At 28.5% G+C, this 69295-nt stretch overlaps 7 protein-coding genes across 9 annotated transcripts; 3 read left to right on the forward strand and 4 right to left on the reverse strand.

The window, feature by feature from the left end:
- Nucleotides 1–1086: 1086 nt before the first annotated feature.
- Nucleotides 1087–4731, reverse strand: LOC114166262 (denosine deaminases acting on tRNA). The gene is made up of 10 exons (XM_028050980.2): nt 4561–4731; nt 4308–4428; nt 3661–3848; nt 3468–3548; nt 3065–3178; nt 2274–2443; nt 2114–2190; nt 1908–2027; nt 1636–1723; nt 1087–1513 (listed from the first exon to the last, which is right to left on the reverse strand). Exons 1-10 carry the CDS (start codon nt 4715–4717, stop codon nt 1403–1405), a joined length of 1227 nt encoding a protein of 408 aa, XP_027906781.2. The 5' UTR covers nt 4718–4731; the 3' UTR covers nt 1087–1402.
- Nucleotides 4732–12166: 7435 nt separating this feature from the next.
- On the forward strand, nt 12167–16214 carry LOC114166864 (remorin-like). The gene is made up of 5 exons (XM_028051737.2): nt 12167–12516; nt 13902–13955; nt 14311–14398; nt 14623–14704; nt 15834–16214. The coding sequence occupies exons 1-5, from the start codon at nt 12321–12323 to the stop codon at nt 16026–16028; spliced, it is 615 nt and encodes a 204-aa protein (XP_027907538.1). The 5' UTR covers nt 12167–12320; the 3' UTR covers nt 16029–16214.
- Nucleotides 16215–16299: 85 nt separating this feature from the next.
- Nucleotides 16300–18837, reverse strand: LOC114166862 (transcription factor MYB17-like). 2 transcript variants are annotated; one of them, XM_028051736.2, is made up of 4 exons: nt 18579–18835; nt 18326–18462; nt 17415–17544; nt 16300–17077 (listed from the first exon to the last, which is right to left on the reverse strand). In XM_028051736.2, exons 2-4 carry the CDS (start codon nt 18459–18461, stop codon nt 16507–16509), a joined length of 837 nt encoding a protein of 278 aa, XP_027907537.1. In that variant the 5' UTR covers nt 18462; nt 18579–18835; the 3' UTR covers nt 16300–16506. The 2 variants fall into 2 exon arrangements, with proteins under 2 accessions (XP_027907537.1, XP_027907536.1); XM_028051735.2 differs by having other exon boundaries at nt 18326–18837.
- A 6309-nt stretch (nt 18838–25146) lies between these two features.
- LOC114166998 (DEAD-box ATP-dependent RNA helicase 8-like) lies at nt 25147–31160 on the reverse strand. The gene is made up of 10 exons (XM_028051886.2): nt 30580–31160; nt 29177–29237; nt 28324–28558; nt 27594–27832; nt 26968–27219; nt 26708–26888; nt 26289–26377; nt 26123–26196; nt 25922–26049; nt 25147–25521 (listed from the first exon to the last, which is right to left on the reverse strand). Exons 1-9 carry the CDS (start codon nt 30858–30860, stop codon nt 25971–25973), a joined length of 1491 nt encoding a protein of 496 aa, XP_027907687.1. The 5' UTR covers nt 30861–31160; the 3' UTR covers nt 25147–25521; nt 25922–25970.
- A 13486-nt stretch (nt 31161–44646) lies between these two features.
- Nucleotides 44647–46247, reverse strand: LOC114166331 (37S ribosomal protein S27). Its single transcript, XM_028051043.2, has 2 exons — nt 45987–46247; nt 44647–44965 (listed from the first exon to the last, which is right to left on the reverse strand). Exons 1-2 carry the CDS (start codon nt 46193–46195, stop codon nt 44875–44877), a joined length of 300 nt encoding a protein of 99 aa, XP_027906844.1. The 5' UTR covers nt 46196–46247; the 3' UTR covers nt 44647–44874.
- A 2134-nt stretch (nt 46248–48381) lies between these two features.
- On the forward strand, nt 48382–51828 carry LOC114165571 (uncharacterized). Its single transcript, XM_028050159.2, has 6 exons — nt 48382–48926; nt 49850–50382; nt 50474–50666; nt 50764–50828; nt 50915–51125; nt 51322–51828. Exons 1-6 carry the CDS (start codon nt 48849–48851, stop codon nt 51664–51666), a joined length of 1425 nt encoding a protein of 474 aa, XP_027905960.2. The 5' UTR covers nt 48382–48848; the 3' UTR covers nt 51667–51828.
- Nucleotides 51829–58017: 6189 nt separating this feature from the next.
- LOC114166418 (uncharacterized) lies at nt 58018–64233 on the forward strand. 2 transcript variants are annotated; one of them, XM_085667901.1, is made up of 6 exons: nt 58018–58215; nt 61334–61875; nt 62439–62631; nt 62724–62788; nt 62880–63090; nt 63660–64232. In XM_085667901.1, the coding sequence occupies exons 1-6, from the start codon at nt 58093–58095 to the stop codon at nt 64005–64007; spliced, it is 1482 nt and encodes a 493-aa protein (XP_085524027.1). In that variant the 5' UTR covers nt 58018–58092; the 3' UTR covers nt 64008–64232. The 2 variants fall into 2 exon arrangements, with proteins under 2 accessions (XP_085524027.1, XP_085524028.1); XM_085667902.1 differs by lacking the exon at nt 58018–58215 and adding an exon at nt 61003–61148 and having other exon boundaries at nt 63660–64233.
- The last annotated feature ends 5062 nt before the right edge of the window (nt 64234–69295 follow it).

Consider the following 69295-nt stretch of genomic DNA (forward strand, 5'->3'; position numbering starts at 1 on the left):
AATATTTTTTAGAATCATCAAAAAAAGAAAAACATAATAATATTCAACATCAAAAACATCCGTAAATGCTAAACATATTACATAAATATCAAGTAATAATTGGATAAACGTCAAGTATAAAAAAGAACAAAAGTAATCAAAGATATATCTTAGAAATAAATTATAGAAGTAAGAATCAAAATTAAAAATTAATCTAATTATTTTAGATAAATTAATAAATTAAAAATATTTTAGTAAATTTAAAATAAGGAGATATGAAAACAATAATGGGTATAGAGCCGATAACAAATATTCCTCATCAAATCGAAACAGATTTAAATAATACCTAAAAAACGGTTCACTTGTTATTCTTACCAAAATACACATCTAGATTTTCATATTACATAATCTAAAATACATTTTCAGATCACACAATCCAAAAGTATATTTCATATCGTACAATTTAAAATGCATTTTCAGTTTCACAATCCAAAACCATTTCAAATTATATAATCCAAAATACATTTTCAAATTCAAAAATATATTCTGAATTATTCAATCTATAACATACTTATGCAATCTAGAACACATTTATAAGTATAGAATGACACGATTCAAAATAAATTTAAGCATTAAAAAATGTTTACAGTCCATGTATAATTTAAACTTTTTTTCTACACCTACGAGGAGAAGATATGATATGGAAATGCCGTAAAAGAAAGGTTTAAATATATTTTTAATTCCTTAACTTTCAGTAAATCTTTAAATTAGTCAATTTCAAAACTTTAAACCAATTTCATCTTTCATCTTTCGAAATACGTGAATTTAATCCTTTTAATCAAATTTTGTTAAGTTTATTTAATGTTTCGTACAAATTTCATGATTATATGTGAGTTGTTCATTATGTTTGATACAATTTTACTTTAATGTTAAGTCAAATAATATTATGAAACACACTTGAAATGTCAAATAAACTTAACAAAATTTGAATAAAAATGACTAAATCTACGTATTTCGAAAGATGAAGAACTAAATTGGTCTAAAGTTTTAAAATGGACTAATTCCAAAATTCATTGAAAGTTAAGGGACCAAAAACATATTTAACCCTAAAAGAAATACCCCCAAGAGTTTCCAATAGTGGTAATTCGGATTCATTTGACAATCATGAAAGAAATAGATAATCAAGTCCTTGTTGGCCCAAAAATACAGACTTCATAACCATCTGTCTCCTACACTGGACAATGATTTCCTAAACATCCCCCTCCACTTTTCATCTTACCACCCCCTTTTTTGATTCATGAAACTTCTATTCTACCCCTCTGTCTCTTAGGATGTGCAACCATGTCCAATTGAGCAACATTCTCATATTACAGAAGTTGGATGACATAACCAAAGATGGAGTTTAGACAGATAAGTAAATGTATTATTCTGAAATGGGGAATGCCTCACAATCTAAGGGTTTCAAGAACCACCTGTTAAAAGGTGGCTTCCCTTTGAAAATTTTGGAAGTCAAATTATATTCTTCAGCTCCATCCTGATGATTAATCATGCAAAACAAGACACAATTATTAGGAGTGGACAAAATGAACTGCACTGAACAGAACTGTTAAAAACTGTGGTGAACCCAAAAGAGAATGTGAAGAACATCAAGAATACCTTAAGTTCTCGGTAGGTAATCCCATTGGCCAGAGAACTGCTCAATTTTTCCCTTCTCAGTGGCAAGAAAACCTCCAGCAACCTCTGTCTGGAAAGACAATAAATTTATTACCACCTCTGATCTTTTATTAATTATAATTAAGTAACTTAACTATCTTTATTGGTCTTGAGAAATTAGTTACTTGTTTATATAGGTTTTGGAGGTAGCAGTAACTGTAATGTTATTAGTGATTCACAAAGATTTCTACCACATACATGTCAGTGGCACTCACTTGCATAAAGATGACTGTGTAGAAGGGTAGAGTGCCCCTTTTGCAGAGGTGCCTTGCTTTCTTCCAGTGGTTCCCAGGATGACTTCATGCAACCCACATTCATTCCAGCATATAGAATATCTGCAAAGTTAATCATTCAACTAAATGCAACATCCATCCATAAAGCTGCATTAATTTCACAATTCTCCAACATTTGGCGTATGTACCCGCATGTTAAGGTGTTGGCAGCACTCTCAGATTGCTGAAAGTCCTTTGGTGGTACTGGTGCGGCGTGAAGTGTCGGCTGTGAAATGAAAAAAAGACATACAAGTCAGCATCCTACAATGCGCTTTTCTTTCTCAATAAGATACCAAATATTCCTCAGACCTGGTTCACCAGAAATGGAGATGTCAGTTCACTTGATAAGGGTAGGATACGTTCATACAAAGCTCTTTTCAAGTTATCCTCAAAATGAAAATTCCCGGGACTGTTAATGGGAAGACCAACAGTGATTGAAGAAAGATATACAGGTTGAAGAAAGTAGGAAAGCAATGCTCCTGCACTAAGAGTAACAATGTCACAACACTTAACTAACTTGACGGAAATACAATCACTATTTGAATTTGTTGGGTTTTTTTGATGGGAGACACCAGATAGATTTGAGACGTATAAGTCATGAGTAAACTCAGACACCACCTTCAACCAAAAACCTAAAGTAACAAGATTGTAAGTCTTTTCACCTTATATGTTGTTTATCTTGCATATTATTACCCAATGTGAGGCTCCAACTCAAACTTGACTCCAATTATATCCACATATCTAACACTATCACACAAATTAGAAACTCTAACTTTTATGTTTGAAAAATTGACAAAATTGATATTCATGAAACCTCAATATTGTGTTTACAACCAAATTAGACGTCTACGCTTTAGTAATACAAGTAAAAGATTTATGGAAAATAAACAAGTAAACATAAAAGAGTCAAAATCATACAGCCAAGTATAGTTGATGCAGAATATTTACAAGTATACAAACAATAAAAATGTCAATCTCCATGATGATTCGTTTGCTGTATTAAATTGTTGTAGAACAGGAGTATGTAAATATCACATCACAACTAATTTTCAAGCAAGAACTACCAACATGTAAACATCCATGGTTTAAACATATCTAACCTTGAACACCAACAACATTCCAACGAGCTATCTTGTCAGAGCAACTAACTGACAACGTCGTATCACCACGACCCGGCTTCCTCTGGACCATCCCCTGTTGGTTTAAAGCGTTGTCTGGAATTGATGAGAAAAGTATTTCTCTTCAGACAGTCAGACCAAAATAAACAGCAGCAATATTTCAATTATCAATGAAATATAAAAAACCACCATACATCAAAACTTGATAAAAATCATCATAATCCAATAATTGAAGTATAGAAGGAAACAGAGTTCAGAAAATATATTCTCTATTAAAAAGCTCAGTCTCATCTGTCTTTAAGGCCCCTCTGACCTCAGACACTTCATAATTTTCACATAAAATGTTAAATGTTGTAAAACTTAACCATGGAATCGAATAGCATACCCAAAGGTGAAGTTGAATCTCTTTCTCCTAAAGGAACAGTTTCCAAAGGCGAGACAACCGAACTCAGTGTAGCATCTCCACCTACAAAATGGAACACAAATGGAAATCACCCTTGAACCTAACCAACATAGGGTCACAGATAAAGGAGGAAAATTTGATCAGATAGAGTGAAAGGGACAGAAAGATAAATTACATGGTAACTGTGATATGTACATATGTAATTTCCAATCCTTCCTCAAAGTATATTTCGCTTTATTAAGACACCCTGTATCTAACTCAAATGGCAAGTTACCATCATCAAATTTAAACCGTTTGCCTCCATTGGTAGATCCGTGGTTACCATTAGTTTCAGTAAGATGTTGAATCTGTGTATAGAAGAACCTGGTGTGAATAGAAACAAATGAAATAACATCTCCTTACATAGCAAGACATTATATTAAGGACAAATTATATACATTTTCATTGGTATTGTTTGCATACTCTCCAATAACAATTGGATTTTCATCACAATAATCCACATAATTCTGCAAACCTTTATTACGAAAATATTCAACATAAAATTTCAATTCTAATTAGAGAACATTACAAACAACCTAAGGATCGTATAGAAGTTTTGACCATATAATTCATCGCAAACAGTAGTAGTACCCTGCATTACAATTATACAAAACTTAAGTAAATTGTACTGCAAACATGACACAAGCAAACCTTCACTATCGGTATTCAAAACTGAAAAATCAATGGATATAAAGTGCTGCATAGTTATGATACAAAAGAAAGGGAAAAAAAAAAGGCTCTTAAAAAAAAGACAAAGAAGTTTCAAAAGGATAGCAATGAAACCTCATCAAAGCTCTTCGAGCAATGACTTCAGCATGCGAATCATGAACAACATCACCACAAGTTCGCAAGAGAGAGCGCCCAATGCACTTTGTTCCCGTTCCAATTGCAACAACCTTCAAGTCTTGGGAGAAAAAATAATGAACTAGTGAACTCCTTAACCAGAAAGAAGGCTTTTTTTTTAGAGAAATAAGAAAAAAAAAAGTGAAATTTGGTTAGTGGGTGATCGTTATGGTGGAAAGAGGAAGAAGAGAACCATTGGAAGGAGAAGAGAGAAGGAAAGCAGCCAAAACAGTGACTTCACGGCCTTGAGGTTTGCCCTTTTTGGGAAGAGAAGCGTAGAAAGAAAGAACCTTTTCCGATACCCTTTGGCCCCAATTACTTTCCTCAGAAGATGAAACTGAAACCGCCATAGAAATGGTTGAGGTTCACCAAACCAATGCAGTAACTCTGAACTATGTGTAGTGAAAAATCAGAGAAGAAAACCCCAACAGCATTGGCTTAAACCTCTACTTTTTTTTATTAATTATTAAATGAAATGTTAATGTTAATTAATTAGTATCCTTTTTAAAGAAAATATCTACAAAACTTATTTGTTGGACATTTTTATCAAATATTATTAGTATAATTTTTAAAATAACTAGTGTAAAAATAACAATTGAACTCTAAAATGTAACCTCTTGTAAATGAATTATTTATTTTAATCCTCTTTTTAAATAACTCTTTTTGCATGGAAAATGTTTAAGACTATTTTTTTTTTAAGTTTAATTAACTATTGTGTTATGTACAGAGTTTTGGGCTTCTACTCAATGACCCAATTTGAAATTCTGCCCAAAAAGATGGCTTACTGTAAGTTTTGTCATTATTTCTAAAACTTTTGCTTAGATTTTTAAGTGTATTTGATTTAAACCTACAAAATATTTGACTTTAAAAATCAACTTATTGATTGTCATTAACCGGATAATTATAATTAGTTTTTTTAATCTCATCATAAGTTAATGGAGGGACAATTTAGTCAAAATCTTCTGTTGCTTCTTTAGTAGAAACAAGATAGCCATTTTTTTTTCTTCAAACCCAACAAAAACATCCTCTTTTCCCTCTCCGGGCTGAATGCATAAGTATCCCAAAGCTATTGTTTCCTACACTTCCATTACTAATTGCACCCCCACCAATTCGTAAATCTCGAATTATTCAACTCAATTAGGTTACGGTTTTTACTTTCTGCATCCCCACAATGTTTTGGTGCACCTCCCAAATTTTGGAGATTATCTTTTTATCTTTGGGAAGTAATTATTCTTGAACCAAATTACCAAAATCACATATCATAATTATTACAAAGCTTGGTGCGCTTTGAAAAATAAGCAAAACTTGAAACTTATTTTCGATAGGAAACAAAAATATACTTTGATAACTAATATAAAATTTTAAAATTATATAAAATATATTCTAAAAGCCAAAAAAAAATTAAACTACTGAGAAATAGTCTCTCACTCTCTTCTTTTGTTTTCTTCATTGTTTGTCACTCTCCATAGAACTTATGAGGTGCTTCTTCAACTTGTTCCATGGAGTTCCTGTAATATTGCTTTGTTTACTTTTTTTTTTTTCTTGAAACGAAAGAGAAAAGGTTGAAACGAAAACTAAGATTTGATGATGATGCAGGGCACGTAGGGAAAGTTGTGTCCACAGTTGTTAACAACAAACGGCGAAACAAGTGGGAACTCAAACAAAACACTCTTCGAATCTAATAATTCCACATTTTTCCAACGCGATTTTTCTGTCTCCAACCACATTACTGCAACTTTTTTTTTTCTTTTGGGGTGGTCAACTTCAATTATTAATAAGTGTTTGCACGTAATATATGAGAAAGAAAGCACCTAGCAGGGGAATAATGGCAGAAAAGAACAAGAAAATGGCAGTAATATTACAGCTTAATAACATGGTTTTTGTAGCTAAAAGGGAAGAAGTCGTAGGAATCAAACATAACATAGCTGTCTAACTTCACTAAACTAGTTGGCACAACTAATTCTTGACTTTGTAATTAAAGTAACTCTTTAACAATTGATTCTCTTGTAAAATGATTTTATTAATGTCATTCCAATCTGTATTATTTGCTATCAAATTTAATATGTTAGTCGCACTTTTATTTTTATAAGACAGTTTAGTAGCTAAGAGAGTAATTTTTATAGACAAATTTGGTTTTGGATAAACCATCACTTTAGTACAATAGATGTGAAAATATCTAGTTTTTATTATAACATAAGAAAAAAATATTATAATATAAATATAAAAATTTGTATTGATTGAATTTAATAATTAAAATAATTGAATATGGGTTTCATATTCACTAATTATCACGTGTTTATTAAAAAAATTAACAAATATATAATACATATGACAATTTTCAAAAACTAAATATGTGTTTAATTACTTTAATCGTCAAAATAAATTTAATCAAAATTAATGAAATTAATTTCTTTTACTATAATTATATATTTTTATTATAATTGTACTAAATTATTTATTTATTTATTTAATAATCATTTATCTTTACTTTTAAATATATAATATTCTTTGGTATTATTAAAATTACATTGAAAGATTAAGATTGAAAAAATTACCTGTATTTATATTTTACTTACAAATGTGAAAATATTTTTAAATCAATTATGTTAAATCACATATTTAAAGCCATGACTATATTTGAAGTATGATTCTTTCAGAGTTTAAGTTTTCGTCAAAGTTTTATTTTTAAAACGCGTGTAAAAAAATTGTGAGAAAAAAAATTATTTACGATTATCCATCCTAACAATCATATATTTTAACAAAGTTGAATTTAAATAATTTTTTTAATGTTCATTTGTTAAGTGATTTATTTTAATATTTCCAAAACAATTGACCCAATTTAAGAATTAACATTATAAATAGTGTATAAGCATTTTTTTTTTCTTTTTTAACTCGTGAAAACTTCAATGTCGGGATAAATTGTAATGAAATTATTGAATATGAAGTAAACAATATCTATAAACTTGAACACAATAGAGTTTATTTTGCTTAAATTTAAAAGTAATATCGTAATTATAAAGTATTTGCTAAAATTCATATTCCAAATATTCATTGGAGTAAAACATTTTCCATAACTTTAAGGAGATTAATTATGTGATTGTACCAATAACACTGTATAAAAGATCCCAAAGATAAAAGGTTGAGACAAATTAGCTAAAGTGTTTGTTTGTGTTTTGTAATTAATTAGAGTAAATAAGTAATGATTTTGTTGCCATTTGAAAGGCAAATAACACTGTTTGGACCTAAAATAAACTCAATTTGAGTCCTGAAGCATCTCTAATAAGCTTCTTAAGTAAGATTTAGATTTTTATTAAATCTAGTTGGTATCATATAATAAAAATCTTAAATTTGAAACTTATATCCCATCTAAAACTTTGGATTTTAAAATTAGAAAATATTTAATTATATAATTAAAATTTGATAAGATCTAAAAGATGACGTGAAAAAGACACGTGTGACGCAACCCATCAAAATCTTACGCTGTTGTGTAAATACCGACACAACACTGGTAAACCACACGGAAAACCCACCGTTTTATGATTACTTTCTTATTTTTCTTGTAGGGTTTCATAAATTATTAGAAGTTACTGTAGAAGATAGATCTAAATAGTTTGATATTGTTTTAATATATATATATATATATATATATATATATATATTAGGAGTTAATATTAATAATATTTTTGTTCGAATTTTATAAGACATTTTCTAAACATATTTAGGTATAAATATAATATTAAATTATAGTATAAATAAGGACATACTAACCTTATTGTATAAAATTGAAATTTAACTTTATATCAAGTTTTTAATAAAAAAAGCTTTTATAAGTTATTTATTCAAAATAATAATTAGGGTTATTTATGAACATTATATAAATAAAGAAAATATTTTGAAAGTGATTAATCTCTTGAATAAATTATGATTTTGTACTTCGATCAAGAAATAGTGCAAAAAATTTATATATATTCGAGAGAGACAATAATTATTAATTGATATTTAGTTAAATTTGTAATTAAACTTATATGCACACTCTTATATTTCGCAACACTATAATTCATTTCCTCTGAAAAAACTTATTGTTACTTTCATTACATATTTTTACTCATGAAGTTGGATCCTAAAACATTCTCGAAATTTCCAATTATATTTCATATTTAATATATTGGTTGCACATTTATAATTTGATCATGTAGTTTGTCAAATCTTATCTGCTAAACATTTTTTAATTAATAATTATAATTATTTATTTGAGTCCTTAAAAATAACTTTTACCTTTAAAAGAATGAATTAAATAATCCATTATATATTGTTGCCATTGTACCTAAAAGAGAGTGGCAACATTTTTCTTTTGTGTCACTTTTTCTCAATGAATTAAAAGGTGTTGGCAACGTTAAATTTTTGAAAGGGTGAGATGAATCATTGTCATTTGTCATTATCAAGTGCTAAGAACAGTGATTAATTATTAATAATTAAAGACAAGTTCTCAAGAATAATCCACTTTACGTCTTTATCATCATATAATTGCCGAGTAAAATATATTCCTCTTCTTCATAATAAATTATTTTAGCATTTTAAGTTAATAAATATTATTCATGTTACATAGTTAATTTAACCCATCCTCACAAATATTTGTTGACTTCAATTTCGTTACATTTAATTAATATAATAATCACTTTTCATTCACATCGATAAAAAAAAAACACGTATGCTTATTTCTTTCTTACTATGCGTACTTTGTGTTTAAATTAATTCATGTAATTTATTTTTTTGAAAATCACGTCCTTTTTTAACTTTCTGTGTAGTTCATAAAAAAAGTTAGTGCAAAGTGGATCAACGACCTTTTCTATAAAAATTAAAATGTTTTTTTTTTTTTTTGAAAAATAAAGTATTTATTAATATGCATTTTTTTTCTTAATATTATATTTTTGTAACGTTATTTTATATATTTTTTTTATTTTTTGTTTAAATATGTATTTGTTTCCTATTTTCGTTATTTTTATTAAATTTGGTCCTATTTTTGTTTTATGTTCAATTAGGTTCTCGTTTTTGTCAAATTTCGGTCAAATTAGTCATTTTTACTAACGGTGTTTAATCGATTGGATTTTGAATGTTTAAACACCGTTAGTAAAAAGGATCAAATTGACTAAATTTTGACGACAATGAGGACCTAATTGAACGTAAAACAAAAATGATGACCAAATTGAACAAACACAACGAAAATAGGGACCAAATGTGTATTGAAGCCTATATTTTTATTAATGTTGATTTGATTAATAAACCTAAAATGGGTGTGGTCCAATTTTCAGAAAGAAATCATATTTGTCATTCAATCTAATATAACAACATTAAAGTGTCAATTAATGTGATTTTTTGTAAGACATTAAAAAAGTTGAGCCCATGTTAAGTTAAAAATCTATTGTTCAAGGAGATTAATTACGAGAAGAATGACCTCTGTCTAGTCTTGTCATATAATAAGATCCAATTTGTTTGGACTCGTTAAGTTTAGCCCATTACCTTAAGTGAGACCGAACGTGTACACCTTTTGTTATGAAGATGTGAGGTTATCCTTTGATGGGTCTTGCTCTTAACCCAATCCTCTTCTCTTAGGATAGCATGTCCATAAACCTTAAATCACTAGAACTTTCCCTTTTCGGTGGACAACATTAGGCTGACTAAGCCCACTATTCTTCCCCCTAAAGATTTACAATTTTGATGAAGATTACTTTAAAAACAAGTAAAACTATGATATTTTTTTATTCAAAATTATTATTCTTAAAAAAATAAGTAAAGGAAAAAAAAATCGAGTGAAGTCGAGACTATGTTGATTCAGACTCATATCAGGTTAAGTTGGTTGATTCCACGTCGGACCAAGTCATAATAAATAAAGTTTGACCTAGATTAAACTAAGTTGAATCTAGTCAACAACATACTTAGTTAATCAAAATTTCAAATCACATTGAGTCAAAAGCATAAGTCAAGTTGGATCAAATTTGTTGAAAGTCTCACGTCAACTAAAGATAAGGTTAATTTATAATATATATATATATATATATATATATATATATATATATATATATATAAGTGAATGCAGACATCACCTTATAAGTCAATTTTGTAAGGTAAGTTAGACTTAGATTTTACTTATTAACATGGTCACAAAGTCAAGTTAGAGTATATCCAAACAAAATTATTTTTTGTTGGGTCTATTATTTCACCTACCATTAATGTATAGTCTCATGCTTGATATGTATATACCTTAGTGTTAGAGGGTGTGTCGAAAGTTTCACATTAATTAGAGATAAAATCAATTTACAATATATAAGTGGGTTAAAATCTTACTTTACAAGTCAATTTTGTAATATTGAATTGAGCTTAAAGCTCATGCTAAGCATAAGTTAGGATAAGTCAACCCAAATCCTTGTTATTTTAAGTTGGGTTAGCCTATAGTAGGTAAAGAGTTACACCTAAGTAAGGCCAAGTTGGATAAGACTAACTCAAACTAAATCAGATTGGGTCTAGGTCGAGTTAAGACCAAGTAAAGGAAGGTCAAGTAGGGCTGGAACCAAGTCATCCAATGTTAAGTCAAGTTGAGTTGAATTCAAGTCAAGATATATTAAGTTAAACCCACACAATTTAGGTTGGATTGGAGTCTAAATTAAGCTTGACCTGAGTCAGGTTGAGCCTAAATTAATATTGTGGGTTAAACTTGGTTGAGTGAAGCCAAACTCAAATTAAATTAGATTATTTTTAGATAAATTAAATCTGACTAGATGAAAGTTGTAATAAGCGATTGAGTTTATCGATATTGAATTCTTATTAAAATGAATGGTCATGTCAAGCCAATTTCAAATTATATTTAAATATAATTAAAAAATAATATAAATTTAATCTAGGCCAAATTTAATTTAAATTTAAACTAATTTAAATTAAATTCAATTAATTTAAACTAATTTTAATTCAATAAGATGGATTTAAATTTTATAGATTATGAAACATTCAATTTATGATACCACTACTAGAAAAAATCATTTTACTGAATTGTTTTAACATATTTAGAGTTCATTTAGGTCTACAATAATTTTGTATAAACAGAATGTGCTGATATCACTTACCACTTATCTACCAAATCTCTTTTGAAAGATGGTTCCACGTCGATGAAAATCCAAGGTGGGACCCACCACCCGAAGAGAATACGATGCTCAATAATACATACACATAACACATAACACATGCCCCCATCCCATTCATTAAATGCATAAACAAACCGATAAACTCCATTCATTTTCATCCATGCATACGTGGCCACTTTTTACCTGTATTACCTGTCGGCACTCACATCCACCGCACGATCAAACCACGCCGGCGATCAACGGTCCAAACTCTCCTACATCCTCGCCCACTGCCTCACGCGGATTCCACGCTTTCCCGTTCAAGCTGGAGTAACGGCAAAATTAGTCAACGTTGAATGAAAAAAACATGTAAATCAATATTTTTGAATTTATTGAATTATTTAAATTGATTTAACTTAGGACAACACAAATTTGTTAAATTTCAAGTAATGAATATGTGACTAAATTTTTGTAAAAGAACTTAAATACAGTTATATTTCATAAAATATAGTTGTATATATATATATATATATAAAGAAAAAGAAACTAGCTTAACAATAAAAACTATTGTCAAAGATATTTAATTAGGTAATATCATAAGCTAATATACAGTCTAAGTTTCACTTAGTAATTTAATTGTGTACTATCATAAACTAATTTGATCGATGATGTTACATGAATCTTGTGTTGCTTTAAATTGAAAGGTACTTGGAGTTGAAGAGGCACACCTGGTTTATCGGAACGTTGCTACATACAAACGTTGTTGTTGTTTCCAGATAAACACACGTGACTATCTACCGTTCCATCTCTCAGAACTTCGACAGAACCAAACTCCCAACCTATGGCAGAACTCCAAACCAAGGCTGAACCAGCTTCGGTCCCGGCTCCGGCTGCGGTGGAACCTCAGCCTCCGCCGGCTGAGACGCCGTCACTTGACGCTGCTGACAAGAAAGCGGTGGTGGCAGCGGCGCCTGCTCCGGCAGCGGAAACCAAAGCTCTTGCTGTTGTGGAGAAGGAGAAGGAGAAGGAGAGTGAGAGTGAGTTTTTGTTTTTTCGTTGATCAAAGTTTCATACTTTTGCTTGCTCTGAATCATGGGTTGTAGTCAAAATCCAACTTTTACAACTACACGATGAGAAAGAGATGGAAAGTTGAAGGAACGTGAATAGTTTTTTTAATCGTATGACATGATCTGTTACATGGTTTAATCAGTGTTGTTGCTTGAGTTTCTCTTTTTGGTTATATGCATATAGTTTTTCTTTTTCATCAATAAGTTTTTGGAATTGATTTGCACTGTTGGCTCAGTTTCTATTCATTCATGCTCAAGTTTCTCTGCCCTACTGCTTTGTACTTCGTTTTGGTGCTGATCTTCCATGGGAATGATTGTCGGTTGTCATGAAATCTGAAGCTTTTTGTGACTGACTTTGTCTGGTTTTGGTCAGTACTACTACTACTGTACAGTTGAATGTGGTGTTTGTGATTGTTCTTGATTTTTTCTTGGTTTATGAGAAAACGTTGGTAAATGGGAAATGAAAGGAAATAGAATTAAAGAGATATGGCTCTTGGTTTGTACCAATTCTTATCTGTGTTATGTTTTTGTGATGTTGTGATCTTGTTTTCTCTTTAATTAAGGATTTATTGTATGGGATTACTTTGGTTTTCAACTTTCATTGTTTCCTTTGAGAGAATTTAAGTGTGTGGATAGGAAAAATTCAGGGAAAAGTTTTCATTTTGTATGTAAATTATAAGAATAATTTTCCTCCCTTATTTGATTACTCTGTTCATGGCTCTCCCTAGCAGTTATCTTCTAGGGTTGCCTTTCAATGATTATATGATATGAGTATGCTTCTTCTTTTTTTCATGTGTCTTCTTTTTCGGGTAACCTCACTTTCCTTTTTGCTTTCAAAGTTGGCTCCACCCATTTTTTATGCTTAGTTTAGAAGCATAATTGTTTATCTACTTAGCTGTTCTAGTTTCTGCATCAAGCTAACTGAACTGTTTTTATAGCATATTCTCTTCTCTTCTAATAATTTATACATTCCTAACAAGGATCCATTGTTATACTAAAGCAATTCTCTTTAAACAAAAAGAATGTTAATAATTTCTTGTTCTATACCTTAATGCTCAATATTTCCCCTTCCCCAGTAAATAGTTTCTCCTAGTTATCATAAAACATTGTCTCCAATGTTGTGAGGAGAAAGGTCTTTTTCCACTTTGGCTAATGATGCTTTTGATTAACAGGAAAAGTTATTCCAAATTTGTTTCTTTTTTCCAGCTGGCTTTCTTTAATTTAAAGGACATAATGAGAAAATGTTCATCTTAATTAGAATCTGATAATAAAGTCCAACCTGCAATCTTTAACATTGATGCAATTTTACCTTTGATATCATTGCCTTTTTTTACCATTTTTCTTTTGATCCACAGAGACCCCACCAGAACCTGTAAAAAAGAAGGCTTCAGGTGGATCCCTTGATAGAGGTTAGTGTTAAACTTGTCTCATACTTCAGTTTACATTCTCTTGTTTATTTTATTTTTTTTTCTTGATTATATAGTAATTTATAATATATGGTGCTTTTTGTTTTATAACTGCTTGAATTAGTCAATTTGAGATGAACCATCTAGTTTCTACACTCATTGCAAATTGACATGAATTGATGTCTAGATGAAACTTCGCTATTTATTTATGTAAGATGAGTGTGTGCTGATACCAACTTATGTTAAGAAATCTCTTTCCAAATATGCTTCCTAGAGATGATTGTTGACTGATTAATTTTTATGGATAGCATGATGAATCTTCATTAACAAATGACTGATGCAATTCTACGATGAACAGATATTGCTCTTGCAGAAATAGAGAAAGAAAAAAGGTTGTCTAATGTGAAGGCATGGGAAGAAAGTGAAAAATCCAAAGCAGAGAATAAGTGAGCCTTTATTTTAATTTCATTTTTGCACTTTACCATTACAAGCATAAAAGTAAAACCAAGTAACATTGCAAAAAGAAAAGAAAAATTGAGAACCTATCAATATGTCATAGGAGGAATATTTCTACAAATTTAAAGTGTTCATTTGAGGATCTTTTTTATGGCTTGTGTTCTTATGTTTAGTTTTTTCTGAACTAATAGAAGTTTTTGTGATATGTTAACAGAGCCCAAAAGCAGCTCTCTGCTGTTGCTGCTTGGGAAAACAGCAAGAAAGCAGCTCTTGAAGCTCAGCTGAGAAAAATTGAGGTAATACTTGTTCAGCTATTGGTTAAAACAATGACTTTGATTTTTCTACCATTCATGATCATAATACATTGTTTTTTGTTGAGTAAAACCATATACGAGATTATGACACTACTTTTAACCTTTTTAACCTAGAACTTTAAGTATTAATTCTTTGGTCTTTTTTCTTATATATTGTTTAGTTTTCTCATTTTTACTTTATTTAATGTAAGACTCGGACTTATTCAGACTGTAACTGTTGACAAAAGAACCATATCTAAGATTTTTATCCAACAAATTCTCTTTTGTTCACCCTTGTCACATTCTAACTAGACATGTGGAACCTTTATCCAGTTGTACTCTTGCTTTTGTAAAAATGGTATCAAATACCTATGGCGTCCCTGATTGAATCCTTCTACATAAAGAATCATGCTTTTCTTAATGAAATGAGCTACTACAGTCTGGAATGTACAAAAGTTAATACTTTTTTTATAGATAGAATTTGGCCATATCCATGTCATAGGTGTCTCTTTCAATCATAAGAATACAAAGTGTCTCAAAAACCTCCAAATTTGACAGCACAAGTTAAACATGGCTTCTCCTCGGAGGGACCCCCATGTTTCCTTCCATTCAAATGATCAAACTGAAAAGGAGTAACATTTTTCAACACAATTTTTTTACGAGTTTAATTTTGAGACAAGTTAATTAATTAAAATTTACTCGAAAATCATTCCAAAAGTCAATAATTTAACTATATCTGATAAATTCTGATGGGGTAGCCTAAAATTTTTTATGGTGATAAATTCTAAGAATTATAATTCTTATAATTGACTAAAATTGGTTTGATTGGTCAAAAATATTTCAGAGAACTTTCTAAGAATAAGAATAAGATAATATTTCTTTTTACAAAGTAAAAATTTTATTTTAATCTAAGAAATGCAGATTCTCATTTTTATGCATAAAAGTGATATTGTAAGAAACATGGCTAATAACCAAACTATTAGGAAAAATAAAAACATTATTTTCCGAAAGTTTTTTTTTTCTTTTTAAATCTTAATCGAACATGGTAAATGAAGCAGGTTGACATAAACATAGAAACACTTAAGAGTATTACCACATTAAACTTTCTAACACTCTTATTATGTCTACGCAGGAACAATTAGAGAAAAAGAAAGCAGAATATGCTGAAAAAATGAAAAACAAGATAGCCTTAGTTCACAAGCAAGCAGAGGAAAAGAGAGCAATGGTTGAAGCCAAACGTGGGGAAGAAATTCTGAATGCTGAGGAAACAGCTGCAAAATACCGTGCAACTGGAACCACTCCAAAGAAGGCCTTTGGATGCTTTTAATTTTAATTTTTTTTTTTTGTGTTTTTTTGGGTCAAATCATGTCCTAGCAATTATTAAATTTTGTCTATAATTTTTCTTGTTTGCTTTCATATGTCGTTTGTGTGTGTAAGAAATTGAAAAGGGTAACAATATCAAAGTTTGTGCAACAGATCCTTTTAAAATGAAGTGTTACATGCTCTTTATTCATTTGTTCCATTAAATCTTTGAATACTATAAACTTTACACCATCAAGTTGTAAACCACCAACGAATCAACAATGTAATCAACAATGTTAACAAAAACAAAGTATTTGAGAAATTTATAGAAACCATGTTGAGCACAGAACTAGCTTACACAGCATATCCATTAAACTCTAATCACATGTCTGCAATGTGACTAACTACTAGTTCATCTTCTGATATACCAAGTCTACAAAATAGCGAATAAAGAACTACATGTCAGAATATTAACATGAAACATGCACTTAAGGGTTGGTGTCTCATTCTAAGAAGCTCATGTCATTGTTTATAGGGAAGTCTAACAAGAGCTGCAATGAAGTGTCACACGAGTCTTCTTCTAGTTCACTGGAGCTTGATGAATCAGAGGCAATTTTCTTGCTACCACCCCACACCAAATCCTCTTTCACAATGCTTCTAGGGTTGGAAGCCAAATCTGTGGTGGTGGTAGCAGACAAGGACCCTAGAGAAATGGGACTGTGGCAGCTACCTTTGTTGTCTGATTTGTGCACACCACGAAAAGATTGTCCAACTTCAGAGTTCCACATTCTGAGGAAGTAATCAGAGTCAGTTTTGTTGGAGGTGGTGAACAAATAGGGCTCCCTTGAGAGCCTGGCCTCTGCTTCAAGCCTTGCACTCTCCCACTGGGCCATGTGGCGGGTTGAGGTGGAGGGTGCATGGGCCTTGCCATCAGGGTTGCATGAAGAGGATAGTGGCTGGTGGGTTTGAGGGTCAAGGCCCATGCAAATGAGACGTTTTTTCAAATGGGTGTTCCATAAGTTCTTGATCTCATTGTCTGTTCTTCCTGGTAGCTGAGAGGCTATAGCAGCCCACCTGTGAATTGGTTCATTTGTTGAAAATTGTACCATAAATGGTTTGCAACAGTTATGATATGATCAATATCTATAATAATTTCTAAAAAAGAATGCATAACTATAGATAGTAACATCAGTTTATCATCTAAACCTTGTGTGTTTCATTCCTCATTTCACAGTGCAAAGAGAGCAACATAGCATTTTAAACACAACATGTCAAAACTTTCAATTCCAAAAATCTGTCATTAATTGAGATTTGGTCTGAATATACACTTCTTTAAGAAAGTCAGTTTAACCGGAAAGCAGACAAAGTTAAGAGTGTAATTTTTGTGTCTGATTTAGTGAGCATTAAGTACCTATTTCCAAGGATACCATGAAGCTGTATGATGAGTTTTTCTTCCTCAAGAGTAAAGGAACCACGTTTAATATCTGGTCTGAGGTAGTTGGTCCATCTTAGCCTACAACTCTTGCCACAACGAAGAAGACCTGAAAAAAGGAGAGTCAGAATGTGCCCAATTATTCATTTTTGACAATATTCTAAACAAATTCAAAACAAATTTGCATGTCAAGAAAAGCCTCCAAATGCATGAGTGAATTGGGACTTGCCTACATAAGTGTAACAAACCTTGTGAAAATGAAGACCAAGTTTTCGGTTAAGAACACAAAAGGAAGAAGAGAAAATCAACAGAAAAGTATTAGGAAACAAAATGGTCATTAATATGCATTCTACAACTAGTTAAACTTGACTTGAAGACATGCATACTTCAGTCATATTCAATGCTTAAGCATTTCTATTAAAGAGGAAAGTAAAAAAAAAAAATTAAGCACTGTAAACAATATGACATGATAAAAGGGAAAAAACAAAGAAAATCAATATATATTAATAAGACATCTGAAGTTATGCAATGCTCACAAACTACAACACTAAAACTTATAACAAAGGGAAAACTTTCCCCTTCCCTTCAACAAACAGTTCAAAAAACAAGTTAGAGGGTAAATAAAAACCATTAGATACACCCAAAAGCACCTATTACAGCAGATTTCAAAGAAAAACAACTATAACTAAAGCTGCAGATTTTTTTAAAAAGAAGCTAAATTAATGTAAGAAACATATGCTTCATATAACAGAAAAGTAGCATTTTTCTCAGTGCAACAACAAAATGAGGGGAACTTCTGATTCAAAGAAAAAAAAAGTGAATGTTGAAGTAGAGTTTCAAAACAACAGCAGCAAAAACCAGTTAAGGAGAAAGAAAAAGGGTATGAAAACCTGCTAACTTGGGAAGAGAACGCCAACTTCCATGGCCACCATTCTTGTTGATATAATTGACAAGAATCTCATCCTCTTCAGCAGTCCAAGGACCCTTCTTCAAACCCATCTTGTCACAACAGGGTTTTCTTCCCATCCTTACCACAACACACCAACAAAGTGAAAATCAAACCAACATTCATAATAAACCAGACAAAAACAACAGCATATGTATTCTTTCTAATTTCTCACACACACACAAACAAACAAACACCTTCAAGTGAGTGAGTGAGATCCCTGTACTACATACACAGTTTAAGCCTGGAAGTGGCTATGACATAAATTTGGAAGGATTTAAAGTATAAAGAAAATGTGTATGATCATTATGGCTATTTGAGGAGACAGTATTTATTGTTTGGGCTTGCAAGGACTATAGGCGACTTTCAAGCTGGCTTTATGCAATAAATGTGCTCAGTAATTCAGAACTTGAATCATAGTCTGCTCATATTCATATATATATATTTATTGCACACACATTGTGCTTATTTATTATTTTTTTTCTTGCATTTTTTCAAATGTTTTGTTTTGATCAAAAGAAGAATATTTTTTTGTGAATGATCAATCAGATGAATGAATCAACAACATGTTCAATCAACAGAATGTTTCTTTGTTTTCTTATATTATTGCATAACCGATAAAGTTGCAAGAGCATCTTTATCTCTCTTGCTACAAAGGCACATAAATAGTTTTTAAGTCGGTTTGAATTTTGGTTAATTAATTAAGTTTAACTTGTATAATATATATAATTAAGTGGTTCCTAAGTAAGAGGATTCACCCAAAGAACCTGCAATGGTTTAATACAATTTTTTTTTATAAATAGGTCGAATTAAATTAGAATTAAAGTATAATTCTTCATATAATATCAAAATATATATAACTCGACAGGTATTGAATTAAACTTTCACTTGGTGAAAAATCTTAAATGAGAAGTCATTATATCTATATAAATATAAACATTTGAATAATTTTTAAATTGAAATGTGTTATTTGAATTAAAAATTTGATAATATTAAAGGCAGAGTGATACGTAAAATAGGAAAAATAAGAGATGCATGATAAAGGAGGAAAAGGGTGTGTGTTGTTGAAGATAGGTTTTTTGTTTTGCACATAAATGGAATGACAGAGAAAATGGGAAGCAATGAAGACGATGGTGACTGCATTAGTTGGAGAATGAAAAAGAAAAAAAGAAAAAGAAGAAAAAAATAATAAAGATTGAGCAATGAACATGCACACAGTGACATGTTCAGATATTTCAAAGGATAGACTGAGCCGAAAAGAAGCATCAATGAAGCTCCAATTAATGCCACTCAGTGTACGGATTCACCCCATCAATTCAACTTTCTCTTGTATTAAGATGAAACCCATTGCATATTTTCTATACAAATTAAATATTTTCAAAAATATTTTTTTATTGATTTAAATATGTTGTTTATTTTAAATTAGTATAAAAAAATATATTTAGTTCCTAGATTAAATTATAATTTTTTTGCTATCTTTTGCTGTGTGTATTAACTTTTTAATATATTTTTTAAAACATTAAATTAGCTTGCGGAGTAGTTCTTTTTTTCTTTGTTTAAAAAAAAAAAACTCAAATTTTAGTAAAAAGTGTAAAAAGATATGGAGTAGTAAATGAGTGTGTATTTATTTTATGTTATTTCTATTCATATGATTTTTGAATTTATGACAGTAACGGTAAATAATAAAAAATTATATTGTGTGAATAAGTATTTTCAATCTTTATTCAATAGTTATCCGTTTGAGCATTTGAGGACTAATTAACAATAATCTATTTAGCTTTTATATTTGTAATTTGAGTATTTTAAAGGTGGATAAACAAATTCAGTGTTACAACCAGAAGTATAATAAGTATAGTAGAATTGTTAGGACATGTTATCGATGTATTATTTATTATTATTAAGATTAATTATCGTATTTTTAAAGTATTATCTATTTTAATGTATAGAATTTTATTATAATTTTATTTTTAAAAATGTAATAGAGGATGAAGAGAAAAAAAATATTTAAATTACACTTTATCACGAAGTGATATAAAATTATTAGGTGTACCCAAATATTTATAAAAACAAATGATTGTTAAAATGTGTTTTTGAAGTATTGTCTAATCATTGTATTTTTGAAGTATTGTCTATTTTAAAGTGTAAATTTCATCACAGTTTTATAAAGATATTTGAAAGGATGAAGAAAGTAAACTATATTTGAATTATACTATATCCCGACCCGACTCTTAAGTTATATAGGACTATTAGGAGTACTAGAACATTCATAAAAAAAATGATTTTTCTATAAATAATTGTTTTTTATTTGCTTACAGTGGAATAACATAGTAGTATATGATAAAAAAATATAAAAAGAAAGTAAGAAGACATATATACATTTCATATGAAGATTTTTTTTTTCTGTATTGAAAGAATAGGAAGTCTATTAATAATGTGAGTGGAATGAAAGATAACATAAAATAAAAAAGATTTGCGTAATTTAGATGAAATAATCAATAAGGCCGAGAAAACATTCAGATAGTATCTCTGTTTCATTTCAACTAGAGTTTAATTAAAGCATTTGAACACATGAGGTTTAATATAGAATGCTAAGAGAAGAATAATAAAAAGGTATATGATATTCGATGTCTTTATCAACTATAATGATCTTAACTTTGGTAAAATATTGATTTGACATTAAACTAATCAAATTAGTTATTCATAGTCTAGTTTCTAATTTACATTCATCAAGAAAATACACATGCACCTACTATAATTATGTGTAATAGTTAATAAACATTGACGTCAATGAAAAGAAGAAATGTAATGTGTACATATGTAAAAGATTAAAAGGATCTAAGGTTAGATACACAATGATGGAAATAAGAAAGTTTACATTGTTTTTTATGATGACAATTACAAACTATATCTTTATTAAAAATAATATAAGAAAAAGGAAGTACAACACTTTTGCAAGAGAGAATTAGAAAGATATCCTAATTTATAATGCCACAAATAAAAATAAAAAAATGTTGAGATCTATTTTCATTAATCATGAACATAGAAATACTTGTCTTCATTAATCATTTTCCATTATAGATTTAGGATTAAATATATTTGTATTTCTTATACTTGATCACAAAATTATAATTTGTTTATATCTCAAATTTTGATATAGTTTAGTTTTCAAATTTAAAAAATAAAGAGATGTAGTTAATATAACTCAAATGTATGAAATTTTTTTAAGATGTTAAATGATGTTTTAGACTAATATTTTAACTCTTTACACCATTTGACGCACTCTAACTCAAATATCAGTGTAGAATATTTTTTTAACACATAAAAGGATTATATCCATTTATTTTTTAAATTTACGATTAAAATGTACTAAAATTTGATACATGAACAAATTTCAATTTTGTGTCTAAGAATTAAAAACATATTTAAATGATAAATTTAAGTTATTGTTTAAGTATATGTATAAATTGTTATGTATTTGAGCATGCTCAATCATTTTCAAGGAAGATATGTCATATATATATATATATATATATATATATATATATATATATATATATATATATATAACAAGTGTTTAGTAAGAAAATCAATCAACAATTAAAAGAATTAGTTAGTTTGTGATGATAAATTGTGTAGCTATGAAGATAATAAAATCCTGAGTTATTAAGAAGGATGGTAAAGAAAAACTAAGATAAATTAACCTCTGGATTGTGTTTATTAAGTTTTAAAATACAACTCTGGATTACGTTATCTTAAAAAAAAACACGCATTCAATATAAATTCCAAAACGATTAAGGTAGAACACCTTTTTCTTTATTAATTCTGAACAAAATAATAAGACAATATTATAAGTATTTTTTACTGAAGAGAAGATAAGATTGGGAAAAAAATGATTGTGAATGATTTGAGAGCATTTAATAGTAGCGAATGTCCCTGTGGAAGGATAGAACATTAATTTATATGTATATGTGAAGCCATTGGTGATGGAAGCCTCAAACTTTATATGGTAAGCAATCATTGGTCTTCTTTTATATGACCACTCCAAACCTCACATTCCTTTCTGTTCAATCAGATCTTCAATTTATGCCAAGAGTATTCAATAAAGTAATTTGGAATGTTGTAATTTTTTCATTTTTAAAATAAATATTTTAAACAAATGCTACAAATTATATTATGTGATATTATATGGAATGATCACTCTATTGTGTGGGAAACAAATTCTAATTTATATATCTTGAAACATATATATTAAAATATTTTCAAAACATGTAATTTGAAAGATTTTGAATTAGATTAAACTTTTTGAAAAATTGAGAATTTTAAGAAGATTTTGAGAAAATATTAGGTGAGAGAAATAAGAATATCTTTCCTCTTAGGAATGTACATTCTTTGATTATTCATTTGTTGGAGTGTTTGTTTAGGCTTAACCACAATATGTCAAATACTTTTCAAGTGCAACCATGTATCTTCACCATGTTACAATTAAAATATTACTTTTAGACTTGTGAACAGAAGTGTGAGTTTGGCCACCAAAAAACAAGACTCATATTTTATAAAGGGAAATTTAATCATTCTTTCTGACAAAATTAATAAGAAGCTACTGCAAGCACAACACTAACACCATTCTATCAATCATTGTCTACTCGTGGGATAGTAGGTCTACTACCAAGTAGACAACTTTATAAGATTATGTTATCTTTTTGAAAAATTATGTTGTGTTGACAATTTTTATTTTTTTATAAATTTGACATAATTTTCATAAATAGAATTAAAATAGATTAAATTTTTATTTTTTAATAAAAATAAACTAATAAAGTGATATTTTTTTACCTCTAATTTGTCAAAATTTGTTAAAAAAAGCTTTGTTCAACTATTATTTTTCTATCTTTTTAGTTTTTTATACTTATTTTGTATATGATCTTATCTTTTTAAATGTTTTGAAAGTTTGAAGTCCATAATTAAATTTAAAATGTAAACCCGTGTGTATGGTCTTTTTTTTAAAAGGGAGACTCTCCTTTTGTAAAAGGATATTGGTTGTTGAATAAAAATATGCTCATCACATATTTTATGTCTTTCTTTTAAGTTTTATCTTCTCTATAAGTCTTGAAATGTATTATTTATACTATCTCTTTCCCACATAAATACAAATATGCTCTACATTTATCTCTTATGAGAATCTTGCGTATAAGAAAGCGCGTTGGATCCTTGAATCGTTTAAGATAGTAATATCTTTTTAGTAAGGATTAGAAATAACTATAAATGGACATTTAAGCCATGAGAGTGTCATTTTATCCTATAAAGCTTATCATAACCTCTTACATTAAGATTATTACTGAAATGGTATCATAGTGTAACTATTTTTTAGGAAACAAACATGATAATAGTATAAATTATATAAACGGGGAGTAGAAGAAAGGAGATTTCCTCTATCATTACTAATTTATTCAAAGAGGTATTCTTCAGAATCTCTCATCATCACAACTTCAACCAAATAGAAATTGAGTTTGAAGGTGTAGTGACTAAAAAAGAGAAAATAAGGACAGAAATCAACCAAGTTATAATGAAGAAATGATAACTTGGAAGACTGAGTCCAAAAGTTATTTTTTGTAAATCCTGTAAAATTATAGGAGATAGTTACTACTTTAAAATAAGGCAAATAAGAGGAGCCAAAAAGTCAACATTCATTCTAAAAGGTGACATGACCATAAAACCAGAAAAGAGCATTGGAACCACATTTTTTTTCAAGCCATTTTGTACCTGCATCTTCTATTCCAACAAACAGTTTTACTTCTCTCGCAAAAATTTCAATTCCCGTTAAAAGGACTAAAATTATATTTAAGTTTATCCAAATGTCAACATCAACTGTTAAGTCTGAACACAGAAAACAGACCCACGTCCTACTCCCAATTTCCTAAACATTCTATAATTTTCAAATTATGTTTTCAAAAGGATTTGTTTTTTATAAACTTGACAAAATTTTTATAAATAAAATTAAAATGAATAAATTTTTTATTTTTAATCAAAATAAAATAATAAAATTATTCTTTTTTACTTAAATTGATAATTTATCAATTTATTTAAAAAAATTGTTAAAATACCATTTCCCTTATATAATATGAGAAGGACGAAAACTAAAATAAAAATGAAACGAGTATCAACAGCGAGGTCAGAATTATCAAAAAATCATACATGATATGAGATATTTTTGACTCTGTTGGTTTACTTTTCTGAATAAAGTAGCCCACTTTTTCTGAATGTTTGCACCATAACATTCGACACTGTCTTCGAACATGGTTTATAAAAATCACCCTTAATTTTACGATTGAAATATTTTTTTTTAAAACACTTGGAAAAAAAATTTCATTGATAGATTTCATGCTGAAATATACTAATTGTTTTAGGAAAATATTTTTTAAACAGAAAAAAAGAGTGAGATACATACCAAAGAAGCCCTTAAAAAGGAAATATGCATTCTAACAGTGCCACGGGTATAAAAATCTGTGAACATAAGAAACCACCTACTATGCAGATAGCATCTGAGTACCATGTAGCTTCATAGCTCAAGAAATTAAAAATTGATGAGATCCCAACAAGGTCCTCGAAAAACTAAAAACGAAAAAGAAAGGCTCCAGAAACTTGGTAAGGCCTTCGAGAAACTTCAACGGCAATGGCCATGAAAATCCTGGCGACAGGCAAATTAACAGCACCAGCATGACCATATACCCAGCTTGAGATTTCTACGCTAAGAATCTACAATTTATAAGAGACGCCATAATTGCAGACCGATAGCATAATAGGATTGGGAAGGGACATGTTCATAACAAGGTATATTATCCCTAAACCATATTATAAAACTAGAGTACTAAAATATTTAATGACAATAATCTGCGAATGTAATTAACGGAAAAACCCAAACTGGACCCAGTAACTATCTGGCAGTTAAAAGCCGACATTAAACACAAAATGTTCCAATAATGTTTCAGGGCTCTCAAAACCAGAATTAATCGAAAAGCACTCAGTAATGGGTCCAATAATACCCAGTTTTGAAAGTGCATCCTCTCATGCCAGGGTCCAATAATACACTATTCACTAGCTTAGCAAATCCTCCCATGCACTTGCTTGTGTCACAGTCACACTAACCTGCAAGAAATACAAACGTCAGCAACAGCAACAGCAGCTACAAATCATATTGGAGCTAAAACAAACAGGCATATACCACTACATGAATTAATACAAGGTATCCAGAAAAAGCTTAATCAAAATTTAATAAAAATGAAGATACGCCAAATAATTGAATTTTCACCAACAAACACCCACATATTTAGTGGCATATCACACGATGGATTTGTCACCCTTGATAGAAATTAATTAAAATATGAAAGTCCTTTTCTGATAAAGGAATAATTTGTCTTCCTGGAAACCAAGTTGCTCTTGCAAAGTACTACACTACAAATTATTCATATTTATCTCCAAATTTACTCTAGTTTTGATTTAGAAAATTCGCATCATAAATACGGAAAACAAAATTCCTGTCACTCACCACTGCTATTAGCCACAATTGTAAACACAATCCTGGTATTTACAACCAATTACCGGCAATAAATTGCCTGATCAATTTGCGGTGGAATCTGCTTTATTTCAGTTCCAAGTTCTTGTTCAATCCTATATCTGAACGAAAGAGTAAACGCATCAGAAACTACACCGAGTATCTCAAAAAATCATTCAAAAGTAAATTACATACAAATTAAAGCGATCCTCGTAAGTAATCAAATTCACTGCCAACCCAAGGTGCCCAAACCTCCCTGAACGACCAACCTATCATCAGAAGAGCACCCTTTAGAACATGTACAGATAACTAGTATCCAAGAAAATGAGTTAGAGAGGGAGTGACCACAAATCATACATACCCTGTGCAAATAAGTCTCTGAGTTCTTGGGAAAATCAAAATTAATAACAACATTAACTGCCTGAATGTCTATTCCTCTAGTAAAAAGATCTGCAATTATTTCACATAAAGAAGCATGAAAAACTTCAATCATTACAATATATGTAAAAGCATGATATCTAACCAAAAGTTTAATTAAACAAAGAAATTAATATACCACAACATAAGAGCGCAACACCAAAAAAAATTAAATATTGTACAGTTAATGATAACTAAATTTGCTTTTGAGAATAAAACAAATAATATGATATCCAAAAAAAGAAATCAATCAAAATCTAACAAATGTTGCACATAACCATAACTGGTAGGATTAGTATTATTCACATGCAACAGGGAAAAATGTAATCATTTTAGGGTTGTGTTAAAGTGTCAGAAACATACCAGTACAAACAAGATTTCGGCATGCACCATTGCGGAAGTCATGAAACACTCTGTTACGATGGTCTTGCAACATCTTTGCATGAATATAGAAACATGAATACCCAAGTTCTGTGATTTTCTTGGCAAGAAGTTCTACTCGATTCACCGAGTTGCAGAAAATGATAGACTGGTTTATTTGCAGCTGAAATAGAAGACATCAACATCATCAACATATTCCAGGCAGCATATAAGAAAACCAAGACAACAAATAAAAAGCAAACCTTAGAAAATAGAGTATTTAGGCAATGGACTTTCTGCCTCTCTTCCACAAATGCATAATATTGTGTAATACCCTTCAGAGTTAGCTCATCCATAAGGTTGATGACATAAGGTTTATGAAGATACCTATCTTTGAAATCCTTTACAGTAACCGGAAATGTAGCTGAAAACATCAAGATTTGACGGTTTGGAGGAAGAAAATGAATCAGCTGCTCTATAGAAGGTTGGAACTCTGGGGACAGCAGCTTATCAGCCTGACAAACACAGAAAGCTACGTAAAGCTTCAGATAGATAAGTAACTGTAACCACTAAAAAACATAGACCTTAAAAATGCCATAGAAAGAAAATACACAAATGATGGAAGAGAAAATATATTTTCTCAATATTTAAAACATAAATGAGAAGATCAATTAACAAAGGCATTTCCTTTTGCAACCGGATTGACAACATTTAGGAGATTCAACAAAAACTTAAAACAAGCATGCACAACAGATCATGTGTAATAACATTCAATCATTATTCTCACTTTCAACTTCCTAAACCTCTTTAAATATGAAATATTTACAAACTGTTCATTACTATCAACCAAATTTTATAGACGAATGTCATCCAGGTTAAATATAGTTACCTCATCCATAACAAGCATAGAGCAATCTTTCATAATACAAACACCTTTCTTAGCAAGATCTAATATTCTTCCTGGAGTTCCAACTAGTAAATGAACTGGTTGATATAAGCGCATTATATCATCTTTCAGGCTGGTACCACCTGTTGTAACCATAACTTGTATTTTCAAGTGTTTTCCAAGTTCTTTACACACTTGAGAAGTCTGCAAAGCCAATTCTCGGGTTGGGACCAGTATAACAACTGCAGGAGATAAAAAATACATAGAAAACATTCAGAACATGTAAAGTGAATCATCATGCTTATTCAAATAGTCAACCATGAAATAGCTAAAGATTATGCAGAATTAAATCATGATTCAACAACGCCACTAACATATATCACAAATATTTTCAACTATAGCAATAAAATCAATTGTGTCCTTCATATAAAATAACTTTCCAAGGGAATCAACTTGGCAAAACAGGGTATCCATTACTTTGTTTGAAATTCCGAAATCTTGTGTTTAAACATAGAGCTTTTGTTATCCAGTAGAGAATAAAGAGAGGAGAAATAAATTCCTATTTTATCAATGTTCAAACTTGATGCACCCTTGCCCAGCTTGTTAATGCAACTCTAGCTGAATCTTACCAATCATCTACAGGCTACCGATATGCTTATTGAATTGAAACATCATTATATACAGTTCTTTCAACAGGGTTATGAGAATCGAGGACTGGAGGAACAGATCAAACCTTGAATAACATTATTATCTTGGTCAATTTTTTCCAACGCAGGAATGCAAAATGCAGCAGTTTTGCCAGTTCCATTTTTAGCCCTAGCAAGAATGTCACTGCCAGTAAGAGCAATTGGAATGCTTTCTTCTTGGATGGGAGAAGGCCTTTCAAAACCCTTCTCATATATTCCCATGAGCAGCTCACGCTTCAAAAAGTAATCCTCAAATTCATTTCCTTTTGTTGCTGTTACATCCTGGAGATAAAAAATGAAGCAGATCAAGACTAGCATAGTAGCATGTAAATATGTAACAAAAGTTAATAATAACAAAACCCACAATCATAGTAGCTAAAATGACTGATCTGTGAATGGTATAATTTTATTATACCTTTCAAGTATAACAAATATAAAGTGAAATATATGTAAAATATAATAACATAACACTCAGAAGTCTAACATCAAGGGTATACGCCATTGACTGCACTAGTTACAAGGAATAAAACTAAATACATCTCATTCCCTACACGATATATAAATGATTCAAGTACTTTGTAAATTTTACAGGTACAATTTTGTTCTAAATAACTGAGTAAATTACCAAATGTCTAATAGAGCACAAGGCACTAAGAAAAGACATGAATACATTGATATTGTGCCAGTTACACTCTATGACAAAAATGAATTTCATCAATCATTTATAATATATTACTGTATGAAAAACGGCTCCATACTAACAAGAATATGCAGAAACAAAAAGTAAGAATTAAAAATATCAAAACCAAGGTGTTACCAAGGATCTCAAAGATGTGATTAATGCAAAATATACATAACCAATAACTTGAGGTATAACATGATGGTATTCCATGACCTTACCTCAGTCTTATAGCGTGTATCAGCTGGTGGAATCTTGAGTCTTGCTTTCCAATCTTGCGAACTAACAGGAAAACAAAAAAGTAAATGATGCTAACATGAGAACACACCTTGCTTTTGGAATAACAGAACCACCCGAAAAAGAAAATTATTTCATCTAGTAGTAAAAGAACAAAATCAAGTGATAACCTATTGTAGACCCATAATATCACCAAAATAACTCTGTAACTATTATACTAACGGTTTAAATAATACATGTTCCAAATATTGTTATTAAAATTGTATAAATTGTAAAACAGATTATGTCGTTCAATTCAATTCTGAGACACACCAATTCAGACCACATTTGAAATAGAAAATGGTCTCATGCTGTATTTCTTTTTGCTGAGGGACCATAAATAGGGCAAAGTTTGTGCAGTCACTGTTTTTCTCCTAGTCAATTTTCAGGATTCAAATTCCAAATGAATGATTAAAGTTTCAATAATAAAATTTAGGATACATTCAATAGTGATATTGCTGAAAGTTAATGAAAAACCTAAAATATGAAAACAAGTATCTAATAAGCATAAATGAATAAGAAGTACACCAATTGCCTATAGAAAAAGGAAAGTGGTGACAACTTCCAAGGGCAACAAATTGCCTTGCCAAATAAAAATAGATCATTGATGTCAATTCCTCTTATGATGAGTTGTTCACTCAAGTAAAAAATTTCAGAGGGTTGACCGAACAGACAATGAATCATGCAAAACAAAGTAAAAATGGTGCACAATTCAGTTCTGAAAAGAACACAGGCAGAAACATGGAAAGAAGACTGGCAAAAGAACTTCACGATCGCTGAACAGACAAAGGGATCTCTGATCTAGACACTAAAAGAATACAGGTTCCAGCAATACCAGTGTTATCAAATGCATAATATTGCAGAAAACCAATAAACCACCACATATGGTGGGCAAATACCAAAAGTCACATTCACTTCGTGGATGAAGTTATATACATGTATACACACACACAATTATGTTTGTATAGAAAATAAAAATCAAACTCATGCTGCATGTAAATAATATTACTCAAAAGTTTCACTCACAGGCCAAAGGCTTGCTGAAGATGACAAGAAGATGCAAAACACCCACAGCAGCCACAATAGCAGATTGTCACAATCACGGTTCCCAAGAACTCACCAACACAATACCACTACAGTGGCTATTTAACAGCACAGAGCAATACCCTATGGTAACAATTCATGCCACCATTGGAACACAAACATCATCAAGCAAGCACATTGCAGAAACACCACAACCAACCACAAAGAATCAACAAAAAACAACAAAGACAGCACCTCAACCCTAACCCTAATCACAACACACAACAAAAATTGAGGCAAAATAACGAAATGACAACACACGAACCTCGAATCCACGGCTTCAGACTGAACGGTCTTCTCGACCTCGTCGACGGCATTGGCGTCTCTTCTCAGCCACTGCTGCTGCTGCTGCGGCTGTTGCATCAAATGCCTCTGCACGTAATGCGGTTGTTGCTGGTACGGTGGCCGAGGCTGAAACGCCTGATTCTGGTTCAGGCCTGGGTTCTGGTTGAGGTTGGGGTTGTGGCCCACGTTCGGATGGAAACCTCCTCGGCCAAGCCCCATTCCAGGAGGGTACCTCGCTCTATTGTTGTGGTGGTGGTTCATCTCGCCGATTCAAAACCCAAGAAACTCAATCTAACCTAAACTACCCAAAGAATTTACAAATTAACACGAAAACTACGTCTCAATCTGATATCATACAGCAGGAAAGGGTTAGGGTTTGGTCTTGTTCGGGGAAATGAAAATTGGAGCCGAAAGGGTTGGGAATTCCTACAGATCTAGAAAGAAAGAGGGTTTTGTAAGGTTCTTGGTGTTCAACCCGCAGAGAAAAGAAGAGAGAATTTGTCTTATTTATATCTTGGCTTGGAAGGGTTAAGGTTGAAAGGAAGAGAAGAAGGGAACAAAACACAGAAACTCAGAAAAATAATGAATGCAGAAGAAACCTCCAATTTCCTTCTTAGTTCCCTCTTCTTTTTCTATGGTGGACCAACTCTTTCTTTATTTATTTTCGAACAATTATTTTATGGACCCTGTTCTTGCTGTTATTCTCTAAAGTTCCCCATTCCTTTTTCATGCCTTCAATTATATTCAATGCAATCCTCAAAATAAATATTTACTTTATCACAAATCAAAATAAGCTGGCAAGTAATTATTTACTTTATAAGAAATTAGCTGTGCATGGCCCTGCAAAATTGATTTGTTTCGTGTTATATTAATAGAGACCGTTATATATAGTATATTTATTACATCTTATAATTATCTCAAAATTTATTTCGTACGAAAAAATTATTTATTTCGCTATAAAAAAGCCTTTACATTCAAAGTGCATGTTTATTAAAGTTTTACACAAAAAATGTACATTTTGAAAGTATAATTATAATTTAGTATATATGATTAAACTCAATAAATATAATATGTATAATTAATTTTTTTCTAAAAAGTATTATATTCATTAATGAAATATATTTATTATTTTTAAATGTTATATATATATATATATATATATATATATATATATATATATATAACTGATTGCATTTATTAAATATTAAGTACAATTAAAAAATCTCTTATATTCATTAAAAATAATTTATTACTTTCATAAATGTAATACATATTTAATAAATATGTGACTTTATATATCATAAATGCTTGCATTTATTATATTTTGTGTAAATAATTTGTCCTTTTCTATCCGCAACTATAATATTCAAACTTTAAAAATAAATATATATAGTTTTTTTAGTTTAATTATGTTAAATATTTTTTACGTGTGACGTATTTTTATATTAACATTTGAGTATAAAAGATTTAAAGCATTAAAAGTTATAAGTGAAAAAATATAGAAAATAAAATAATTTAAGTATTTAGGTAGGATGATTTGATGTATAAATTTTAAAAAATTATCTTAACATGTATTTATAAGTTATAATTAAGCCTAATTACTAATGTGGTCTCAAAAATTTAAAATAGAGGAGCTAAATTGAAAAAAAAAATCAGTATCATGTGACAATAATATTGACACATCAAATTGCTACCGTCAAGTGACATGACTATGATCTGACATGTGGCAATTAATGTTTAACAAATTTTAAAAATTAAAATTAAAAGTTTCACGTATTGACATGTAACATGTATAGATATGGCGTTAACGTAAACTCAGCAGAACCAACTAAATTGAACTCTTTTAAAAAATTATAATACTAAATTGAACCAAAAAATAATAAGGAAGTGAAAATGAACCAAACGAACGCATTAGAGGACTAAATCACAAATTAAGTCATTTTTAATTATAAAATTCCCTACAAAATAAATAAAAAATATTAAAAATGAAGTTATAAAAATTATTTATATTTAATGTTATAATAATAATATTAAAAAAATTCTTATTTTTTATTACCATAAAAAGAGTGGATTCATATGTCATCCCTTCTATTTTATTCTATTTTTATGTTATTTTCACCATCTATGAAGAGTTAAGTCTATGTTTATATTTAATTTTGTAATAATAATAATAATAATAATTTATTATTTTATGTTATCATAAAAATAGTGAATACATATGCCCTCTTCCTTTATTTTCTTCTATTTTTATGTTATTTATATTATCTATGGAGGGCTAGGCAAGTGAGGTTGATTTTGTTGTAATCTTTTAAGCAAATTATAAATTAGTTGGAATAAATTTGTTTATTCTTTTGATTATTATCGTGATTTATTTTTATATATGTCTTTTATTTATTTACATTGTAGTAAAGTGAGCATGTACTTTGATTAGAGTTATAAACTTTAATGTGTTTTTGCCTATAATTAAAAATGTGTTTTGATTAAAGGTAAAAACTATAATAAAAATTAATAAAATATGTACTTTGAGTAATTAGTTTTTTACTTCATACAAGTGGTACAAGAATATACAAGATTAGACATAACAATATTTAATTGATAATGTACTTTTGTTAAATTTACTATGATTAATTTAAAAAGTTATTATTTTTTATTGATAATATACTTTGGTTAATAGTGATAACAAATTAATTGATAATTTATATTTATTAATTTAAAAATATAAAACAATAATTAATTGAATAATAATATTTAAATAACCAACATAAATCCTATGTAAAATAAATATATTTTCTTTATTAATATTTTTATTGTTTTAAAATTTTATTTATTTATTTCATTTATTATTTGTCATCTAATATCTTATTTGTTTATTTTATCTTTATCTTATTGTATTTGAATATATTTTTAGTGTATAAATTTTATAAGAACTACTTTGTAAAAAATTAATTCATATTTTCTGTGAAATAAGATTGACTTTACCCTTTTTATTTGGTTGACTACTATCTTAACAATTATTAAGTTATTGTAGATTAATAATAATTTGATCACATCAACCATATTGTTATCAAATTTAACAATTATGAATTTACTACAGATTAATAATGATTTGATCGTGTCAACCATATTGTTATCAAATTTCGTTAGTTTCAATAGTTTATATAATTTTATTATTAGTGATCGTTATTGAATGTAGTTTGTTTTATTACAACAATATAATTGAATTCTAAAATGTATTTATAAAATTTTAAAAATTAAATAATAAAACAATTTATTTTAGTAAAGTTAAAATATGTAAGGAAATGTATAAACCAAAACTAGTTATGGTTATCTACAATTTTTTGCAACTGCCAAGTTTTAATTGATTTCATGTAACCACAATATGCACTTTATGGGCATTTTCCTTTCCCACCTATACATCTTAACCTCACTCGTCTTTTGTCATTCTTTACGAACTTTATATTTCTCCCATTTTCAAGTGCATAGCTTTTGATGGCTTTTAAAAGTTCCTCCTTTTTCAGTGAAATAGGTCCCCACTTCTTATTTATAATCAACCATTGTCTTGGGCATTGTAAAAGTACCAAAATTTCCATACCCCTCTTCACCACTATCTACTACATCACTCATATTCATCAGATATCCATTCATTATCCGACAACCCCCTGACATCATCCTCCACGTCAGTATCATATTGCTTGTTCACTTCTAGTCCAGAAGCAGTAGATTGTCCACGTGAAATAGATTCAACCTCAACTTCTACATTACTAAACCACTCCTTATTACCTAGTTCATCATCTATATCACAATCAATACTAACATATAGTAGGTTGTCAGTACTTTCATCCATGCTATCATCAGGTCCAGACTCAGTCCAAATGTGAACATCACCATCTTCTTCTATCTCAGTCTGCCCCACACCTTGATATTGTACTTCTTCCTCCCTTAATTGAGCCTCAACTTCAACTTTACAATGAACTCCAACATCCCTTAATTCACCCTCAGCTTTAGCTTCACACTGAACTCCATCATCCCTTAATTCACCCTTAGCTTCAGCTCCACACTGAACTCCATCATCCCTTAGTTCACCCTCAGCTTCAGCTTCACACTGAACATCCTCCTTTATATCTCAGGCTCACCTTCAGCTTCACACTGGAAACTGTCACTTAAAACAACACCAATATTAGCATGAGTTCCCTCTTCCCTTATCTCAACATCACATTCACCTTCAAGTTCAATAACATCTCCCAAAACAGCAACTCCACCTTCATATTCACCACCCTCTCCTAAAACACGTGCACCACCCTCCTCCTGTGTGTCAGGTTCATCCGAAAAATACTCCAACATTTCAATCACCTTGGGTTCAGACAATGAGTGTTCCATAAATAAATGAACTTCACCATTTAGTCTTGCGATATTAACCATATGCGTTACACCATTGTCATCACACAGAAGCTGCAGTTTGTCATCTAATATTGAAACACCTCCAACAGAGAACCATAATTTATTCTCTTCAACATACTCGAGCCCTTTTATCACGCTTAAAACAACAAAGTAGTTCCACATGTTTGGGTCAAACGATAACCTAGTACTTTCCCTATATTTGTACCGCAACTTCCCATCACTTATGAATTTACCTCCATGGTGAAAAAACACCTCAAATTTTTCGTCCATCACGCAAACACGTATACAAATAGATACATAAACCTATATATGAATCAAATATCGACAAAAAAATGAACATATATTAAATACAAAACACACTAAAAAAGACACTCCAACAACAATTTAAACACGAGGGACCACAACACAAAAGCATTTACACATGGTGGGCCAACAAAAGCATATTTAAACACCTTCAACCCATAATCAATATTTTGCTTCCCCCAAAACACACAACACACATAACCAATATTCTGGTTCCCCAAACCACAAACACTAGAACATGCACCGAACAATTTATTCACAAATTCACATGCTATAGAGAGAAACTCACCTTCTTCGCCCTTCTATTTAAACCAACGCGCTATTCAGATGAACGAACACCTCGATTGCAATTCGATTCCAGCAACTTCTCCCTCTTCTCTTCTCTTCACTTCGCTTCTCTTCGCAGAAAACCCTAGGTCGTTTGTGTTTCCCCCAAATCAATTTGTTGACCCTCTCTTTTTCTACCTAATTAACTTATTCAACAAATTTAACTTTTAACACATAATTACTTATGATCAAGCCACATCAGTAAAAAATAACACATCAACATGTCTAGTCACTGTTCACTTAACAGTCATTGACGGTCGTTAACGATTATGGCTGAATTGTTGCTATTTTTCAAAATTAAAGACCCAATTGAGTCAAATAAAATTTGGGGGACCTACTTGAGATTTCGCTACAAATATGAGAACCTCTGGAATGATTCAACCAAAACTAATTCTCCTTACTAACTAATAGTAATAGTAGTGAAAACATATGTGTTATATGTGATGCCATATTTTATTATTATAAATAATTAATTTAATCTTAAAAACTAATTAAATTTAATTTAACACCATTTAAAGGGGTAAAATACAAAAATGCAATTATTTTGATTTAAAATAATGATTGATAAAATTGAAAATAAATCATGTACATGAAAAAGAAAAAGAGAAATTCCATCTATATTTAAATATTTAGATACAAATGTATAGACTAGTGGAACGTTATAGTCGTCATGTCATGTGTCTCCTTTTTTAATGTATGTAATTAACTTCATTTAAAAAAAGAATTTTAAATTTAAATAAACAGCCGCGAAAATATTACTTAAAATAGTAAAATAGTAAGATAATTATTTTATATAAAGAGCCAAATTTAAATAAACGGTCACTTAAAAATGAAAATTGTAAAATAATATTTTAATTTAAAAGTGGTTATTTAAAAAATAAAATTAGGAAAATAAATTCTAAATTTTAAATCTCCTTGATTCACTTCAACTTAAGATCATATCAGTTCTACTTTAACTTAAAATTATATGAATTATAATTCAAGTGTAACTCAATAACATACAATATTTTATCATATTTAATATTTTTTTAGTATATCAAAGATTTCACACATAAAAATATATATTAAAAAAAGTTCAATTTTAAGTTACAATTACTATTTAATAACATGATGGAGAAATTTCTTCTCATAACGAATGAAGATGTGAAGTTATAATTTTTATTAGATATTATACACAATTAATTTTGTATAGTAAATGTTATATTTACTAAATATAATACATTTTATACTTTATTACATAGTATTAAATATTTGAATTTTTATATAAAATTTAAGTATAATTAAGTTATAAATTCCTTAAAAATTATTTTTAACTCAATTTTTGTTATTTTTTATTGAGCATTCAAAATTTTTATAATTTTTTAATGAGTGATGTAATTCTTATCTTATCGATCAATTTGTTTATGTATCTTCGAATATTAAGAAATGTAAAATTTTATGATTAATTGATTAATATAAAATAATATCACAGATATAAAATAATAATTGATTGTTATTGTTTTGATGAAAACATATGTTGAATAACGAGATCATCGTATTTTTCAACAATCTTTATGATATTATTTATAGAAAGAATTTAATTAAAAGATTTGGAAATTTTGAATTTTCAATAAAAAATATAATAAAACTTAATTAAAAATTCCAAAGTTTATAAGAGAATTAAAACTTAAAAAACCTTAATTTTATATATACAAGATACAAATGCTCATGATACTCTATTGCTAGAAAACATTATAAAAGTATTCAGATATATTAAATACTTTATGAAAAAAGCAACGTTTTTTTTAAAGAAATATCTCCATTCTCTTCATCTTCTCTTTGACTATTTCCAATCTATTATACAAATATAATTAAAATTATATATTTTATTTTCACAGTCACGACACGAAGAATGTTAGTAAAGTTTGTTTAACGCTCAAATTTTTAAACATTTCCGTTATATTTATTGGAGATAGTGCATATAAGTTTAAATATAAAAATATTTCAAAAGTAACATTAACATTAGAATAGTTAAAGATTGTTTATATTAAATTCCATTAATTAAATTTTTTATATTGAGTGTTATATTCATTAAATACAATATATTTATTGCTTTTTATACATTTAATTAATATTTATTAAACGTTTAACTTTTAATTTTTTCATCGAAATGATTTCACAATATTTTAAGCATTGCAACAAAAGATTAATCTGTTCTTGAAAGTAGTGGTTTTGGCCTCCCAAACATCGCAAAGCTTTTAAAGTGAAGGATTTTGGATACTCATGTTTTACTAGGTGGAAGGTTAATATATATATATATATATATATATATATATATATATATATATATATATATATATATATATATATATATATATATATATATATGGTTCAAACTTTATTATTTTAGTCATATTATTAATTTTTTTAATTTAGTATTCTTTAATGAGATTCAAATAATTAACGGTTATGAGTAGTAACGATGTCATTTCATGTTTTTTTTGTTTATTTATTTATTTATTTATTTAACATTTTAACTTTTTATTTATTTTTCAAAAAATGTTCATGTGTTAACCTATAACATGTCACATGTCAAAGTCAATATTTTATATTCGATTTGGTTCAATATTCGTTATTTTTGTTCAATTTAGTCCAAAATTTTTTAAGATGATGTTAATATCAAATTTAATTTTTATATAAATGTTATAATGATGTTTTTGTTAAAATTCACATTTTTATTAAATATTTTGGTTTAGGGTTACAATTAGTTTAATATTAGAACGAGAATCTTAAGGATGATGACTAATCTTAAAAATTTAGATATAATTTTAAACTAATTGTAATCTTAAACAAAAAATATTTAATAAAAATGTGAATTTTAACAAAAGCATAATTATAACATTTATATAAAAATTTGATTTGATATCAATTTGGGGATGGATACAATTGCTCAATTTTAAACAAAATTAGGATCAAATTGAATAAAAATAACAAACATAGAGACTAAATTGAATATAAAACATAGACATTTAAAAAAAACAAAAATAATCATGAAGTGACACGTGACAATCATTGTTCAACACCGTTAATTATTTAAACGACGTTAGCAAAAAAGGACCAAATTGAACAAAATTGATGAAAATTGAGACTTAATTCATAAAAAAACAATATTAGTACTAAAATGACAACATTGAACGAAAATAGGGACCAAATGTATATTGTAAACAACTTTAGTAAAAAAGGACCAAATTGAACAAAATTGACGAAAATTATGACTTGATTGATAAAAAAACCAATATTAGGACTAAAACGACAAAACAGAACGAAAATATGGATCAAATTGTTTAACACTGTTAATTAGTTAAACGACGTTAGCAAAAAATGATCAAATTGAACAAAATTGACAAAAATTGGGACCTGATTGATAAAAAAACAATATTATGACTAAAATGACAAAATTGAACAAAAATAGGGACCAAATGTATATTTTAACCTAAATATAAAGTCCTAAAATTTAAAATAATTATTATCTTATAACTTAGTAACATATTTGTATAAAATTTAAAATAATTATTATCTTGTAACTTATTTGTATAAAATGTATAATAATGGTGGAATTGAATTATAATTTGATTGCTTGGAAAATTGTTTTTGGGTTGTTTTAATATTGTTGTATGTGGGACTAATTTGATTTATCTAGGATTGTCCAATTTAATTTATTTGATGGTTATTCTGAACTAAAATAATATTTTAAACTAAGAAGGAACTATAGATAATCAAGTTGGACAGTCTGTTCAAGTCAAGTTGAGAGTTAAAACTATGATACAATGTTGGGCGATAACAAAGAATCGTTGGGGTGCCACTCATAGGACTTAAGTTAGTGAGCTGCCACTCATAGGACTTAAGTTAGTGAGCTTCAGTGGTCCAAAGTGATGAATGCAACCATGGAACCACTAAGCACTCGCTTGACAGTGAACTCCAAAGGTCCAAGGCGCTGGGTGACCCCTACAGTGTTGGGTGATCCCTTGGCTGCGTTGGGTGCTCACTTGATAAAGTATTATTTATCTTTCAAAGGTTTAGTTTTATTTTTTTATGCAAGATTTGTAAATACATTTTATATACTTATATTTTGATTTAGGTTTCTTTATCAACTTTGTAATGCTTTAAATTAGTAAGGTGAATCCTACTAGGGATGGCAAAGCGGATCAGCCCGACCCATTTTGGCCTGTCCCGCATTTTGGCCCTCAAAGTACAAGTCGGGTTGGCACGCCTCGCAAGTGAAGATCAAGTTCATTTTTATGGCCCGCACCGCCCCTTACCTAGCTTGCAGCCCACGGGCTGGCCCGTGTTTATACTCTTGGAACTGCTTGTTCACATGCTTTAATGGTATACAACGATGGATCTACATAGTGAAAGAAAGAGATTGAAAATGTGTGGTGCAAGAAATGGTCCACTTTTACCAAAAAAGTTGGAAAACACAACAAATAGACTGTCAACTACTCGCATCCAATACTTTTGCAACATCTTTCAATCTAAAGCTAGACACCATTTCAATTTTTCTCACTTTTTTATTTGACTAGTTTTCATTCAAATCATGGTCTTATGTGAATCTCAACACAAGAAATTCCAATATACAATGCATAATTCATTCTCTCTCGTCTTTTTTATTGGAATTAATAACATTCAAGAAACCCTATTAAGTAAATATACAATTTACCTTGAAGAGGGGTCACTGTCGTCGTCTAAGGGTTGCGCACCGTTGGCTTGGATGGTAGAGTAGGCATCGTTGGTTTCGACGATGGAGGAGTCGCCGCTACTAGCTTTGGCGGGTGGAAGGAGTCGCCGGAGTTATTGAGAGGCACTAATGTCTCTTTCTATTTCAGGGAGACATACTCACACACTTGACCTCACCATTCTTTGTTTTGCGTTTCGTGAAGGAAAGGGAAAGAAAGAATTGACCACTCATTCATGCACTTCACCTGACCTACCACTCTACTACTACCTTCATTTTTTTAATTTTGTTAATGGGCTATCAGGCCAGCCTGTCCCGCCTCGTCGTAAGCCTGCACGAGTTACAGGTTTGTGCAAGACGGGCTTGTGCCGGCCAATAGGTTTAACATTCCAATCCACTCCACATTTTTTTCTTTTGAGCCTATGAGCCAGGTCGCTTTGCCCACCCCAAATTGACATCCCTAAATCCTACTAAATTGGGGTGTTACACAAAACATATATAAATAAAAATATTTATATAAAGATACTTAAAACAAAATAAAAAATATAATTTATTTATAGTGTTTTTCCTATATATGTATCTAAGATATTTAAAATAAAAATTATAGTTAGAATCATGAAGAATTTATAAAATTATTAATGAACGGATTGTAACATGAATTATAGATTTACTTTCTATAATAAAAATGAAATAAATTTTTAAAATAAAATCAATCTCTTTGTCAATACGTAGACATGTGACTGCAAAATTTAAATTTCTATTCTCTTCATCTTTTACACACATGTTATGCTTCCTTTAAAAATCTTCCTCTCCATTCTTTTTAACTTCTCTTCTCTATACCTTATCTTTTTTTCAAAATCTGATTGCATCTTGCAATAGATAAGAAGCTAAGGGTCGTTTTTATCTGATCAAAAATCTTAAATAGAGTAAGTTTTCATTTGCTCTACAATTTCCTTTTTCTCTTAATTTAGTAAGGTTATGATCATTAATCTTATTGGGTGTTAGTTAAGAGAAGTGATTATCACAACTTGTTCTATCATATACTAAATTTTTATCATGTTTGGAGACCCTAGTCTAGGTTTCTAGTGTAGATAATATTGTTTCTTGATTTAAAAAGTGTCTTCATCATTATATGAATAGTATAAATGAAAGAAAGTAAATAAAGAGAAAAGAGAGAGTAAACATTGTAATTATTATTTAAGTGAAGTGGAATAGAGGAAAAAATATTGAAAATATTTTCAATATTGTCTAACCTTCATCAATACATGAAAATAAAAACCAACCAAAAGAAATAGTACACTCCTAATTATCCGAATGCCAGCTCTTTTTACTTTCATTTCTTAAGAACTTCACCAACACATTTGTTGTCACAAGACCATTATCTTTTTCCATATTTTCCTCCATTTTTACGTATCCAAACTCTTATGTTTCTCCTTTTTCCTTGTCTTTCTTCTCTAATCAACCTATCACTTTAAAAAACAAAATCTTCAAGATGAAAAAGGTTTTATTTATCCATGATCTATGAAGTTTACTATCTTTATATAACCCTAACATTTTGGTAAAATATTATTTTATCTTTGAAATGATATAATAGTTTGCATAATGATTTTTTTGTCAAATTTCTTGTTTGCATGTTGAATGTGTTATGGGTACTATTGTTATGATGCATGATGGGTGTTTTGACCCATGAGTTGTGGATTTTATTCCTTATGAGCGTGAGGGGAGAAATCCCTAATTTTTACATGTCTTAAGGTGTATGTGTTATGGAAATTTGAGTGTTTTGTTGAATGCATATTAATGGAGATACATTTGTTTTATTTAGAGGTTGTAACTGGTTTTGGATTATTTCTAACTCGGTATAATTGAGTTTGGTTGCTCTAGTATGTTGGGCAGCGGCAAAACTACAAATTTTGAGCTTTTACGTCGTGCAGGCTTGCTAGGTGAGTAAACGGCTCGCTTAGCGAGTGCTAAAATTAATTTTGACAGAGAGTTTTCCTCATTGGGCGAATAATTCTCTTTGGACGAGTGGGTTTTTCAGCTCCGAGTCATCTCGAAAAATTTTGAATTCCTTCTTCGATAACCGTCGGATCGATCTGAAATTTTTACAGCAAATCCTAGACATATGATGCTTTGTTTTGACCGTTGTGATCTTTGTTTTAAAGTATATAGTGAGAGAAATTTTTCTTGTAAGGTTTCCGTAAATTAGGTTATTGACAAGCTTTGACCTTTGTCACTTGCGTAGTGCATAACTTTTTGTATAGGTATCCAATTGGATTGATTCTTTTTGCATTAAGTTATTGATTCAATTATCTTTGATTTGAATGTAAGAACATATTGCAACTTTGTACAAGTTGCGGTTTTATTTTTAAAACCCCAAACCGATTTGCATATATATATATATATATATATATATATATATATATATATATATATATAGTAGTGTTGTTAAGTTATTGTGTAAATTACTTGATGATTATGTGAATGTGTGAGAATGATATGAACTTTTGGAATTTAATGATGTATGAAACTGTGAATTGTGTTACATAATGATGATGACCTTGTTAATGGATATGTGTTGTATATTGATGATATATAATGTATGAGACTTATTTAACTGTGAATTGAGAGTGATGAATGGATTTTTAAGGTAAATCGTTTTAAAGTATGTGTGCTTTGGTGTGCATTGATGTAGGGACTCATAATTTGAAAGTTTATCCTGACATTCTACTGATCATTCAAACTCATGTAGATGAGAATGAATTAGGAGTGGAGAGTAATAGGAGGTCGTGGTTGGAAGAACCATTTGTAGTTCTAGGAACCTGTATAGGATTAATCTTGTGTGGGGGGGGGTTATCCATCGTAAGTGCCAAAACTTCTAAGTAGTTCTACCTCAATGTTGGTTATCCGGATAACTGAGTCTAATGAGTCCTCTACCAATATTTGGTGTTGTTCTTTTGCAATAATCACCAATATTCCAATATTTGGTATGAGCAGATGATGATATAAGTCTTGACTTCCCTGACAATGACAATGCAACGTTTAGATCTTAGTTAGCATTTTGCTACTCGTTATCTTTAGAAAAACTCTATAGTTATTACTTTCTTTTAACTCGCTGAATTTGAATTTGAATTACTTTTTGAATACTAACCGTATAAAATTCTAATTGGTAATTTTGTTCTATTATTTTGGGTGTTACAACAATAACAATTCAAAATTATCTAATGTGATATAAAATTTAGGATTTATATTATAGTTTAAATTAATTTGATGTGTTGAACAACATTCAGAGTTAAAAATAATCTATTTTGATAAATTGTTTAGTACGGTTATAATTTAAATATATGACGTTGCACAATATTAACAATTGAAAATTAATTAATTTGTTTTGGTACAAATTTTTAATTAAGATTATGAACAATATTAGTGGTTAAAGAATAATGTTTTGATTTTGAATTAACTTAAATATGTATATTGATATAAAATTTTGGATTAAAAATATAATTTAATTATGTTATATATGGAATAACATTAGTCATTAAACCTCCTCCTTTGTAACTTTACAGATTCAAAATTCAGGATATTTGGAGTTGAGTATCAAGAGTTTATGAAAAAATCTATAAATATCATAAAATTTTAAATTTATTTTAATAATATTTTCTGTCTGTATAATTATTTAAATAAGGTTTTTCTAGCTTTCCATTTTACATAACAATGCGTTGGAGAGAATAAATTATAGATGGATTACTTTTAAAAAATTATAATGGATTCCATTTTAAAAATTATAATAGAATTTTTTTTCTATGTTTAAAACTGCTAGCTTGTGCACAGGGATGAAGAAGAATTTTAGGAAAAAAAAATAATTTATAAACTAAAAAGGTAAATATATATTTTAAATTTATCTAACATCAATAGAATCAATTTTACCTTTTAGAGTAAGTACTACATTGTACAATATAAATTATAATATATTTTAATAATTTTTTAGATTAAGTGATTTAAGTATATAAATTAAGTTTAATAGTTAACTAATTTAAATAATAATAATAATGAAATAAAAACTTTTAAAATTATAAATAAACAAATAATATAAGATAATTCTGTTTTTATTTAACTTTTGCTATTTATTATTTTTATATATTATTTAATTAAATTATACTTGGTAATTGAATTTATAAATTACTTAAAAATGTATTAGTGGATTACGTTTTAAAAAGTGGAAGAAGATGTTTTCAGTGAATTTCTCAAAACTTATGAAATGTGATAAATATGAGATAGGATATAGTATCAAAGTCAATAAGAAAATATGGCTACTTTGTAATCTTAGGTTGCATTCTTGCAAGCAATTTCAGAAAATTTAATTGCACACAGAGGACACAGACTTCAACCAAATTAGGTTTGAATTCTCAAATGCTTGGGTTTACAATCTGATAACAAAAGTTAAATTCTAAATTCATGGTGTTATCACATTAACTGCTAATTGTCTTTAACTCAAAAGAGTGTCCACAATAAGATTCCAGTGACTGGTGGAAGTTTCATTTACTTGTTGCGTTTGGCAGCACGCCTTCCTTGGCCCTTCTTTGGTGGTCCTTTTCCTCGTCGCTTCAACATTTCAAGCTTGGATAGACGTCTAGAAAGAACAACATAACAAATGATGCTGAATCAGTGGAAGTCTATGTAACATGTGAAGTTACCAGAGATTCTGACTGTAACATTAACATACTTGTAAAACTTGATGCAAGACAACATAGTCATATTCACATGAAAATCAAAAACAAACATTACCTGATTTAAATATCAAGTTTTCTTATCAGAAAGAAATAGGTTCTACTAACACAAACTTAACAGACATAGTCATCAGCCATCACCATCTTCAGTATAAAGTTTATTTCTAAGGTTGCTTAAACATAATATAGTTTGCATCAGACCTGCAGTTTCTACATTTCTATTTTGAAAAGCTGTAAACCAAGTTCAAAGGCATACAATGCACAGGAGTAACAAATATATATATACAAAATGGACCAAATTTTAGATGGTAAAATTTCACCTTCAGGGTAGAAACAATCGCACCAACAAAACAATAGACTAATAATATCCAGGTATTCAGAGAAGAAGAGGGGTGTTGACAAGACACTCTTTAACTCATTCCTTCTAACATATTTCTCACTGTTAATCTAAAAGTTAAAAATCAAGGTGAAGACTAAGTGCGAAACCTACATAAAACTTATACTTCTTAATCAATTTCAGCTAATAATAAAAGTAGTTGCAGGCATTTGTCATGTGTCAACAAATTTTGGAATTCATACCAAATGCAGAACATCTAAAGTTGATAACCCGTCCACTCGAACGTGCAAACATATTTTCCCATCTACTCGGATTAAAGGAAACACAGAATGACAAAAACTCCATTACAAAACCCTCAACAGAAAAAAAAAAAAACTTGATAATACCGTTGCATTCATTAATCAAGATAAGAAAACCCGATAAACTCTCACATGCTACAAAACCACAGGAAACTAGAGAAATAACCAAAACGGAATAACACCATCAGAGAGGCATAAACACAAACAGATGGTGGGCATTCCCATGGGGGCGCGTGCAAGCAAATTACGATGGATAACAAAGTGAGATAGAGCTGTGAGAGAGAATACTCTTGTTCTTGACGAGCCATGACAAGAGGGTCGTCTTTATTGATGTCATGAGGGTACCACTGAGCGACTTTTTCACCGAAGAGCTTCATGCGGAGAATCTTGTGCGGAGATTTCTTGCCGGAGGGATTCAATTGGTGGCCGAAGATCCTTGCTCGTGCTTCCGGCACTCCTTGATTGATCGCTGCAGCCAACATCTTCTTCAAAGCCATATTCGTTTTCTGAGTCTCTATGCGTCTCAGAACTGAAAAGGAATGAGATGGAGACCACGGGGTTTAGTGGGATCATTTTGTGCCTAATCATATTTTAACCCCTTGAAAATATATATTTCTAATAGTACCCTGTCATGAAATTTTTGTATTAATAGTGAAAAAACATGCACATGTTTACATTTTTATAATAAAACATAATGAAATTATAATTATAAAATAAATATAAATAATTTTTTCATAAAATTTTAAATTTTTTATTTATTTAGTTGATAATTTTTATTTATTTAATTTAAAAAAATAGTTAAATTTAAGAAGTCAGTTAAATTTAAATAAAGTCATATATAGATGTCACCTAGTAGCTTCAAATAAAGTCATAAGTTTCTATATGAAAAATATTTTTATTACATACTTCAAAGTGTGTATCATTATAGCATTCTTTTCCTTGTGTGAACTAAAACAGTAAAAAAAATAATTAGTAGCTCAACCTATAGAATATAATAAAAAAATATATGAAAAAAAATCTTAAAAAGTAGCATTAATTTTTAATATATATATATATATATATATATATATATATATATATATTAATTAGTTAATTGTGTAGTAAAAGAGAAATGAAAATAAATAAATAAACTTTTAAAAATCTAATAAAAATTATCAAAAAGGTCAAACAAATCAAAGAATTATTTAAAAAAATTGCATATTTATTAATTAATAAGATAAAAAATATTTTGAAATATTTAAACCTAACTATATTTGAACACATAAAAAATAACATGAAGGGACCATGGTTTGCATTACTTAGGGGTGTTTAGAAGTAAGGTTTTTTTTTTTAGTTGAAACTTTCTTCATTTTTCTTTGAAGTTGGCAGGGGACAATACCTTTGGTGTGATCCAAAATCCAGCTCCATCTTTTGTTCTTCATTTCTCTCAAGTTTGGAGAAGGGACAATATCTTCATTGGTGGATTCCAACCTTCAACTCCAGTTTTTGTAAATTTTTTACTCAAGTCTTAATTAATTCAGATTTGTTTCCTTCATCTCAATCATCTACTCTTCCTTGTTTACTTGACAGTTCAGTTCGTTACTCTTGCACCACTTTGTTCTGGTTTTGGTTTAAATATAGATTTTTAGTTTCCGCTACTTAAATCCTGTTTTGGTTATTGTTTTCGTGATTGTTTCCACATTATATATTCATGTCCCTAAACTCAATTACAGATTTCTCAGTTTTCCAATTCTTACATTTAGTTAGGTTTTCTAGTTGGTTAGTTTTAGGAACTTAATTATGCACTTGTTATTTTTGATAATTTTCAGTTTTAATGTTCAATTGGTACTGTATCAAACTTTTTTCCATGTTAATACCATGATTCCATCCATATCACATCATATAAACACATTCAGCATCACATCTCCCACAATATACTTTACTGCCAAGCTGATGCTGTCATGCTAGTTTAAGAACTTTTGCTGCCAGATTCAGTTTTATGTGTGATTTAGTGAATTCTGCATTATTTTCCAGTCATGCATTCATTTCATGCATTATTTTAGTGATTTAAATTTGTTCCAACCATTCATTTTTCATAATTCACATTGTTAGTTCTTAGGAATTTTGTCAAACACCTTGTGAATACTCAGTTTTCTCTTAATCATTTTATCAAACACTTCGAGTTTTAGCATCCCTGCATTGTTTTAGGTAGTTTTAAAGTTCATAATAGGTTTATTATCATTTTTCAATACATTTGATGCATTCTTACATGATTTTCATGCATTATAATTCATTCTAGAGATTGAAGTGAAACCATTGCATTCACATTCACAAACCATGCATTCTGTTGGGGTTTAATTAGAGTTTTAGATATTGGTTCATTTATCATATGCAGAGCATTTAAGGACTGTTATAGTGTTGTTTAAAGTATTATTTCACATTCTCCCATTATTCCATGTATAATTCAGATTTCACACTCTCCAATCACTCATCATTTACTTGGATTGATACCTTAATTGATCATTACATTACATTAATTGTTAGTTTTTGTCGGTGAGAAGAGTTGAATCTACAATCTCTTTCATTCTCTCTTATAAACTTACCAAACCAACTTTATTTCTCGAATTGTTAATAGGAGGATTGAAACCACGACTATTAGGAATTTATAATCCTTCTTTCCATACATTTTCCATGATCTCTTCATACTCTAGTCTTATTTACTCAGACATAATAATAAATGTTAAAACAATCTTCTTAATACTTCATTACAAACCTTCATATTCTATTTCAATGATCGTCATCGTCCAGATTCTATTTGTAGTAAGGTGTAAGAGGAAAACGAAGAAAAATAAACATCCCATTTCTACTAAATACTCTCCAATTAAATAATTTAAAATAAAAAAAATAAGTTAATTAACATAATTTCAGTGTCTTAATTAATCTGTTTGGTTAAGCTAACAAAATATACTATACATAGTATACCCCTTAAAATTAGTCTTCCATCCGAAAGGCAATGAGCAAAGTATAGTTGCGTCATGCAATTGGCACAGCATTCCCTGAATAAGGTGCAGTTAGTTATTACTAATTACTAATACTAAACAACAACAGCTTCTAGAATTCTAGGGCTAATATCTCTCATTTCATCACCGTGGCTATGAGTTGTTTACCACAATGACCAAATGGATTTTCGTCTCCATCATCGTCTTGGTTCTTTTTGTTGCAAGCTCTTTCATTCTCGAAATTGATCTTGTAAGTTTTTCTTCATCATCAATATGTTTAAATTCGATCCTCTTTTTTGCGTTATTTATCTCTTTCTCTGTTTTTATGATCCACATGCAAATGGTTGTTATTCTTTGGTGTGGTGTTTCATAAGAATTCGTGTAATTTTTACCCTGAAATTCATCATTTTGCTACCCTCTTCAAATCTCAATTTATTATTAACGATTTTCGGATCATGTTTAGGACAGAAGAAAATGTATAATGAGTGATGAATATAATACAAATGGGAGGCTTGATGCATGTTAATGGTGTTTGCTTAAGAAAGAGAAACTCCTTTTGGGATTCTAATTTGCACTGAACGTATAATGATAAAATAATAATTAAATGATGTTACTTTCTTAGTAATATTTTGAAGTGAATAAAATTTAAAAAATGCTATTTCCTCTTGTTTGTTTTTAGTTATTAATGTTAATACAATCAAAATGTATTCTTTTCTACATACAAATGCTTTCATAGTTGATTACAGTAATGTATGATTAATAATTTAATTTGCAAGAAATAATTTTCTTTACGGATTTCCATATATAGATTTTAAAAATTCCATTAAATAGTTGTTGGAAATAATTTTACAAATTATAAAAAGTTCTAGAAATCGATGGTGACATGCAACATTATACTTCACTCATTTCCATTAAAAATACATTCCAAGAAAATAATACTTCAACAATCTTATAAAAATAAACACAACTATCCGACCATTAGTCTAATAATATACATGTATAATTAATAATTTAAATGAGGTTTTTATATAATTTTGTTTCAATAAAATTTTTATATATCATTCTTTTTCTTTACTCTGCATAAAGTACACAATTTTTTATAGAAGGGTAAAATGTGTATTACTATAGCACAAAGATATTATATATATAATCGTTTTACCTTTTGTTTTTCAGTCCAGAATAGGAAGCACTACTCTTAGGAGAATCATCATATTCAATAACCAACAAAATCAATTCTCAATTAGTTGTTCTGATGGGAACTCAGCAAAAACATGTTCATCGTACTATCCAACAAACATTGAGTTTGAAGATGATTCACAACCAACATCATGTCCAGAATATTTTAGATGGATTCATGAAGATCTAAAACCATGGAAGAGTACAGGAATCACAAGGGAAATGGTTGAAAGAGGCAAAAACATTTCACATATTAGGCTTGTAATTGTAAATGGAAAAGCTTACGTAGAAAAGCATGGCAAAGTGTTTCAAACAAGAGATACGTTCACAATATGGGGAATTTTGCAACTCCTAAGGTTGTATCCAGGAAAAGTACCAGATTTGGAGCTAATGTTTCAATGTGGAGACAAGACTGTGGTGAACAAAAAAGATTTCCCAGAAACACAAATTTCACCTCCACCTGTCTTCCATTACTGTGGAAATGATAATTCACATGATATTGTCTTCCCTGATTGGACCTTCTGGGGTTGGTAAAGTTTCTATTGCCTACTCATATTTGTTTTTGTTAGGTCTATGTAGAGAAAAAATGTCATAATTTTATCGTTTTTTTTTTCTTACTAGGGCTGAGCTTAACATAAGACCATGGGAAGCAACATTACATAATATACAAGAAGGCAACAAAATAGTGAAATGGAAAGATAGGGTACCCTATGCTTTTTGGAAGGGCAACCCCAAAGTGTCCTATGTCAGGGGAGAACTAGGCAAGTGCAATGCCACAGAAACCCATGATTGGAATGCAAGAATATATGGCATAGTAAATAATTTATAAACCCTAACCTTTTTGTGTCAATTAGGTAAATTAATGCAGTGATTACTTCAAGATGAAACTAACCTTTTTCTTTTCTTTTCAGCAATGGAAGGCTGAGAAAGCAAGTCATTTCGAGAACGCAAAACTAGAAAATCAATGTACCTATAGGTATTAATGTTTTCAACATATAATCTTCTCGAGTTTTTCTTTTCTAAATTTGAAACTTTGTTCATGTTTTGTTTTTTACTGTTTAGATACAAGATCTACGCAGAAGGGGCTACATGGTCTGTGAGTGAAAAGTACATAATAGCATGTGACTCCATGACCATGTTCATAGAGCCTAAGTATTATGACTTCTTTACAAGAAACATGTTACCTTTACAACACTATTGGCCTATCAGCATCAGAAACATGTGTGAAGAGATTAAGTATGCAGTGGATTGGGGAAATTCTCACATTCACATTGTAATCACTCTCTTCCTTAATTTCTTTTTAACTGATTTCTATGCTTTAAACAAATTACTCTTAATTTGTTTTTCTTGTATATAACTTAACTTTCTCATTTATATTCAATACACTTTCAACTCATACTTTCATTCTTGAATTTTTGACAACTTTTACCATTATGTTCTAAAGAACTGTCAATTTTAATTAATTGCAGGCAGAGGCGATTGGGCAAAGAGGAACCAACTACGTTGTAGAGAATTTAAAGATGAAATTTGTGTATGATTACATGTTTCATCTGTTAAATGAGTATGCAAAGCTCATGAAATTCAAACCAACTATACCTACAGAAGCTGTTGAAACTTGCTCTGAAAGTATGGTTTGTTCTGTGCGTGGTTTGAAGAAACGTCTTTTTGTTGATTCCATGGTGACTTCACCAAGTGAGACACCTCCATGTTCAATTCCTCCTCCTTATACACCAGAAACTTTGAATGAGTTTCTGCAAAAGAAGCAAAATCTGTTGAAACAAGTGAAGACAAGGACGATAAATATAAAGGAATAAACCTCACTTCATTGTGTTGTACTCTATATGTAGATGTAGTTGTTGCAGACATGCAATATTCGTAATGCATGTCACATTATCAGTTAGGTGTAGTGTAAATTTAACCTATATATCAAATTTTGATTGCATATTCTTTACAAGATCATTTTTTTTAATTTTATATTAAGGGTTTAGTTCATAGGATATAATTTTCTGAAATCAATAATTTTTTATTCGTAATAATTATTTTAAAGACCAATATAAATTAAGTATTATAATAATTAATTATTTTTTATTTTTAAAATCGACTGTTATTTAAGGATTTTTTTTTAAATGATGAGGTATAGACTTGTGTATTGTTATAAGATTGTACAAAACTTAGGTATTACACCATATTTTGTAATGTTTAAGAGAGGTGATAAATTAAAGTAAAGGAAAATATCAATGCTTGATATTGTTTGCTTCTGAATTAGTTGGATATTATATTAACCCAATTAGAGGATTGGTAAAAAATCATATGATTTGATCATATATATTATAAAAAGTGATTCTTTTGTTTCTGATTTTTGATTACTCCTTAAAAAACAAAATAGTGTTTGGTTGATATAGTAATAACTTGCTCATCAAGAAAAGTTATTATTAATAAGAATACAATTAAAATTTGTTCTACTTGATAAGTTTGATAAAACTGATATCCATTGCCATTGTTGGTTTAAACCATGTAACACTTTTTAAAAAAATTCCCATCAACTTCCTTTGCAAGCAAAATATGTTTTAATAAGTCAGCTTAACGTGGGTTCACAAATTGTGTCCATGTTTGAATTTGTCTACGTTAAAAGAGAGATTTTTCTTTTTAGTTTTTCGGTAAATCTATTAGTAAAATGGGTATTAATTTTTCTATCAAATCTAATAAAATATTTATTATAAATTAATTAGAGATAGTTGAAAAAAAAAAAAAGCAGAGGAATAAAAAGAAAAGGAGATGAGGCAACAACAATTTTGACAAAGTCGGATAAAAAAGAGTCAAATGAGGAAGGGTCGAAGGTGACAATAAGAAGAGGAAAGAAGGAAAAAGAATAATCAAATCATAATGTTTATCGACGATAAGTAATTACCAAAATATAATTATCTAACTGCCATTATTTAGTGATGAAATTTACTATTCGTCAGTATCAATGAACATTTTATCAACAAAATATTGATTGTCAATAATTTTAATTTAGAAACAAACTTTTGTGATCACCAAAGAATTTTTCCAAATAAAATCATGTTAGGCATCACTGTGATCATTGACATCTCAGCTATGCTGACATCCAAAAATTCATGAGTCATTTACCATCACATAAAAATTCATTAAAAAAATAATAGAAGAATACAAAGATACCTCACTATACATCTGCAAACTATATACCTATTATAAAAAAAAATCTAAATAAATATATGGAGATAAAACATTAAACCACCTATGAATAAAAATTAAATTAGTTAATTTATCAACACAATGATTTCTTTAAAAAAACATGAGAAACTCTGAACTGCATCTAGCATCTACGTACAAAAATGCAAACACTGACGACATCTTCCTATAAGACTCGAAGGAACCACTCGTTGATCCAAAAAAAACATGACAAACTAAAGAAAAATCACTTTCTAACCAAAGCCCTAAAAACCCTCTTTCCAGCATGCTCCAAAGCATAAAGAGCCAACATAAACTCAACATAAATAGAAACTTATACCCTAAAAAAGTCTTAAAAGTACTCACATATTCACCCAAACTTCCTCTAAAATTTTCATAAAGTCAAACTAGGACAACTCCTAGTTGCATCATCAATATTTAACTCAAGCCAATTAATAGATGGAACTTCCATAAATAAAATCACCCTACTCTGCACAGTTTCAATATTGAAAATTTCCAACACCAAACAATCAGAGACAATATTATTCATATATTTTTTAGATTTATTACAAGTCATACGCACTAACTCTTTAATTTGAAAAATAGTAAAAAAAAAAAATACAATTAGATTCTGAAATCTACTATAATTTTTCATCTTAAATTTTACACATCAATAATTTTGTTTGTTTAATGAAATAAGCACAACTAGAAATTATTTTAGTACATTATTTAAACATTTAACTAAATTTGTTATATCTAGAAACCGCTCAATTTTTCTCAAAACAATTAAACATATAATTTCTTATCCGATTTCATTCTTTTGAAAAACACCAAAAAGAAAAAGAACGATAAAATAAAATTTGGTGATTTTTTTCGTATAATTTTTTTTTTAAATGTTACCGTGAAAAAAAAATGACATTGTTAACGACTAGAAGAAGATGAATTTTTTTATAAAGGTTTAATAATTATTGTTTCATGCCATGTGCTAAGAGAGTTAATTGTTTCTCTTTTAAGTAACGAAGTTAATTATATATTTTGTTTATGACGAAATTAAGATGTGATTAGTCAAACCACGATTAACCTAGACTCTTGGGCTAAGAATAATATTAATAAAAATAAAATAAGAAAAATGTGTTCAATGAAACCCCAGTTTCATTGCACTAAGACGGATCTCACACACAGTTTCTTCAGTTATAAGAAAATAAATAACATTAATACCACAAATATAAAGAATATGAAAAATTGATACGTAAAAGTGCATTCACCTTCAAAATAAGAATTTATATATTTTATTTATATATATTAGACACCAACCAGATCACTTCGATGATAATTTAAAGGAGACAATGAAAATTAAAATGCAAGCAATGACAAAGTTAAAAATCTAATATTTTGATATTCAATCATGTTATTTTAATTTTTGTAAATATTATTAATTATTAATTTAATAAATATAACTTAAAATTTGTTTTATTAAAAAACAATTTTTTTTAATGTTTTGACAAATATAATTTTATAGATGGTTAGATGGGGTTTAAGCAATGAATGAAATCGTGTAGCCCAAAAAACTGTCACTAATTTTCATATACTCTATAATTCGAGTAATGTTGACTTCATCATTATCTCTATACAATAAATGAACATATAAAATAGATAATAGCATTCAGTTACATAAAAATAATTTTATTCAATTAGATACAATTTTCATTCTTAATATTGACTTAACTATATGTTTAATATTTTAACTTAATATAACTAATTAAAGTACAATAATAATTCCATGTGATTTTTTTTTCACGTTACGTGGTGTAGTGATTGCAATAATATCGTGTTAAGAAAGATAACCATGACATATATTGTTCATTACAAGCTCATGTATATACAATAATTTATTTTCCATTATTGGTTAGAATTCTGCCACTTGACAATATTTTTAACATTGTTAATATTTTTAATTATGTTTAATAATATTTAAACTCTTTTATGAATATTAACATTAATCAATTTCAATATAGTGTCTAATAGAAAATTAAAAGTTATATTTATATCTAATAAATATATTATTTAAATATTTAATCATGTTACTTAATTTAACCATATATATTATAGTTAATAAGTGTAAAATACGAATTATTGTGTAAAAATGATAATAGTAAGTATTATATTAACTGAACTTAGCAAATATAAAGGAAACTTACTGAACATAAAACTTTTCAAATAAAACTATAATAAATATTGTTTCAAATCTGTTATCAAAGAAAAAATGAATATTACAAATCAATACCATTATACATCCGTTAAAATTTAATTATTTACATTATTATTTTAAAAAAAAAACTTATAAGAATATGTTATAGCTATTGAAATTAAATTACATCGTTGTTTAAAGTTGTTTTTGAAAAACTAAGAATACTATACACTGTGTTGTGTTTAATAAAATATTTATAATTTATTTCACTTTATTTTTATTTTATATCCTAATAAATACATGTAAATTTCCGAAAAGTTAGGTGAATGATATCTCTATTAGTTGAGACAACCCGAACATATGCATAACGAAGAAGATTTAAGCGACTCTCCAAAGTAAATTAACCATTAACCATAGTAATACACACATGCTCATACAAATGAGGGTGCTATTAAGTCTCTATAAATAGATTTACATCTCACATGTTTGGTTCAATTATCTAAAATGATCTTCAAAATGTGAGTCTAAAAGAAAATAGTAACTATATGTGTAAGGATACTCTTGATTATATAGTATAATAATTAGTGTTTTATAATAGTTTTTTGTCATTTATTAATTAGATTATTTATCCTTTGTCAAACAAAAATGATTTTATTATATTTAATAAATTAAAAATGGGAAACAACATTATTTATCTATTAAAAATTCTTCGCTAAACGTTGAGGATAAATGCTAAATGTTATATGGTACAAGAGTTATCGATTAAACTTTACTTATCTTTAATGAGATTTGATGTTTGTTGAGTATTGTTTTATACGTTATCAAACCGCTATTGGACCATTTATTAATATCTAGTCCTACACGTAAAGAGGTGTATGCCCCGACGTGAGGAGGGAGGGGTGAGAATCCCACATCGACTATAAATAAGAACAATTTACAATATATAATTAGATACATACCTTATATTACAAATTCATTTTATAGGATTGAACTTAAAATTCATATTTCTTATCAAAAATAGACATGGTTTTTTCATTACTTTTTTTTTCATATAATCACTTCAACGACATTTTAAAAAAATTATCTATTTTTTAAAGTTATTTCATTTTAGTCTAATAACAATCATATATATGTTAATGCACTTCCACTTATTAATATAATATAAATAAATTGATGAAACTATATAATACTCTCTTTAAATATTTGTTTGTGGACAAATTATAATTATATTAGGGCAAGTCAGGTTGGAATTAAGTTTTTATATTATATTTTTGTATAATTGTAAATATTACTATAATTTAAATTATTGGCACTTACAAATTAAGTTTCAAATATTAGTTATAATAGAGTAATTTAACATGTAAATATAATAATTATTTTAATTTATCCAATTAAAAATATTAGTTGATCAATTAAAATTTTAGAAACTATTTATATGATTAAATATACTCTAAATATTTATTTATAAGTATATATATATATATATATATATATATATATATATATATATATATATATATATATATATATATGCAATTTTATAATAAAAAATGAAAAAATAAAAAAAAATAAAAAAGGAATAAAAAAGTTTTAAAAAAAATTTGCAAGGCAGCTTGTAGTTTTTAGCACGTTTTTTAGTAGCGAGTCAACCCAACCTAACCCGTTTTTTACTGACAAAGATGGGCTGAGCTAGCTTGCTACTCCTACATAATACTAATTATTATCATATCCTCGTCTACGTTTAAATTATTAAAATACTTATAATCTATTAAGTAACCTTTTATATATATATATATATATATATATATATATATATATATATATATATATATAATTTTTAAAATTTTGATTTTTTCTTTAATTTATTTTTTATCTTTTATTATACATTTTAAAAATAAAATAAAATAATAAAAAACAAAATTAAAATATAAAAAAAATAAACAAAACAAAAAATGAATAAAGTTTAAATAAATTAATATATATATATATATATATATATATATATATATATATATATATATATTTAGTTTAATAATTAGTTTTTTGAATTCAAATAATTATTCGTTATAAAAGAATTATTTATTCTTTTATCATTTTAGTATTTACCTTTTTAAATTACTTATAATAAAAAAATTATTTATAGAATATTTATAATTATATATAAATAGAAAATGTCTTTCCAGTGTTTTTTTTTTTTCAATTTTATTAATTACTATTTTTTGATAGTAAACATATAGACATGTATATGTGTAGTTTATCTAGTTTTAATAATTTTTTCAAATCTTAAGTGTATCTCAAATAAAAAATATTACGTTTCTCTCTCTCACCCATTATATATATATATATATATATATATATATATATATATAATTTAAATAGTATTTTAAAAGAACAAAATCTTGCTTATAATATTTCAAAATTTATTTACTTAATTTAAAATACGGACGGCTGCACTACCTTTTTACAGCATAGTGTTTTCCCAACAAATACCACCTTATTTTCATGAACCAAACATTCATCATACGATTAATTTAATTAAATTTATTTTTTCAGAACCTAATAAAGTTAAGAACCTCTCATGTTAAACTAGAACAACTTTTGTTTAATGCACACACACAACTAGTGATTTATTAAAGTTATATTATATCATCCTAGTGATTTGTTAAAAGCTATAGATACCATTGTTTATACATGGTTGAACCTTGACTATAAAAAAATATGTTGTATATACATTCCATTGGTAAGCAAGGTTTGAACCTTGAATAAATAAAAATATGATTAAGATCCAATATTTGAGGTAGTTGGTGCATATATGTAGTGATGCAGCACCACAAAATTTGCAGGGAGTTGAAGAACTCCATTGATGATGGCTAAGAATGAATCATTGAGCAAAGAGAGAAGATGGGTTTCAACCTATGGCTTCTTCTCCCTCTCCTTCCTCTTCTTCTTTGCTACAATCAATTTCTTTGTCAATTGGGTTGACCTTGTAAGTAATCTCATCTTCTTAATTAGTGTTAATTAATTTCTCTGTTTGTGAGATTAACTTATATAATCACTTATTTTAGCTTAATTATCATGCTTTTGCTTCTTCTTCTTCTTCTTCTTTTCTCACTCTCCCTTTGTTCTTCATGAATGATTTTCATGAATCCCTTTGCATGAAGCTAGAGGGTGTTTGTTGTGGTATTGATGATGATATATAAACTGAATTTGACTTCAATTTGAATTATTATTATTATTTTTAGTGGTCTAGAAATTATATTTTTACCTTTTTACCTCTTCATATTAAGTAAATGTCAGCTATATTAATTTTGAAAAATGAAAATATATAAATACCTAAAAGGGTGAATATTTCTTTTATAACTTTGTTTCGTTGAGAGAGAAAGATGAATGAAAAGGTAGGGTTGGGTTGGGTAGGTTTACGGGGACAAAGAATTAAAAGAGATAACGTAAAAATGAGATTAAAGTCACCCCACGTAATAACTTTTGTATTAAAATAATAATGAAATTTGACTTGGTTGGTGTGTACCCCATATTTTATGAATCCGTGAATTTGAGTGCATGTTCAAATTCATGAAATAACTAATCACTATAATTAATGAAAATGAGAGAAAGATAGAAGAAGAAAAAAGGGTTAAATATGATATGTTTTTAGTCTCCGAATTTTGATTCAAAATTGGAATTCGTCCCTGTCTGAAACTTCGATACATTTTGGTCCCTAAACTTTAAAAATGAATAAATATAGTCCTTTTGATCTAATTATATTAGTTTTTTTTTGACGTGTCAAACAATATAAAAAACTTCAATACTAATATAAAAAGGCGTTCGACCCTTCAAAAAAATTAACGTAATTGTGTTAAAAGGACTATATTCATTCATTTTTAAAGTTTAAAAACTAAAATTTATTAAAATTTCGAACGGGACGAATTCCAGTTTTAGATCAAAATTTAAAGACTAAAAACATACTAAACAAAAAATATAATTTCGAGTCTAGTATGTGATGTTAGATAAATAATTATTTTCAGAATCTAAAAAAATAGTTTTTAATGTTGACTTTCAAGTAAAATATTAGTGAAAATAATACTGTTTATTCAGTTAAGTACAAGTAGGATATATATGATTTATTAATACATACTTTTTTTTATTTTATTTCTCATTTCTTTTATCTATATTCCCATTTCTCTGATTATTGTTTTAGTTATCTTCTACCATACTTTAATTTTTATTAACTTTTTTTACCCATCATAATGTTTCGTTCTTTTCTAGCAAATCAACCTAACCTAGGTGGTATGATCATAGGCAGCCAAACATTAAATGCACTAATTATTTAAGTTGATGTATTTCAAAGTTACGTACTCAATTACCTGTTTTAAAGAAATTGAGAACTATAGGCATTAATTTTTTTCATATAGATATTTTTTTTTATGTAGATGTAATTTTTAATTTAATGTTAATTTATATATAAAGTAATTTTGTATTAGGTTTGTCAAAATAAATATTTATATTTGTATCAAAATTTAAGAAAATGTACGAGGTAATTTATAATTTTTTTTTTCATATAATTTCTTTAGTATCTTTTACTTGTGTATATACTAATTTTCTCTTAGGTAAATGTAAACAAACTATTTTTATATTTCTCTCCTAACGAACTCTAAGATTAATTTATAAAACATAATAATTTATTAAATTTAAAATTTCTCTCACTTAACTATAAAAAAATTATTTATTTTTAAAACCAAACACAGTTTTTCGTTTAGAATTCGCACTTCAGCTCGACTAATTAATCAAATGTGCTAAAAAAAAAAATTCAAAAACTTATTTTCTTAAACTTTTTAAATTATTCATTAAAGTAATGCTTAACTCTATCCTTGTACATAGTATCCTTAATTTGAGTCAGGTTAATAACTGACATCATCGCAGAGAAAAAAAATCTCACTACAGATAAATTGTTAAATTTGTTCATCATATTATAATGTAAATATTTATTCATGTTATTTTTCAAATAGAAATGATAATCAGTGTTTTATTACACTTACAAGGAAGATTAATTTTTTTATTATTATACTAAAAAACATAAACGACTTAATTTAACGAATAATTTTCAAAAATAATTCAAGAATTTCAATAACGTGTATTTAGTATTGATTACACGATTATTCCCTTAAAGTACTTGTTAAACTAAACATTTGTTTTTCAAATTACGTTCCCTAAAAACTTTAAGCCCAAGTTTTTAATCTGGTTCCCTTTAGTTTGTAATTTTGGATTTTATTTATTTTAGTCACTATATTTTCAAATATCCATAATTTTAGTCTAATATTTAACTGTGTATAGTTTATTTTCACATTTTAATTAGTTAAATTATTTCTTGAATGTATTAGGTTTAGGTTTAATTAGAATAAAAGTAAAAATAAATAAATCACGTGTAAAAATTGAGAAATCGATAAAAAAAAGTATTTTTTAAATCAAAAGACTAAAATATTGTAAACATAAATAAAGAGACAAAATTAAATGGCATCAAAATTGCCCTTTAACCAAATTTTTAACTGTAACTTTACCAGATGCTTAAGGCCTTACCCTTGTATATACGGTATGCTACACGATTTTTACCTAAAAGCATTAAATTCTTAATTAAGAACATTATACTTCGTAATAAAAAGATAGATACTTAATTAATGTTGAAAAAGCAATAAAAAAGTCTTGAGTGGTTAATTTTATTTAATTATGAATCAATGACTTTAATTATAATTAACCAAGTATTCTGAAGAAGGTGCACGGTTTTAGTATTAATAGTCAACAACAACATCTCGTAAAATTCAAAGGCTAACTCCTCCCATTTGATTTAACAAGATGATCAAATGGATTTTCTTCATCATCATCTTGATTGTTTTTGTTGCAAGCTCTTTCTTCTTGGAAGCTGATTTTGTAAGTAGTTTTTATTATCCTTTATATACATATAATATGTCTTGATTAAAACAAATTTTTGATAGGTGCTTTTAAATTTTTCTCCTCTTTCTTCGTATTCATATCTTATCAATTTCTTTGAATTGATTAAAACTAATACTTATATTTATTGATGATATGTATGTATATTTCTTGTGTTTTTGCAGTCAAGAATAACAAGCACTACTCTTCTAAACACAATTATAATATTCAATAAGCCACAACTTCAACTTCAATTCCCACTTAACTGTACTGATAAAAACAAAGCAGCAACATGTTCATCGTACTACCCAACAACATCTGAGTTTGATGGTGATTCAACTACATCATGTCCAGATTACTTTAGATGGATCCATGAAGATCTAAAACCATGGAAGAGCACAGGAATCACAAGGGACATGGTTGAAAGAGGAAGAAACGTTTCACATTTTAGGCTTGTAATTGTGAATGGAAAAGTTTATGTACAAAATCTCGACAAAGTGTATCAGACAAGGGATGTGTTCACAATATGGGGAATTTTGCAACTTATAAGGTTGTACCCTGGGAAGATACCAGATTTGGACCTAATGTTTCAGTGTGGAGACAAGACTGTTATACTGAAAAAAGATTTCCAAGGACCCAAAGCCTTGTCACCTCCCCCTGTGTTCCATTACTGTGGAGATGAAAATTCACATGACATTGTCTTCCCTGATTGGTCCTTCTGGGGTTGGTAAAATTTCTATTCCTTTTAGCTATGTTTCATTCATATATTGTAGAGACTAGAAGACATTTTATCTAATTTTCTTTTAGATTCAATACTATTAAGGTATTAGTTTAAGTTCCATATTAGATAAAGATGAAAAAGTTGATTAACCTTTTCAAAAATGATCGTTAGAGAGATACAATATCAATAAGATATAAGGTCAACTTATATAAAGGATTAACGGAATAATCTAAAACTTTAAGATAATGAATTTATGAATCTTCTTTTTTACATTCTTTTGAGTTGAAAGTGATGTTAATCTCTTATATGAGTTGAACTTATATCTCATTGGTATTACATTTCTCCGATAATCCTTCTCCCAAAGACCGCTAAATTTTTTCACTTCTATATAATGTGGGACTTAAACTCATATTTGTGAATATAAGAGAAAATTAAGAGAGAGAAATGTTTTTTTGGTGAGAAATAGTGTCAATATGTTATATAAGTCAAATTATGTCTCTCATGAAAGATCCATTACATGTTTCTTAAGTCCATAACATGATTTCATATATTTTGGTTTCTGTTACTAGGCCTGAGATCAACATAGGACCATGGGAAAGAACATTACACAATATACTAGAAGGCAACAAGAAGTCTAAATGGATAGATAGGGTACCCTATGCTTTTTGGAAGGGCAACCCTGCAGTGGCTAATATTAGGAGAGAACTCATGAAGTGCAACCCTACACAACAACAAGATTGGAATGCAAGATTAGAAAGCATAGTAAATATACAACTTTAACTTGATTCTTGTTTTAGGTTAATACTTTGCTAGTTATGTCAAATTCAAATTAACCTCTTTTTTTTCCTTTTCAGGAATGGAATAGGGAGAAAGCAAGTAATTATGAGAATGCAAAACTAGAGAATCAATGTACCCATAGGTAAATGTTTTTAAGAACTTTGTGCTTTCTTTTGAATTCATTGGTACATATATATGCTACTTACTAACTTTTGAAAATTTTGTGATGAAAGATATAAGATCTATATAGAAGGAGCTGCATGGTCTGTGAGTGAAAAGTACATAATACTGTGTGACTCAATGACCTTGTTAATAGAGCCTATCTATTATGACTTCTTTACAAGAAATATGATACCTTTGCGACACTATTGGCCTATCAGCCCCAGAAACATGTGTGAAGACATTAAGTATGCTGTGGATTGGGGAAATTCTCACCTTCAACATGTAATCACTTTCTTCTTCTATTATTCATTATTCTTGATTTTGAAAATAAGTTTGAGTTCAAGTTCCATGTTAAATATAAATAAGAAAATTGAAATTTCACATTAAATATAAATGAGAAAATTGAGTAATATATATTAATAATGTTACGAAAAGGTTAACCCATTCATAGAAGGAAAAAAAATTCTTTAACAAAGGCTAGTCACTTGATAGTCTCGTGAGTTCAGAACTCCTCCTTTGTAGGAGTAAGTTCCTCCATGAGGTTCGAACTCGAGACTTTAACTTTGTTGCAAGGCTCTAATACTATTGTTACGAAAAAGTTAATTCATTCGTATGGTCACAAACTTCCTTGACATATAAAGACATGAAAATTTATTGTTTTAAAGTTTTGGATTGAATGTAATATTAATTTCTTATATGGGTTGAACTCGTGTCTTATTGATGTTATGTCTTCTAACTAATTCCTCTCGAAAGATCCATTAGGGTATTAGAAGACCTATAAATTCATCATCTGTAGGTTTTTTAGTTGAAAATTGTATACTAATTCATATTTTGAATATTAAATGTTGCAGGCTCAGGTGATTGGCAATGGAGGGACTGAATATATACTAGAGAATTTAAAGTTGAAGTATGTGTACGATTACATGTTTCATCTGTTAAATGATTATGCAAAGCTCTTGAAATTCAAGCCAACGGTACCAGAAGGAGCTGTTGAGATTTGTTCTGAAAGTATGGCATGTCCTGTGCAAGGTTTACAAAAAAGTTTCATGGAAGAGTCCATGGTGAACTCACCAAGTGATACACCTCCATGTGCAATGCCTTCTCCTTATACACCCCAAAATCTCAAACAGTTTCTGCAAGAGAAGGAAAATCTAATACAACAAGTGAAGAAAAAGGGAGTCAATAGCTTGTTAGCGTAACAAATTCAACTTGTCAAAATGAGATTCATTATTTTGATTAAAGGAGCATTTTTTTGTTAATTTAGAATATTACATAAATACAAAGTGCAATGCCTTGGCTCGACACGACCAAGTTTGGTCTAGTTAATACCAAAAGATTCAAGAATTAACATACCCAAAAGTTTGTAAAACAAATGTTGTTTTTTTTCTTTCTTAGAGTGTTTTTTAAGAGCAACCAGAATGTAAATTTTTCCCGTACACCTAATTTTAATGTTAACATTGATAATGTGTTATTAAAACTCATGTTATACAACCTAAAGATTTCCTTTTGCAAAATATATATACATTACTTTTAGAGGCGATAATTCTGATTTTAATGTTAACATTGATAATGTATTATTAGAACTCAAGCTATACAACCTAAAATTTTCTTTTTGCTGAATACATATCCATTACTTTCAATGGCAATAAAGGCGAGGATAAAGAAGATAAACAGTCACAAAATTACTAGGGACCGTGTTTTGGTAATTCAGCATGTGCACGTCTTATCTTTTTTTTCTTCTATTCTTGTCTTCTTCTTTCTTTTTTCTCTCTCTTTGTTTTGTACGTGGTTTGTTTATAAAAAAGTCTTTTTGTGTTGTTGTACCTTCATATCTAACTAGAATTTTTTGATTTGTCTTCTATTTTTCTTCTTTTGTTCTTTTGTTTTATTATGTCTAGACTTTTCTTAAGGTGTATATGAGTTGAGCATCCCAAGTGTTCCATTACTTTTATATTTTTTATTATTGATAAAAGAAATATATCATCTTAACATAAAGAAGAAAATTATTGATAGAAAAAAATACTATTTATTGTTCATTTTAGTTTCATATCAAGACATTAAATATGCTAAGGTGGTTAAATGTTAAAAAATATATCAAATTAAATTTTTTAATAATTTATAATTTTTAAATTAGAAGTATCTTAAATAAGATTTAATAAAACTTATAAAAATTAATGATTTTTTCTTTAATGTAAGTAAATAATAAAATAAAATTAGCTTTATAGTTATAAATATATGTAATATTGATGAAATTGAGAATAAAAATAGCTATTTTATGTACAAATGTAGGTGTTACATCTTGCAAATAATCCGCGTTTAAAAGTTTAGAATATTATTAATTAATAAATTGAAAACTTAAATAACCTAGTCACTAGTCACGGTACGTACTATGCTAAATGTAATTGGGCCAGAAAGGATCACTGTGCAGTGTATAAATGGGTTCAACTCTTTACACAGTCCAAAACAAATTATCATTCCATCATCACAGTGAAAAAGCCGAATTCTTCATGCACCTCCATACATTTTTTTATTCCATGAATATAGGTTTTTTATTTTTTAATTATACTAATTGAAAATAAAAAATAACTCTTAGATTATTCAATCTCAAAGTTATTTTTAACATTAACAATTAAAAGTTAAAAATTACTTTTAAATTATATAATTCAAAATTTAAATACAACTTTTCAATTATGAAAATTATGCTATCTGTAAACCAAAATTAACTTCTAGAAATTAGAGAAAGTTAAAAAAAAATTGAATTATAGAATTTAAAACTTATCTTTGACTTCTAAATTACACAATAGTCATTAACTTATATATCGCATAATCTGATTTTTTTTTTCCTTACTTTATTATACACAATTCAGAAGTCCCTTTAAAAAAACTGTGTAATCTAAAAATTATTTTTGATTTCTAAATTTGAATAATTAAAAGTCATTTATTAATTTCAGATAAAATAATTGAAAACTCATTTATGACTTTCATATTACAAGATCCAAAAATAGCAAAAGACTTTTTATATTCATAAAAGTGCAGGATAAAAATTCTGAAAATTCAAAAAGGATTTGTCGTGACAAAACCATACTAATGATGGAGTGGCTCAACAAATAAAACCTAGATGAATTATAGCGTTTTGATATGTCGAAAATATCTTTGTTAATTGTAGCATTTAATAAAGCTTCTTTCAGGTTGCATTATATTAATCATACCATAAAATAATGATGTGGTCAAGATGCGTAATGTTAATTAGTTTATACATGTCAACATTATACAGAATAAGCTTAGACGTGTTACAGAAGCAAAAAATTTCTTATCACATGCACGCACGTGTCTCACCCTTAAGCATGTTTTAAAACTTTGCTCATTTTTTTTATTCTCATTCGCATAAAATAACATTATACAAGGACACATGTACCTTATAAAACAACTATATTGTTTGTTTGGTCATGTTCGCATTATTCTCTAGTACAAAATGTTTGTCTTTTCCTTTTAATCGAAGAACTAGTTTAAGTTATCTAAATTGTTTAAACTATTTACTAATGAATGTATTCAAACAATCCCATTTTACTAAAGCTAAATTAAAATAATAATTTCACTCGGTTAACTTTTAAAATAATTCAATTTTTATGTAAATCAATTTATTCAACACTAATTCGGCTTAATTAATTCGAATAGCCATATGTTTTTGTATTCACGTCGCCAATTATGTTTATACTAAGAAGTTGCAATTTCAATGTACTAATGTAATTAAAAAAAATCTTATTAAAAGTAGTTATTTCAGCTTTTTTTTATGGAAATTAGGTTTATCTATCATGCAACTATTTTTATTTTTTTTTCTTCTAAATTTACGTATATTTTTAAGGATGAAAAAAAAAAGTTGTGATGATAAAATGTAGGATTAGGTATGTTTTTACTTATATCCCGTCATGATCCTAATTAAATCTTAAAATTTTCATTATGAACAAATTTTAAGTTAAAGTGCATTTAATTCTACTATAAGAAAAATCGATATTAACGACGGTCAAAATCTGTCGGTAATGGTCAAAATCCGTCGCTAAATTAATATTATCGACGGATTATTGACGGTAAAATATCTGTCAGCAAAATGTTTGTCGGTAAAATTTTACCGACAAAAATCATGTTCCGTCGGTAATTACCGACGGAAAAATCCGTCGATAAATCTGTCGGTAATTATCGACGAAAAAATCCGTCGATAAATCTGTCGGTAATTATCGACGAAAAAATCCATCGATAAATCTGCCGGTAATTACCGACGGAAAAATCCGTCGGTAAAATCCGTCGATAATTACCGACAGAAAAATCTGTCTGTAATTACCGACCGAAAAATTTGTCGGTAATTACCAAAAAATTCGTCGGTAAATTTGTTGCACTGTTCATCTTCTTCCTCCTCCCTCTTTCAATTTTTTTTTTCGTTTTTTTTTCGTGGTCCCCGTCGCCGCTACCGTCGTCGCCACCGTCGTCGCCGCCACTGTCGACGCCGCTGCCACCATCGCCGCCGCCGTCGTCTTCTTCTTCTTCCTCTTTTTTCTTCTTCTTCTTCTTCTTTTTTTTCTTCTTCTCCTTCATCTACATCTTCTTCTTCCTCTTCTTCTTCTCCTTCATCCTCTTCTTCTTCTTCTTCTCCTCTTTCTCCTTATTCTTCTTCTTCTCCTTTTCCTTTTTCTTCTCTTTCTCCTTCTTTTTCTTCTTTTTCTCTTCTTCTTTTCCTTATTTTCTTCTTCTTCTCGTCTTCTTATAAGGAAATTTGGACGGGAAAATTCCCGCTTCTTTTACCGACGGATAAATCCGTCGATAAATTCGTCGATAAAGTTAAAGTGCAGTTATCCTAAAATTTATATTAGCTATTATATAAATACCAAAAGTATATATATATATATAAAAGTATATATATATATATATATATATATATATAATAATAACTATTTTTGTTTAGTTGTGACTAGTATACTTAAAAAAAATCGCTATAAGTAAAAGAAATATTAATAGTTATATAAGTGTTTAAAATTTAATTTTATATATGTATTTCTTTTATTAAATCTATAAAATTGAAATTATTTTACGAAAGAATAATTTTTTAAAACCTATATTTACGGTGAATCATTTAAATTTCGTTTTAGAAAAATCAAATTTATTCATATTAATATTATTTTATATATTTTTATTTGAATTATGTTTTAAAATGAATTTCTTTCCCTGATATACCTTTTTTTGTATGACCTATGACTCCAAACCAAATTAGTGGAAGAAAGGTAGAAAAATCCAATTTTATATTTTATTAGAAGTTTTTTGTTGACAAAAGGCCAAAATGATAATTGTGGAAATATACCCTTCTTATAGCACCATATTATTCACGGAGGGACCCAAAATGCGTGTGTGTGTGCTACCAATTGAAAGCAAAATCTGAAATGATAATATAAGAAAATAATGATAATAACAACAACAATTTTTGTATTGAGTCTAAGTAGACAAATTAGCACTGCTTCATACTTTTTTTCATTTTGATAATTTCTTAGAATGGTTCAAACAAGGTGAAATAAAAAGATGAGATAAAATATTTACTTGTAGAAGAATAAATTAAGATTTTTTTTTTTCATAATTTTGAGATATACTACATTTATTTTTTACTTATTTGGTCTGTTCACCTTCCACGATTTGTAATATTTTTAAATCACTGTGAAATACATAAAATTGATCTAAATACTAGTGACTCAATTGAAGCTTTCTTATAATAATAGTCATTAATATGTATATAATTACCTATTAATTATATTTCATTTTATATAAGAGTTTCTAATTTTATTCCATATGACAACGTTCACTACATATACATAGAAAATACAACACTACATTTTTTTTTTGTTATTATTTTTCATATTTTTTAAACTAGTAGGAAGAGAATTAACATCATGAGATTGTTTCGTGTTATGAAATGATGGTAATTCAGAAAAACAACAAGTAATTTAAAGATACATATTTTCAAAGATGTCATTAATTTTTTTGATCGTTTTTTATGGACACATTTGTCGTTTGTCCCTTTTAACAAAGTTAATGCATGTAAGAGATGCATGAATAATCACAATATTGTTTTTTTTTTAATTTTTGGTATAAATAAAAAATTATGATATATAGAGTATTACTAAAACTGTTTCTTTTTATCCCGTAATGGTATGTGATAAATAAAAATATAAAATAGATACATGACTCCAAATTATATACACCAAATTTTAGGTTTCATTTGAGTCTCAGAATAAACTAGTCGTAAAATGTGTAACCCCCATTTTTTTCAAGATTATAATGATTATTTGACTTAGTTTGCACAAATAAATTAAAATTCAACTCTCTGATATAAATTAATCATTAAAAGAATCCATAGATAATTTATACTTATAACTTCACAACAAAATGAATAAATTCAATAAGGACAGAAACACAATAAAAAAAATTCAAGGAAAGATTATAAATATTC

The sequence above is a fragment of the Vigna unguiculata genome, chromosome 10, assembly GCF_037176805.1.
Source record: "Vigna unguiculata cultivar grain cowpea cultivar isolate G323 ecotype 2 chromosome 10, ASM3717680v1, whole genome shotgun sequence".
NCBI classification, from domain to species: domain Eukaryota; kingdom Viridiplantae; phylum Streptophyta; class Magnoliopsida; order Fabales; family Fabaceae; genus Vigna; species Vigna unguiculata.

Coding starts and splice junctions, on each gene's coding strand:
- LOC114165571 (XM_028050159.2), top strand. CDS start 48,849: ATGACCAAATGGATTTTCGTCTCCATCATCGTCTTGGTTCTTTTTGTT. Junction 50,667..50,763: donor ATGCAAGAATATATGGCATA/GTAAATAATTTA, acceptor TTTTCTTTTCAG/CAATGGAAGGCTGAGAAAGC. Junction 51,126..51,321: donor GAAATTCTCACATTCACATT/GTAATCACTCTC, acceptor AATTAATTGCAG/GCAGAGGCGATTGGGCAAAG.
- LOC114166262 (XM_028050980.2), bottom strand. CDS start 4,717: ATGGCGGTTTCAGTTTCATCTTCTGAGGAAAGTAATTGGGGCCAAAGG. Junction 3,179..3,467: donor AGATTCAACTTCACCTTTGG/GTATGCTATTCG, acceptor CATCAATTCCAG/ACAACGCTTTAAACCAACAG. Junction 2,191..2,273: donor CTCCATTTCTGGTGAACCAG/GTCTGAGGAATA, acceptor TTCATTTCACAG/CCGACACTTCACGCCGCACC.
- LOC114166418 (XM_085667901.1), top strand. CDS start 58,093: ATGATGGCTAAGAATGAATCATTGAGCAAAGAGAGAAGATGGGTTTCA. Junction 58,216..61,333: donor TTGTCAATTGGGTTGACCTT/GTAAGTAATCTC, acceptor GTGTTTTTGCAG/TCAAGAATAACAAGCACTAC. Junction 63,091..63,659: donor GAAATTCTCACCTTCAACAT/GTAATCACTTTC, acceptor TAAATGTTGCAG/GCTCAGGTGATTGGCAATGG.
- LOC114166862 (XM_028051735.2), bottom strand. CDS start 18,461: ATGGGAAGAAAACCCTGTTGTGACAAGATGGGTTTGAAGAAGGGTCCT. Junction 17,545..18,325: donor TTCTCTTCCCAAGTTAGCAG/GTTTTCATACCC, acceptor TCCTTTTTTCAG/GTCTTCTTCGTTGTGGCAAG. Junction 17,078..17,414: donor CATGGTATCCTTGGAAATAG/GTACTTAATGCT, acceptor ACCAATTCACAG/GTGGGCTGCTATAGCCTCTC.
- LOC114166864 (XM_028051737.2), top strand. CDS start 12,321: ATGGCAGAACTCCAAACCAAGGCTGAACCAGCTTCGGTCCCGGCTCCG. Junction 14,399..14,622: donor AAATCCAAAGCAGAGAATAA/GTGAGCCTTTAT, acceptor ATATGTTAACAG/AGCCCAAAAGCAGCTCTCTG. Junction 14,705..15,833: donor CTCAGCTGAGAAAAATTGAG/GTAATACTTGTT, acceptor ATGTCTACGCAG/GAACAATTAGAGAAAAAGAA.
- LOC114166331 (XM_028051043.2), bottom strand. CDS start 46,195: ATGGCTTTGAAGAAGATGTTGGCTGCAGCGATCAATCAAGGAGTGCCG. Junction 44,966..45,986: donor ATGGCTCGTCAAGAACAAGA/GTATTCTCTCTC, acceptor TGTTCTTTCTAG/ACGTCTATCCAAGCTTGAAA.
- LOC114166998 (XM_028051886.2), bottom strand. CDS start 30,860: ATGAACCACCACCACAACAATAGAGCGAGGTACCCTCCTGGAATGGGG. Junction 27,220..27,593: donor CTATGCTTGTTATGGATGAG/GTAACTATATTT, acceptor TGTGTTTGTCAG/GCTGATAAGCTGCTGTCCCC. Junction 26,197..26,288: donor CAGAGACTTATTTGCACAGG/GTATGTATGATT, acceptor TTCTGATGATAG/GTTGGTCGTTCAGGGAGGTT.